The following is a 71,502-nucleotide window of genomic DNA, read 5'->3' as shown; positions in this document are numbered from 1 at the left end:
AAATTCAACTGAAAAGACATAGGCAAAATAAGTTACAAGCTTTAAACTTACTTTTTGGGTAAAAGACAGTGGCACATTTGCAACACTGCAAAGGGAAGAGCTTATGTGCTACAAACTACATGGAGGTATAAACAAATTTATTGTGCAACAAAAACATCTGTAAGAGCTCTACCCCTAGCAGCAAACATTTCATATTTACACAACATCATTAGATTTATAATTAAATCTACAAGACTTTAACAGCACAACTTCCTCCTCTAAGTAACCTAAGACATTTCCATCTGGCATCTGTGCAAGCCTTTGCCTTTTTCTAAGTCATCCCAGAGGACAGAACAGAAAACTAAACCAAGACTATTTGGATTGCACAACGCAAACTAAAAACTTTACACTAAGTGCATCTTAGAACATACAGAGTCAGAGCACTTATTAAAGCGTTCTGGCAGTAGCTCAGGTAATTCTTGCCTATTTTGACAGAGATAAATCGGTCACTGCAAGAAGGTATTTCTGTAACAACCACCAAAACAGTTCCTTACAATCTACTGAGCAAGGGAAATGCAGCCTCTGTGCTGTCGTTGGCACTGCTCTCAGAGTCAATTTTCTCCATATAAAGTTACACAATATGTTTTGTCATTTCCAAGCCATCTAGATGACAAAAAGTTCAAGGCTTTCTCACTTCTACTGACCTTTTTCCCCGCCAACAATTTTAAGGTTAGCATCTAGAAGTTCACTTCAACCTCACTACAAGTCAAAATTATTTCATACTCCAAAGGAATAAAAATATATGGTTTGGGGATTTAGTACCTCATTTCCATTCAATATCCAATTTTTTTTTAAAACACAGGTTTATCACACGCTTGTAGCTGTTTTCCAGTACTTAGAAGAACTTAAAAGGATTCCCAGGGGAAAATAAAGTGTTGATTTGTCAACACAGAAATGATTCAGTATCCCATGAGATATATTCAAAATCAGACTACAATAAATTCAACCACACAAGTCATAAAGAAAAGGCCCTTATACATTCACAATTTACATTCTGAAAATACTGAAATAACTTTCTGTCTCTATCAATCAGCCCTGAAAACTTCCTTGGGCTTTTATATTGAAAGTTCCTAACTGGCACTGAGATAGAACATAAACTGAAAACCCCATGCTAACAAATGCTAACATTTTCATAAGCTGTATGGTTTCATTGCTCACACATTGAAAAACAGGTTAGAATCCTAGTGTTTATGTTTTTCTTGCAGCTCAGATTAAGAAAACACTAACATTGTTTCCAACACCACTATTATGAATTAAAATGCAAAGGAGCAAAGTTGCAAAACCACTTTATAAATCCTTAATTTGAATGGCAGAGATGTTTTGAAGTCAATTCTCTTTCTGGTACTTCCCCAGACCACCATCAAACAAGCCTCAAAGGCAATCAACCTGTGTACTCTTCATCATGTAGAGAAATATTTTAAAAGTTCAGAGATGAGAACATTTGACAACAGAAATTCAAACTCCCCTAAAGAGGAGATTTGGAAACATTGGATACAAAACAGCAAAGAACATATGTATATAAGAACTGCAAATAATTCAGTAGATTCATTTACTTATACATGTAGACCAACTATGCAACTTTGTCTTTATGAAAAGGAGCCTAAAACACATTTCAGAATTTAATTAAAACCTGAAACATTAAGCTATCAATGTCTGACAGTAATTTGAAGAGATAAAATTTTGTCTGTTTTGTTTCCTAAATAAAATTTCAAATTACCAACACTTACAATATTATCTAATTTCTAGTTTGCACCGTTGGCCCTTTCTCCAGCAACGACCTTTTCAGTCTAACACAGACTCAGTCATGTTTTTGTCCATATCACTAGTGCAAAAATATCCTCTGTTTCATAGGTTTTTGGTTCTCACATACTACGTTTATGGCCCTTTCTAAACAAAAAATCCAGTAACAAAAAGAAAAAAAAAATTAAAATGTGTACTTGAACAACAGAGTACCACTGAAGTGCTCTATTCCTCTGATCCTAAAACATTTGCTGACACTGGCATGAGGGCTTGTCCATTCAGCATAAATAATACATACAGATAATATGCTACCTCTCATTGTTTGCAATTCAAAACAAAATTCACAAAACATATCCCAGAGAAATAGCAAGAAATACTATTTACACTTTGGGTCAAATGTGTCACATCAAACAAATCATATTTTTAAAGAAATTATTATTTCCCAGTTAGCCAATTCAAATAAGTATCAATGTAAGCCAGAAAAGGAAAGCCCATAAAATCCTGAACAACTGGAAAAAACTGATAAGCAGAAGGCTACAGTACTCAACAACAGGACTGGGTTTTTTTTGCTTCAGTCTTCAATGGGAACCTCTTTTCCCACACCACTCAAGGGGATAGACACCAGGAAGGGACGAAGTCCCTCCCACTTTAAGTAAAGGTCAGGTTCATGACACTTGCGGAACCTGAATATAAACAGATCTCTGGGACCCAACGAGCTGCATTCCAGACTCCTGAGAGGAATTGGTGGATTTAGTTGCCAAGCCACTTTCCGTATTTGAGAAGTCATGGCAGTCAGGTGAAGTCCCAGCTGACAGGAAAAAGGGTAAAAAGGAGGACACTGAGAGCTGTCAGCCTCACCTCTGTGCCTGGGAAGTTCAAGGGATGCATCCTCCAGAAAGCTGTACTATGACACATGCAGGACAGAAAAGGATTCAGAACAGCCACCATGGCTTCACTGAGGCCAAGTCCTGCCTGACTAACCTAGTGACCTTCTACAATGGAGTGACTTATCAGTGGACAAGGGAAGGGCTACAGATGCCATTTATCTGGACTTCTGGTAAGTCTTTGGCATGGTGCCCTACAACATCCTTCTCTCTAGGCTGGAGAGAGATGGATTTGATGAGTGGACTGTTCAGTGGATAAGGAATTGGTTGGACAGTCACATCCGGGGGGCTGGAATGAAATGATCTTTACAGTCCCTTCAAATCCAAACCATTCTATAATCAGTTCCATCTGACCTCTATTTGCAGCTCTCAGTGGAAATATCAATACAATAAAAAAAAAACCAAAACATCTATGCCATTCCCATAAAAAGCTGAAAAGAGCTTGTTCGGTAGAAAATTAATGTGCTAGTTATTAAGTTACAGAAACTCAATAACCCAGAAAAGCAAGACTGACACTCTCAGTGTTATAATGAAAACAATTTATAGCAAATAAGTTTATCACATTGAAATAAGGGACTCCACAAAAAACCCTGACTATTATTATCTATTAAGCATAGGAAACTGCAGTGCAATTCTGATTAATGGTAAATTCCCTAGACACAGCTCCTCATTGGATAGGGAAGGCAGGGATTTAGAGGTGAAGAAACACACACCTCTTCTGGATTTGTTCTTGATTCAGAGCAATATCCCAAACAAAACCAAGTTTCAGCATAAGGCGTTATTTCCTTCTGCCTTACAGGAACCTCTCTAACCCTGTGTCTGCCTAAAGAACCTGTATACCATTACACTACACCTTGATGGATTTTATGCATCTCAGCACTGCTCCCCCCAAATAAAGAGGCTCTCACCCTAGAATTATTTAGAACAGAAGAGCAACAACTGCTACTATAAATGGCAGAGAACTTCTTCATTTGTCTTATCTCCAGCTATACTGACTATCTGGATAATTTGCTTTGATATTAAAGATCAAAAGAAGTATCTTGTAATGAATTCCTGGATTTCTCCAGCCCTCAATGACAGGAAGTCTGAAAGTGTTAAACAGTTCAAGTGGAAAAAATGCTTTTAAAGATTTCCCAAGTATTAATCTTGCCACTAGAGATAGAAGCAAGGCAGTTTATAAACGAAGATAATTACTTCTAGTGGACCAAAAGACACACATTTAAGATGTGATTTAAGCCCATTATTTGTTGGGGTTTTTTTTCCCCCAGCTGGAATAATAAAATATACTCTATATTTCAAAACACTCTACTATTCCAATAACCACACCACAGAAATTAATAATTCCTAATCTGATGAACATATCTGGGTATCTTTAACAGGCCTTCATCACACATCTTCAAATTTGGGTTTTTTTTTTTAATCAAACATCAACTCGATTATTTCTGTACAGAATAACAAAGAGCTGCCTATAGACCCTTCCAGAACATGAGAGTACTCCACAGAAACTGGAACAAAACTGCAGAGAGCACAAAAGGCCTACTAACCAGAATTCATTTGAACAGTGGAAAAAAAAAGTTTTGAGAGAGAATAAATAATATTTAGAAAATAATCTTTAAATCAACTTCTCTGGTCAATGCATTCCAGTGTTGCACTACCCATGGTATAAAATGTTTCTTTTGTATCTTACCAAAATACCTCATGTTCCAATTTGTATCTATTGCCCTTTGTCTTCCCATAGTGGCTCTGTTTTCCCTTGATATCTTCCTATTATGTTGTTGCAGGCATCAGCAAGATCTCTCATTTGCCTTCTCTTCTTACAGCTGAAGAAACCCAGTCTCCTTGGAGGTCACACAGTTCTGCCCAGCATCCTGCCTGTCATCTGCTGGACTCACCCCAGAACCCCAATGTCTGTCCTATACTGCAGCTCCCTGAACACAGCACTCCAGGTATGGTCTCAAGTACCAGAGAGAGGAGAAGAATCACTTTCCTCAAGCTGCTGGCTCAGTGCTTGCACAGACAGCCTGACGTGCAGCTAGGGATATTCAGAAAACTTGAACATACTTTCCACAGCTATTATGAAGGACTATTTTTTTTTCTTTCTCTTTCTTAAAATAATTTGTCTTTTGTTGTGTCTCATTAATACAGAAACTGGATTATCAGGAGACTGATCTAGTTATAAAAAAAAAGCTCTTAAATGAAGCCCTTAAAGACCAGACTCATACAGTTTAATTAGGAAATCAAGTTCCTCGTTACCACAGTAATTTCAAAAACATCTGAAGTTTGAATTTAAAAACTTGAAATTAATTGCTCTTCAGTGTTGAATAGTACTTGCTGACCCAAAAGTTTACAAAGGACAATAATTTTCTTACAGCAAAACAGTCTAAATACCCACTCTTAGGTTCAAGATTCAAATGTACTTTAAAGAAACGTGACTCTGGTATATCAAGCCCTTACACAATAGCTACAAAAGACACATTGCAACTGCAAGATTCTCAAATTAAGCATTTGAAAAGAAAAATTTCAGCAGTGGGAAAGCCTTATATTTGACAGCCATGAGTGCAGAATTATTAAGTTTTGTTTTCACAAACATTCTAGAAAATTAGCAGCCATATACATAGGAGGACAAAATATAACAGATTAACACTTCTGAGACAGTTTTAACTCTCAAATTTTAACTCTAATTCGTAGAATCTTACGAAGTTAGAATTTAAAGATACCTCTCCATCTTCCTAACATAAAAGGAAGTTGTGTTAAAAGCCTTTAACATTTTTTCACATCACTTTATCTCCTGCTTTTACAACTGGAAAGATTTTATTTACAGTAAGAGATCTAGGCAGGTTGAATGAATTACAGTCAAATTACTTCTCTTAGGCTTCATGGACACAAAAGTGTTCTTTTATTTACTTCAACTCACATCTCACCTTTCCCAATCTCTACTCAAGTAAACACCTTCAAGCCAATGCAGACTGCCCTCAAAATACCCTTTGGCAGGTTCCCTCTGTTCGACAGAGCCAAACAGCCCCTCTGAATCAGACACCCAGTCTAAACAAGCAATTACGGCTTTGATAACTTGTGAAGTGGTCTTTATGGTTTCACAAACAATAGAGTCCACATGATTGATACCACATTTTTCTTGTGTGCTTACTCAAATGTCACATCAACATACACGGAAAAGTTTTGCACAGTCAAAATACAGCTACTGCTCCTCTTTCACAACATCTACAGCCCAATACAAGGAAAAAGTCATGTTAATTCAATGCGATTTTTTTTCTTAAATACATTTGGCTAATTGTCTTGGCTAATTGTTGATTGTTTGCTATAGGTATCAGAGACTATTTGGTCCAGTGAGTTCCAGAAGTCAAATTTTCACATAATAGTAGGAAAACAAAAATAATATTTATCATCTGGAAACTCACTCAAAAGAATTGTCAGAAAATCAAAGATTCAGTTGCTTAAACACTTTTAAAAAGCAAACCAACTCACATAGCTAAATTTTAATTACTGACATAATATCCAGTGTCTAAAAGGTATTGAATCTGCCCTTTTCGTTTGGCATGCTTCATCATCAATTCAAGTATTTGTCACCTATTCTTCGCTTTGCTTTCCTTTCCTATTTACAGGCTCATCCCTCTCCTCATCTTTCTAACGATTTATAAGAACATCTTTTAATGCTTTTCAAACACACTGATTCAAAACAATGAGTCGTGAAGTTTCACTCCTATATGCTTATCCTTTTAAAAGGAATTACTTTGTTTCACTTTTCTCTTCTATACAAAGCCTCCTCAATCTTCCTGTTACTGAACAGGCCCTCATGGTGCCACACTGACTTTTACTATAATTCTTATTTTTTTTCCATATTGAGACAGCTTGATACCAGACATTAGTATTTTTGTCTAAAAACCTGTAGCCCTTCAATTCTCCAGCTACATTAAGACTTGCCTAACTAAAGTCAATACCACAAGTGCTTTCAGCTTTTTCCTTACCATGAATGAGGAATACTTTTTTAATCACACATTCAAGTTGTTTTCAGCCTCTCAACCAGCTCCTTTTCAAGTCAAAATACAAGCTAGTGCAGCTATTCATGCCTAAAACAACCCTCAGACAGATGCTTTCCATACACTGATATACTCTTGGGACCTGTGCTTGCTTTACTGTCCTTTTCACATCACAAGACACTCTCTTCAATGTTTCTGTTAACCCATCATAAGATTTAATTTTCCTGCTTGCCCACTTTCTATTGAAAGGGACAGGAAGAAAGCAGGCTGCACACTTGTAGGGGAATACATGAAGGATGCACAGGCAATCTAACTTTGACCTTTTCCTTATTTTTGAGAGAGAATGTTATGCTTAAACATTCCTGTAATACAACTTTAAGGTAAACGAGAACTAAAATGTATGAAATTGATAAAAACGTTCACAATCTAGAGAGAAACAGAACAGCTGAGTAAGAATACCAGAAACCCAAGACTGCTTAACAGCACAGTCCTTCAACTAAAGGAATAATCACATGCAAAATGCAGAGGAGTGATGTAAGCAGTAGTTTATAGAAGTATTTTCAAAATACTTGAAGTATTTTCAAATGTAAGTCTTTGAAACCAAGATTACATATTCACCTATCTCTACAGGAAAGGATGAATCAGGGATGAAATCAAAGAACACAGCTTAACACTGAACCAAGCATCACTTCCAAAAGAACTTTATTCAAGTACCTGAGACATGAGTGACATAGCAATGGTTTGTATCCTGTTGCTAATTCTGTCACACAGGATTTGTGCAACTCCTTCAGTGATCCTCCACAGATTTTCTATGGTATCAAACCCGTAAGACTTCTTACAGCATATGGAAAAAAACCCACAAAATTAGCTGGCACCAATGGATTAAAATTCCTGACAGCTCCCCAGACAGCTCAAAACCACCTCTATCATTTCTATCCTGACAGACAGCACTCGCTGTCTGTCATGGTTCAAGTTAAAGGTATGTCTGAAGCCAACAGCTTCTAGCAAAAATACACACTCCTCTTTCTCCAAACTGGCACACATCTTACTTGGTCACCTCTGGAACTGGGGAGATAACATCTCAAATGCCACAGCTGAATTCTCATTTGAGTTGATTCTCAGTGAATCACATAAAGAAGCAAGCAGGGCCTGCACATAAAAAAGATGCAACATGTAAAAAGGGAGAGGGGGTAGCAATATAGGACAGGAAGGAATTTAGAGGTTTTCAATACAAATATTTCAAAACCAGTCCTAGAAACAGGTAGTTTGTGCATGACTGAGCTGGATATTATAGCACATAAATGCTTATTATACAAAATTATTTCACTGGTCTCTGTGCCCCTGTTAGCTATCTCAAGTGTCAATATTCCTAAAGCATATATGGCATCACCAGAGTTTAACCGCAATTCCTCACAATCAAGTAAAGCAAAGGTATCTTCTTTACCCACCATGAAAACTTCCCTAGCTCTTGTAGGCATGTGAAAATTACCTTTCTCAACGCCTGTAAAAAGGAGTATCACAGTATCAGGAGTCTGTTTTCAGTTCTAAGCCCATTGCCAGAACTCTTACAACAGCTTTGCCCCTCACTTGGCAAAGTGGAGCACGGAGAGTTAAACTTTAACAGAGTTGAGGACAAACAAAAACACATACACAGAGAAGTCAGAGGGGTCACTACCAAGTACAATTTATGTACAGACAGCTGACAGCACCTAGGCCAACCAGTGAGTGGTGCTTCAGGTAACATTTTATTCTTCATAACTGGAGTGGGAAAAGCGTACTTACAGAGTTATATTGGCTGTTGATTAGCAGCAAAATATTAACACATTAATCCAATCAAGTTGGAATGTATGCCCATACTCCTGGATTATTATTTCCTACGAGTTGAAATTACAAACTTTGAAAATATAAATAATACAAAGAAAATAAAATCGCAATTCTTGAATACTTCACTTTTTGGTGTTTCAAGAAATGCAGCACAAAATGTGCAGTGTCTTAAATCAGCAATATCTTAAATAAGTAAACAAAATTATGAGCTATCTTAGTCAAACACCTTACCTACAAACAACCTATTTAAGTGATTTTCCTTTTTATAATGACATAAAGTAAGGAAGAGAAAAGCTGAGTTGATTAAACCCAAAGCAGATTCAGCGTAAGACATGATATATTAAGGCAAGTGGTAAGAATTTAGTAGACAATAGCTAGGGGAAAAAAAAACCCTATCAGTAGAGCAGAAACATACAAGCAGAGCAAAAAGTGGCAAGTGGACAAAGAGATTCCTTTCACTTCTGCTAGAGGAAATGCTTCATTGCCACACCTTATTTCACCATTAAAACAAGATGCGATGGGCAATTTAACTGAAATGTGGCCTTTTCACCTGGACTGGTAGGAACTCAACTAGCCATGGCCAATAAGGCAGTATCATGATGATATAAAGAAACAAAGATGGAATAGCAACTTCACAGGACTATGAAGCATGCAGGACCAAAACACCTGCACTTGAATTGTGTTACAAACCTTTGATTTCTATGCAAATAGAATAGAATTGTTCCAAACTTCCTTCTCCTTGTTGCAAGAACTATGAATGTAAGAAAGGAATAATCTTCCAAGGCTGAGCCTTCCTGGACTGTAAACTCAAATCTTAATCTGGCTCAAAGATCAAAGAGAAAGAAAACTAACTCATAAATAGTTAGAAGTTAAACATTAATCCCACGGGGGCTCCATTCTTCTATTTTGGTGTACATATATTGGAAAAGCTGCTGCACCCTAGGGAGACCTAACAACATTTCTTCCATAACTACCAAAACTCTCTTCCACATTCAAAAATTTAAATGGGCCCAAACTCTGTTAGCATCAAAACACTGCCAGTAATATTATAACATCCTGGCAAAGAATTTACATTTTGCTTATAAGCTAGAGCCTGTCACCTCCTCCCACATTCAAGTTATGAAATGCTTCACAAAAAAACATCCTTTCTGTTTTGGAGAAGTTTTTACATGCAGGAGACAGTCACTGTACAGAGACAAACAGCAAGCTTGTCGCAGAACAGGAGCTGAAAACAGGCTGCAATGACAGTGTTGTACAACACCGCCATGTTGACTCATAAGCAACGCTTGACTGTTAGTACCAGCTACTAGCCTGAGAGCGTAAGACCACTAGAACTCTTTTTTCAGTACTTCAGTTCCTTCCATTCACACATTTCTTACTGAAAATGCCTCAAATCCAGAATACAATGTTCTAAACACCAGGGAGATAGTTATGCTTTGCAATCTAAACTCATCTACAGAAAAAAAAATCCAACATATTTTAAACAGTTGAAGTATTCCAGGAACTCATTGCACATTACTCTCTAATTAGAAGCCTAACTTAAAATACCAAAAAGCTGTTAAACAGAAGAGAAACAACATAAAGACTAACAGTGGTGACATTTAAGAAAAAGTTACCTGCTACACTCCATCTCACTACTTAAGAAATCTAGAGAACGACAGTTCCTACAAATAAAAACTCCTTTATTTCCTGGTCAACCAGGTCATTCAAGAAAATCCTTGCAGATTATATCCCATAATTCAGGTGAGATCATTTGCTCCAGACTCTCAAACACACAAACCATCCAGATACTTGATTATCACAATCCTGCCTCAATTCTTCCTATCAAAGTTCTTCTAGTAAGCTTCTAGTAAGTCAAGGCACAGAGGAGGACAGATCGATAATTGTCTGGATGTGGTCAATTAAAGCTTCAGAAAGATGCATAACAAAACAACTCCACAAAATACTCTGTCCCTACTAAAAAGTAATACTGGGATTTTAGCACAAAGAATTGTTTTTCAGTTTTATCTATTTTTGGCTGAATAGCAGGTTTTCAATCTATACTGAGAATGCAGAAGCAGATTAGTCTCCTCCTCATTTCTAATAAAACATGTTAACATCTGGCAACTGAGTTCTAATGTTATTTCCTCAGACCAATCCTGACTTCAAGATCTGAATGTCAAGCATTTTGCACATCTCTCATTTTAAAGGAACCAAATGGCAATGCATGATTCTTTTTATTGAGCTACTTACAATAAATTCCTATCACTCATCTTTTGTTCTTCTGAGCATTTGAAAATTTCAAAAAATCCAGTTATGGATTGAGGGTGATGGGAGGAACGATTGTTGATTTCTCAGATAACAGAATATTATCTTCATATGCTTCAAGATATTCTAAAATATTTGATTGAAAGGTCAAAGCAACAGTCCTCTTTAAAAGAGAATAATACACTTAAACTCACTAAGAGACAAGATCAACCTGAAATCATAACTACAGTATAATTAAAGATAAATCACAATAACTATACACACACAAAGGAAACATTCTGTACTTCACAGTCTGAAAAGCTTTTTGCCAGATAATCAAATTTTTTACAATGAACCTGTCATTCGAAAGCAAATTAAGTGGAATCCACTATTACAGGATAAGATGAAACTGACAGTGAGTCATCTGCTTTGTAAATGGAGTCTTTAAATGAACCAACGCCCAGCACAACCCTCACACAGTAATAAAAAGTCAACCACAGATAAAATTATCTTTTAAAGAAAAGAGTCTGGCACTACTTGAATTGCTTCAGTTAAAGAAATTAATTGAAGAAAATAGTGAAAGCTGGCACAATGAGGTCAACCATATGTTTACAGGGAATTTCTCATCCTTATAAAAACATTCCAATAGTTGGTAACCAAGATAAAGTGTTCTATTCTGACAAAAAGCATTTCAGAGAGAAAAAGAGGTAAAATGTTTGAAGTAGCAAACAGCAACAAGGTTTAAATACTCATTCAATCCATATCCCTAAATATGACAGGGTGAGAGCTTCTAACTTAAGAAGGGGCAAGAAAATGGAAGGGATTTAGGTTTCTTATTATTGGCCACCAATTCCTAATGAAGAAGAAAGAAATAAATCAATATGAACAAGTAACATCAAATTCCATGAAGCATTTTATTCCAGCAGACTTTCAGGACAATATTTGCTATGCTCTAGTACACTATTATCATAATTTACTGACACATATACAGATTTTCTTCTTGAGGCTGATTAAGCAGTGCTTTTAATTAAGTTGAATAAAAAAAGATTACAAACAACTTTGTATTTGTAATCACCCAAGGAGAAACAATTATTTTTTAGTACTGTGTATGAAAGGATGAATAGCTAGTATCCTCAATGAGATCATTAATTAGCAAAAATGAGGTGTCTCACAATTCCTGACCTACCACCACTAACTTCTGTCCTTCCTTTATTAACACATTAATATTGCTTTTAGGAAGGTAAATTATAAGGTTGTCTCCCTTCTTTCCCTGACTGATACCTGTTTTTCATGCCAGCAATTAAGGTCACCTGAGGAAAAACAAGCAAACAAAAAACCAAACTGCAAAGGCTTGCACAGATTCCAGAACATATTTTTAAACAAAGCAAAGTAAAAAACAAAAAACAAAAAAAAAACAAAAAACAAAAAAACAAACCCAAACAACTGCAAAGGCTCGAACAGATTCCAGAACACCTTTTGAAAGCCTTCAACTATCAAAAGCAGACAGAAGACATGTTACGTGACCTTCATTGATCACAAAATGTTGCCTACTGGCTCTTTTTATTTAAAGAATTTAACCTATTTATTTTCATTTTCTTTCAGTAAATGAAGTTGTAATAGGTTTCAGTGAATAGATATAGTCTATCAGTTCCTCCCTTCAAAAGACAAACACTATATATCTAGCTGACAGTTCTGTCAGTCCTTCACTACTTCAAAGCCATGCAAGACACACAAAATATCTGGCTCCAAGTACTGAGCAAAAGACTTTCGTCATCTTCTTCCCCTCTGCCCTAGTGGAAATTTTAGCCTGTAATCTGCTTGAACACTCATCTCTCAGTTGTAAACCAAGGCTGTGTGAGAGACATGATCTAATGATCTGAAGGCATTCACGTTCATTGCACACAGCCGTAACTATGGGTAAATTCACTGGGAGTTGTGCCTCCTCTCCTTCACATGAATAGGGGTAATTTAATCTCACTCTCTGGGCGTAGTCACCAGTATGGCCTACACCTGTGTAATATTATAGTGAAGATCCTTTAGTCTAAAACTCTTCTCTCGGTGGAATTGGAGCAAACAATTAGAGAAAGTACTTGATCACCGAGTTTCACACATTGTTTGAGCTAAGCTGCTTTAGCTTATTAATGACAAACCCACAGAGCCTTCCAAGGGAGCAGCTTAACAAGACAACATTCCCTGGCTCTTGCAAATGTATTGTGGTATATTTTTCTCTTCTCAGAGCTTGAATAGCTAGGCCTAAACACAAGTATAAGATACTATAAAACTCAGAGAAAAAAATAATTGCAATCAACCAGAATTACTCTTGTTTACAATAAACACCTATTTTATTTTCCTACTTGAAATCATACACATATTCATGAGATATCAATGTTCAATGTGACAGGTTGAAAGCATCCATGGTTTTTTACATTTTAGCTGTATAGTTAGTCTATTTGTAAAGAAGAGCTGCTGATAGTGCTCAGGGGACACTTGTTTCAGTAAGTTTTTCTACTACTGCTTTCTTTCTCTGAAGTGAATTCTTCCACCCTAGCTCAAAAATTCTGCAGCTGCTGCACAACAAAGTATTTTTCAAAATTCTATTTACACAGGCAGATACAAAAACAAGCAAATGTGACTCCTTAGGGCTTAAAGCCATAACTTCTATTTTATTTATCTTTACTGAATGAAGACAATAAATTTTAAACTTCAGTTGATAGTCAAGACAAAACTTTATTAATAAACTCTCAAGATGAAATTAACTCATCTTGGTAAAATTACTAAAAATGTTGTATTTATCTTACTTCACTCTAGCATGGTTATATGCCACAGCTAATATAGCACACATCAGTACAAACTGATTACCAAAGGTTATGTAAAGGACTAACAATCTCTTAGTGGACAGAGGAAATTTTTACTGTCTACTCATTCTGGTTTTAATTATGGTACTCACATTTCTCAGTTTAAATAATTACTGAAATGTTTAACTTCAACCGCATTTCACCAATGGAACCACTAAATACTTTATTAACTACCAATAATTTTATTCTGTTTATATCCCAGAATTGGTTATATAGCTACAGTACCCACTCATTTTCTCTTTTTTCTTTTTTGAAACAACACAAATAGCATCCCGTACTGTGACATTTAACAGTACAGAACCAATGTGCATAACCATCCAAGTTCCAATTCACTGAAAGCTTTCCTCACTTTGAGGTTGGGGCTTTGGCTTTTCTGGGAACACACCATAAAAATAGTTTACTACTTTTTTTGGACAAAGCTTTTAAAAAAGAACAAATTATTGCCAAATCATTAAATAAAAACACTGCCAGTGTTGAGCAAAGATTGTGCAATAAGTAATTGTTCTGAGAACAGCTGGAAACACAGAACTTCCACCAACACTAGAAGCACAGGTAAAGAATAGAAAGAAGTGTAACCAAGAGTGTATGTGTTTTCTCTGGAGATTTCAGTGGCCTGTAAATATTTTCCTCAACCCCTACCCCACTGACTGAAAATATTGGGGTGAAACTTGCGGGAAGTTTTCGTATTGTTACTAGCTTGCATTCTGTGATACAAGTTCACTGGGATCTCAAACTGGTTGTGAATTCTGCATTGTAATCTCACACAGTTATTTTTTTAAATGGCTGCTTAGACACACCTTTTCAAAAAAAAATTCTATGATGGAACAAGATTTTTAAAGTAGCACTTTATTTTGTTGTGTACATGTACTTTGATGGCACCCACCACAGCAGTTTTCGAGGCATAACACAGAAGCACAGTGAAAGCTAACAGGCTACACTCTTTACTGAAGTTGTTTGTGTCATTAATTACATTAGCTCTGCATTCAAACAGATGTAAATACCTGCAAGTACAAATCTTATATGTCTAACTTTACAGAATATGTGAGAAGTTATTCTGATGATAAAAAAACCTAAAACCATCCCTCTAAATATTCTCACAATTTCAATAAATCCAGAGTTTGTAGTATTAAAACTAAAAGGAAGTGAAAGGTAAATCATAGTAATTAAGATGTCAGTATTATCAATACAGTAAATATTTCAAGTTTATGATGCAAACAGTTCATATCTGGACACTGAGGAAAAGGCTTTAATTATTTAACACTTGACATATTTTCTGTATATTTTCTGTACATTTTCAACTGAACTTCCTTACTCTATTTTTACCTGCTCTTCCATTCATAATGCAAGTCCTGTGTTTCCAGCTGTTCTGAGAACTGTTTACTATTTCTTAAGCATTTGCCTTTAAAGGCTTCAGATTACTAAAGATGCTATATTAAAAGTTTCTAAAGCAAATCCATTATCTTCCCTTGTTCTACATTACTTGTACCTTTTCAGAGTATTTATGTGATTTTATCCAGGAGAACATTGCACAAGCTTGGGCTTTTTCTGGGAAAATTCTTGAAAATAAGTTCTCTTCCTTTAAAGGCTTGTCTGGGGTGTGTTAGCTTTTTTCTTTTAAGAAAAAAATATGATTTGCCTAAAGTTATGCAAACCAGGTTTAAACCAGTCCAGCAGTGGCAAATTAGCAACAACATTGTGGTTAGAAAACAAAACACACGATCTCATAAGCACTGGCTTCTATTACTGCAGAAAAAAAGGGTGACAGAAAACTCCCATTAAAGACTGTCCACACAGACAAAAATCTGTGAGTTTAATGATACACACAAAGGCTCAAAGTCACAAGTTACTGTGCATCCACTGAACAGCAGTAACTGTTCAGGTCGATGCCCAGAGTCATTAGCAAAAAGAGGCAATTTGTCAACAGTTTCAAAACTTCACTGCAGACTGACTAACAACAGCCTAATCAGATAACCCTTGTAACTTAATCCAAGACTTTTCAGTGGATCTGTAAAATTAAAATGTAATTAACCTGGGCATCATACACTATTGTATAAAATTACAGCAGTTTAAGAAGTAACTAGAACTTACTCTGTGCACCAATGTATCATTTTTATCAATAAAATCCATAATATTGTCATAATAGTACAGTGTCAGACCACTGGTGCAGCCAGAGATGGCAAGGAGTTACACACACATTTCAGGTAAACACTGTGTATTTAAAAACACTACCCTTAATCAGGAAAAGGACACCTCTTTGTTGTGTCAGGCAACTTAGAAGATAGCAATAATTATAATAAATTATTCTGAACAAAAAAAAAACACTTAAAATTATAGATACCGGTTTCCTTTGTAAAACATTTTTTCACACTGAACACTCAAATGTTAATTGACAGAACTCAGAGTCTTGAAATCTTGCTCGCCTGGGAGCATGTCTATGATAAACTTACTAGTTCACTTACTAAATTTTCATTTATGCTTCCTGTTTACAACTCCTTTCCAACATGCTAAACTACATTATTAAATTACTAAACATAGGAAAGAGTAATTAGAGCATCATGCAATTAGCCATATATAGACAAAAAACACTTCATAAATGTCCTTGAATCTCTTATCCAAAGACAACAGAACATCACGTAAGAAAACAAAAAGTGTCATCTTACAGCTGGTATCTCTAAAATGAAAGCAATTACAACATCAGGCTTAAAACGGCTGTAATTTCAGGAAGAGAGTATTACCCTCCACACATCTGACATTTAGGCAACATTTGTCATTCATGTATCCTCTTAATATGTAACCATTTTTTCCCCTTTACAGAGGGAGCAACAGGAATTAGGGTGAAGCATGCTGCAGAAGGTAATTTACTAGGCCAGAGACAGCGACACAGCACAACTCTACCCAAGTCCTTTTACAGAGTGCCTCTTTCCCAGCTGTCATTTTCCTACTTTTCACATAGTTTTTTAGAAGACACTTCTTAATAATTGTCTTAATAAGTGTCTCTAATATAGCCTCTATTTTGCAGTTGAGCTTGTAAAAGAGCACTGCAAAAACACATTTGCCAGATAGAGCTAATAAAACCAAGGCACATCACACTACCTGCCTAAGCTACTGCTAAAAGAACATTCTGTACAGTATGTTCAATTTCTTGATCTCGTTTCATTTCAGTAACTCTGAAAGACACACCATGGAATGGGGGGGAAGTTCTGCTTCTAAACTTCAGGAGAATAATTTTTATCCCATACAGTTCAATAATTTGACATTTTAACTCTTTTTAGCTATGCTAAATCCAGGTTATTAGGAAAATTAAACAAATTTCACCCATTTTGTACACTCTTTCTGTGCTATGACTAGTGAGAAAAAATGTAAGCTATCCTAGACTAAAATGAGAGGAAAGGAGGTCTAGATGATCCAAATATAAAAATAAAATGGAAAACTATAAACATCCAAGGAAAAGTAGAGAAGTTGCTAGTTAAATAAGGAGAAACAGGAGCCACAGCCACGAAACCTAGATATGTTTTCTCCTGCCCCAGTCGTAATAAAGCACCACCCACTCAGAGCAGCACACAGTGAAAGTAATCCATTCTACCAGAGCAATTTCTGCAGCCCCTATTTAAGAACCCCTTCGGAGTAGGTATGAATGAATAATTCAGCTGGAAATACCTGTCAGGCAGCAGGATGTTCCATCCTACCGTACCTACAGCAATACCATCCGGCCGAGAAAGCCAGACGTTACCTGTCCACAGAGCTCACACCACGGAGAGAAAGAGAACCCCACGGGCAACACGCGGCTTGGAGCAGGACACGCCTGTCCCTGTCCCCCGTGTGCGGGGGAATTACAGCGCCAGAACCGCAGGAACTCGGAGCTGTTGGTCACGGTCCCCACGATGCCACGGGCAGGGTCCCGCTGAGCGCCCCCCCGCTCGCTGTGACACACATTCCCAGGGCGCCCGGCGAAGCTGCGGCCCCCCCAAGTCCCGGGGGGGCAGGGATCCCTTTGCCCTTCCCTCGCCTGCCCAGGAAGCGGCGGCATCGCTGCCAGACGCCTCCCTGAGGCGCCTCTTCCCCCGCGCCCCGGGCCCGGTGCCTCCCCCCGCGCCCGCCCCGCCCGCCGCCGCCCGAGCGCCGGCCTCGCCCCTCACACCTCTGCGCGTCTCACCTCCATCCCGGCCCTTCCCTGCTGCCACCTGCCTTCCCCGGCGCCGCTACCCGGGACCTCGACGCCCTCAACCTCTGCCCGGGCAGTTCCTCCCTCCGCGCCGCGCCGCGCCGCGCTACGCACGCACGTGCCCGGAGGAACGGCCGCTCCCGGCTCCCCCCGCGGCCGCCCGGCCCCAGCGCTGCCCCGGGGCTCCGCCGCAGACGCCTCACCTGCATCGACGCCATGATGGATCCGCCTCCTCCCCCTCCCCTCTGCGCCGCCGCCGGGGCAGCCCCGCCCCGCGCGCTCCCCGGTCACGTGGAGGTGCCCGCCCGTTGAGCGGCTGCGCGTGCGCGGAGCTTGGGTGGAACTCGTTTGCTTGTGAGCCGCCGGTCTCGTGGCGCTGCCATTGCCCCGCTCGCCCCGCGGTGTCCATCCCCGCCACCCGGGACGGGGTTGGTCCCCAGCCCGCTTCAGTTTGTGAAGGTTTTTAGAGCTGCACGTGCAGGGTGTTTAAGTGACTCGGTTAATGCGGACTGCGCCCCTCCGTTTCGCGGGTTTCTCCGGCCTCCCCTCACGCCTGGTGTGCCCTGGTGGGAGGGCCGTACAATCTTAGAACCACAGAATGTTGAGGAGTGGGAAGGGAATTTGAAGATCATCCAGGTCCGACACTCCCGCCATGGGCAGGGAGCCGCCAGGCCGGGCTGCCCAGAGCCGCTTCCAGCCCGGCTTCGAGCGCTGCCAGGGATGGGGCATCCGCAAACCTCTTCCAGTGCCTCACCGCCCTCACAGTAAAGAATTTCCTCCTGATATCTAACCCAGATCCCTCTTCTTTCAGTGTGTCCCATTACGCCATGTGCTGTCCCTAGCTCCCTGGCTGTCCCTGTGTGCACTTCCCCGGGTGCTGCTCTGCCACGGGTCATCTGATTTTCCTGCACTGGTCTCTGGTGGTGTACGAGTCCAAATGAACGTGGGCCTATTTTAAGTCAGAGCATTTCTGGATTCTACGTTTTCCTTTCCTGGACTGGAATAATCCCTGTCTTTTGCACCAGATGATTGCCATATCTGTGTAGGTGAAAATAAACAGGCAGCGCTCCATAGAGTGACTGTGTGCAGTCAATAAATTAAACAACTTGCGGAAACACGCTTCATAAAGCTGTTATTTCTGCTGTAGTATTTCAGACTTAAAGGATCCTCAAGATAAATCTACAAAATGTTTATCCAAAGACAACCTATAAAATTTATAATCCCAGTGATTATGTAAAACTAAGGATTTAACAGAAACTGATTTTTTAGGTCATTATAATCCCCTTCCCACTGCTTATGCTGCACATTCCAAAAACACTGAAACCCCTTCCTCTGTCCCTTCACCCCTCTCCTTTCTGATGATGTTAAAAAATCCTTGTGTTACCTCAGCTCCAGTGGTAGCCCTGATTTTTTTCTTCAGAGATGGCCTTATAAGCAAAAATTAAATTATTGAACAATCGTTTGCAGTTTGTATTACCTTTGAAATCTCCTTTAATTTTAGACCTCTAGAAGGGTTCTGCACCCAAAGTCCTGTCTACCTTGTTCAACCATATTATTTGGTGTGATGCAAGTACCACCTTTATGTACAAGTTTCACCTTCTGGTATGTTATTAATATCCTTAACTTTGGAAACAGTTAACTGGAGGAAAAACAAAACCTCAGCACAACATAGCATCAGTTTCCAACTTTTATCCAGCATCAACACTGTTGTCAATATTAAAGCAAGCATACAAACGTTGGGGTTTGCTTAAAAGGCAGAACCCTTTAAGCAGAAGAAGAGAGCAGGACTATCCTTACCCTGTGAGGTAGCTGCAGAGGTGAACAAGCCCCTTGGCTTTGCAGGAATTTGCTGAAGACAGGATCAATATTTGTTGATTGTTGAGTAGGAAAGGAAATTAGCCTACCAAAAGTAAGGATGGGAAAAGTATCATCATGTAAGTTGCATCCTATACATTTGTCTTCTAAATTCAATTCTCATTTACAAACTATGGGCTCCTGATGCCATGCAACCTGACATTGCTCAACCATGTTTTCCCTGGAAGTCAGTATTTATTACTATATGATTTTTGCAATACCATTTTGGTTGCAGAGGATTTGTTGCATTAAGCAGATGCATAGAGCTGGTAAAGGTTTCTCTTTCCTGCAGTTCTTCAGAATGAACTTAGGCTGTTACAGCACTAAGTGGAATATTTCTGTTTTACTAGTTGTCGTTGTTTTGCATGATCCAAACATATGTTTATCCTAAAATACATCTCTTGATGCCATATGCCCAAAGACAGCAAGAACATCAAGTTTAAGCAATGGACATGTGTTCCGTTATAAACATGGACATATTGACAATCTGTGTTGATGTAATCACAGCGAGATACAACTGATTTCAAACCATTATACTCAGTTTCTTAAGCTTCTTCCAAAAAACCCTGTTGAAGGTCAGAAGATATAAAGCAGCAGCATAAGCTTGTGAACACTTCATAGACTGCAAGCTGGTTTTGCATGGAAAGATCAGCTCTGTGGTCTTAGGCAAATTGTATTCAGTACAAATATGACTTCTACTCTGTAATAAAGGAAAATTAGGTGAAAATCCACTTTTGAAAAAAAAACCCAAACTTTTAACTGCCCTTATGTTCAATAAGTCTTTTTTATCTATCACACAGAGCTTTTCAATATTAAAAACAAGTTACCTACTATGTTTTTTACTGAAGTATTGTTTACTGAGATTACTTCATCTATGCTGCAAATCCTATTTCTGAGGATAGTAGGCATGAAAAGCAGGGACAGTTTGCCCTGCATATAAAATAGAGCATGAGTTAATTACTACCTACTCAATCTTAACTGGGTATGTAAGTAATTAAAGCATTACGCTACAGCTGAAAGTCGTGGGCAGAATCCCCCATCCCTGAATACACTTTGAGTTTATTCTTCCAGGACTACCAAAGATGTCTTTTATCCCTGTTGTCACATCTTGGTTTTTTAAAGTGTCATGCAATGCCTAATATATATGTGAAACATTTTTTTTAGCTCCTTGTCATCATGGGAATAGGGGGATCTGGAGAATAATCCCTGTGTTTTATTGGGTTTTTTCCCTTTCCTCATTTCTTGGTAACCTGGCTTGCAGAGATGTTTTTGTACTGTGCATAATGCTATAGGGATTAGGGAATCAGTCCCATAAGCTCAGTAAGAAAACAAACACTATTATCAGTCTCCCAGAAAAAAATATATGAATACCAGTAGCTTCTTCTTAAGTTATCCAGTAATCCCACTAAGGAAAGGCCCTAATTCCCAGAGAGGGTAGATTTCACTAGGAGTAAGTTGTTATAATTTGGTTTTCATTTCAGTTTTGACCTTCACCTATGCAAAACATAGAATAAAACACTTCTGCAGTTAACCCTTCCTAATCTGTTGCAGGTATAGAGATGGATGATACAATAACTGGTTTCTTAAAATGACTGCTTTAGTATTTATCTAATGCAGTCTGATCTTTCACCAGTCAACCTAAATTTTGGCAGAGATTTCAAGGATCAGAGTACTGGGTCCCAAATACTCAAAGCTTATGGAGTAAAATTTAATATAATCTGTTATCTTCATTATTTCAGAGGCTATTTTACACTGATCTGATCAACTGCATGATTATGACTCCCATATCGAAAATATATGGAGCAAAAAATGAAATTGTACCTCCTACCAAAATTTTTTTGGTAAATATTCTTGAAGTTGACCTAAAAATCCACTTTTCTTCAGAGTTTGCAATATCTTATAATTACAGGAAAAATTAAACTAATGTTCAAACTGCATTTATTAAATAATTTTCTGATTAACCAAGACAGTTTCACAGAGGTAAAATATAATTCTTGATTAGTGTCCCTACAATTTTACATTTTATTCCCATGTTGTCCATAATGTTTTCAAATGTCACCAAACATTTTTTCCTCTGTTCTCACCCTTTTTTTTTTCCTGTATCATTTTTCTACACACTGAACTGTCACTACCTGCTCCTTTATGATTCCTGGTGCTAAAGTGACACGAGAGCTCAATTTCTTTTGCCTGTGTCCACTGTACTTTTTAGCTTTTTGTCTTGTCTCCTTACACAGAAGTCAACTGTACATTCATGTTAACTCCCCTCATTACTTGAATGGCATCACAGCTGTAATCTGCAGAGCCAGGACACTGCATTTCCTCAGCATGGAGAACTCCCTGCCCCTCAGAGGAATTGTGCCAACTGCTTCTTCCGCTCCTACCTGCCAATTTAGGAAGGGCACTGAGTTTAAAAACTCTGTGGAATGAAGATCATCTTATAAACAAGCTTGGTGCACCTGCAGAAACCATCAACTGAAGATGCAGAATCAAACCAATACAATATTATATCAAGAATATAAAAGTAATACATTACACACATAGCTAAAAATTAAAATTGCCTATTAAAACTAAATTAAAATTGCAAGATAACTTTGAGCTGTTGAGATTTTATTGTTGATTTATGCCTTAGTGATTATGTAGGTTTTTCATCAACAGGATATTTAATTTTCATCTTAGTTCTTAATAGTAACAGGCAAAATGTCTTTTCCATCCCAGGACTTTCAAAGGAATGAAAAGATGCTAAGGAAAAGTCTCACCTTATTCCTAATCTGCTACAAGGGTGGTTCCTGCAGAAGAGGGTAATCTTATTCTCAGATGACATATGCCTCCATTTCTTCTCTTGTTTAGGATTTGACAATTTGAAGCCACTGGTGACCTGTGGCTTTCATCTTATCCACAGGAAGACTAAACTACCAATGTAATTTCCATCAGATCAGAAAAGAATTTTCTGATATTTCTAATATTTCATATTATGTGGAGTTATAATTACAGTTGTAATTACTGCAGTGCAAGAAGCAGGACATGGGGCTAGGGAAAGGGGTGGAATTGCCTGCTTTAGTAATATGCAGAATCACAGAATGGGTCAGGTTGGAAGGGACCACAGTGGGTCACCTGGTCCAACCTTCCTGCTGGAGCAGGGGCATCCCAGAGCACAATGCTCAGGGTTACATCCAGGAGGTTCTTGAGTATCTCCAGTGAGGGAGGCTCCACAACCACGCCGGGCAGTCTGTTCCAATGCACAGTCACCTGCACAGTGAAGAAGTTCTTCCTCATGTTCAGGTGGAACTTTCTGTGCATGTTTCTGCCCATTGCCTCTTGTCCTATTGTTTGTCACCATGTGCTGTAATTACCAATTTGTAGTAATTGTCAAGCCATGTTTTTAGGCAGCAGGAGTCCTCTAACTCTTAAATGCTGTAATGATAAAAACTTATAAAGACAAAAGCTGTAAAAATTTAATGAGGACTGGGTAGGACCTATACTCAATTAGGTAGATGAATGCATTCAAAAGTGTAATGTGTAATTATTAAAAGTTCTTCCGCATCAAAAGCAACCACAGCCCATGTGAACAGGTTGATTACTGTGCCTGCCAAATCCAAGTATTCAGGAGCTGCTCAGTGATAATACCCCCAAGATTTGACCCTAATTATAATTTAGTAATTTTATTTTATCTCTAAAACCTGTGATCTGGAGACTTCTCAGGTGACTCCAAGAGTTACATGAATACCTAGTTTATGGCATTATTAGGAATGCACAGAAGTGAGTCTGACTTCATAACCCATAAAGAAGATAATGATAAAGAATTTTCAAAATGAAGTAGCTGTTTGGTTTTGCCATCCTAGAAGCAAGATAAAATTGCTGAAGAGGCATCTTGAGTAGCCTCTACAGGTACAGATGTGTGATAAACTACCACAGTTCCCAAGGGCTGAGAAGCAATTCCTCCAACTGTGCACGTCAGACTGCACACTGCCTTTACTGGACCCTGCACACTACTTACAGAGCTTGAAGAATTTCATTTCACAGGCCTGTACACCAAGACGACACTGGTCCAGCCTGTTGGTTTATTTAATGTCCCTCGGGAAAGACAAGATTTGATATGGGATACAATTACCACGAACCAGAGCCATGATATAAAAACAGAATGGGTGAGCAGTTGACTATTTCAGCTGAGTATTTTCAGATGTTCTCTCCTTAAATCACAGATGTTTATTACAAGTCAAATATCTATGACAACTGTGAAAGCACCTTAAATGTTAAATATTGATACATCATTTTCATGTTTCATTTGTAGAAAACTACAAATAATTCTGACTCAAATGGAGTGTCACTTCTGAAAAACATTACATGTCAGCTTAGTATGGTAATGCGGGAAGCTTTTCCCTGTATAGAAAGAGAAAATAAATCCTTTGTGCCAAATGTATTTAAATTCTAGATATTCTTCAAGCTTGGTAATACCAACCAAGACTGACAACTTGTTAATCTGCATAACAGGCATCCCATTGTTTTGCTAGACAGAATAAGAAGAATTCATAGCAACATAAGATACAGATTATGTATTATTTATAGTTTTGTGTAGTGGTGATTTGGTAGATACATTTTTTTATTAGTGTAAATAGGATACCAGTAATATTTTTTTTCATGGGAAGAAAAGCCCTGGCTATGAATTCTCACCTGAAAAGGCAGTTTTCAATGTGAATTAATGGAATTAACAGTATTTGGTTTTTTAACTTTAAAGTAACTTCTGGTTGAAGAAAGAAATGAACTACAAATAAATACAGAATTGCATTAATCCATTCATGTATTCACAAAAAACTAATCCCACAAAACTATTCTGAAAACTAGCAACTTTAGCACTGAACTGTAAATTTAAATTTATCTAGAAGCTCTCTTTCACTGATCTAAAGGCAGTACTTATTTCAGGGGCAATTTTAATTTAATTTTCCAATTCTACCCTCAACATAGGAGACAACAAAACATTACATGACTCACATATTGAAAACTGATTACAAAAGTTCAAAAGGATAAAATGTTGAAGTACTCCATTTGTCAAAGAGCAATCATGATTTCACAACTCTGATCTCCTCCCATTTAGCGTGAGAAGAAAATTCTCTATTCTGTAAACATAAAACAGTAAGATGGTAATGACAGAGAGACAGATTTTTTTTTTATTTTGTTGGGTTTTTTTTGTTAATCCAAGTGACCTTTCTCCCACAGAAGAGAAATTGCACAACCTACATTTCAGATGCAGCATATGCAAAGCTTTATTTCATGACACATAACACTCGTTAAAACTCGGTAAAAACTCCCTCTTCTTTTCTCTGTGCTGCCTTAGTGATGACACTCAAGCTTCAGAGGTGACTAATAATAAACACAGAATCTACTTTGTCCTCTTTCCTAGCTCATCCAAACATTGAGCCGCACCTGCAGTTCACAGCATTGGTTATCTTCCCATAAAATTGCCATCTAATAAGCCACATTTAAAAAGAAATTCAACTCCAATGCAGTTCATTATTTGTCAAAAGCCTTCAAAAGTTGAACTTTTTCTATGGGAAAAATCCCTAAAGCTTTAGTCTGCCTTTAAAAACAAGCATCATAGTTTAATTTCCAAATTCACTCAATCTTTAATGAGTTCTTGCTATTTCTCTTACTCCTGCTCTTCTTAAAAAGTCTTACTCAGGTGTTGAAATTAAGCTTATACCACAGCTTCCACCCTTAGTTTTTAGGTAGGAATAGTGCTACTTCACCTTGTGCTTTTGTTTACTCTGCAGTAACTGTTAATCCCTTAAATTACATTGCAATATTTGAGACCTGGCAAAATTAAACTAGGAGTACAAAACATGGACTGAGAAGTTAATTTTCCTGTCCCACAACATTCCTTGTCCACTTCATCACATAAACCAACAGATTTAGGCAAGTTTTGGGAGCACCCAGGGAGCACCTGGGCAAAGTAAAAAGAAGAAAGGGGTAAAAAACTAGTCACTACTGCAATTTAGGCCTGTGAATTTCGTAGAGAAGGCCCTTTGGGGGTTATCTCCCAAACTTGCCCCAAACCAGGACAAAAATAGACAGTAATAAAACACAGACAGAAGCAACTGATTTTCCAAACTTCCTACCTTTAATTGAGAATTGCCTTTCGGATACCGTGTTCAACATCTGTTGAATACAACGGCACAGAGAATCCTGATGGTGAATCCTCCTTTCTTCAAGCTCAAAACCAAAAAGGAATTTCGTATTTTGGGGAAGGGAGTTCTGATCATTCTAAATGCACAGACTATTTCACACTGGAGACCATCAGACTTCTTCAGCAGCTTATACACACTCTAATGATGACAACCCATAACACAGCATGACTCTACTCATTGTTTACAGTTAATAAAGAATCTGGAAGGTTTTATGACTAAATCAGCAGTTCAGCTTAAAATTTGAACCCCAAGTATAGGGCTCCTTTTCTAAGTAAAAGAAGTAGCACAGGACACTTGAAGTTTTCAAAATATCCCCAGCAGGATATCCTTGAAGTATCCTTGAAAGTATCCTCCTTAAGCCTGTTCAGGAATACCATGCCTTTTTAGTACTTGGTGCTGAGAATTGTGGATGCTTGTAATTCAGAGCAGTACAAAGATATCTTAACACTTCAACTCTGTGACTTCAGAACTATGAAAAAACCCATCACCTTTTATTTTATACATGCAGCTTCACAACCTATTATCCAAATACTAATTACATTAGCATTTTGCTCACCGTATAGTAGAGCCATGAAAACGATAATTCTGCGTATGAACACTTCCTCTTAACGTATCATAAATCAACAGAAACACAGGTTTAAAAATTTTCAACTTTGAAATTTATTTAGAACTCAGTGGTTAAGCGTGGTAAGTTTCCAATTGTCTGATAATAGCATACCCATTTAACTACCATGGAAATTGCACTAATTCCCCCTGCCCCCCTCCCCCTTAGAAATCTGGTTCATTTTAACAGCCGGTGGTTTTGCAAATAGTGCACTCTAGGACACTACTGCAATTCCTGAGTGTTCAAAGCTACTGTATAATACATTAAGCTGAAAGAAAACCAACAAAATTATTATTCAGAGCTAAACCAGCTATTTTACCTTACTGCTAAAGTACAGAATCTTAAAATGCAAATGTATTTTAACAAAATTAAAGAAATTGTTCTAGAATGCTTAAAAAGGGGAAGAGAAAAAAATGAAAAAACCCCACTGTTGTAAAAAATGACATTGTTTTTGCCTTAGTTTAAAACGAAATAATTTTTAACCTCAAGTCATTAGCCTCAAGACTTAAAAATGGCCAGTGAACTTAAGACTCACTCAGACTGATATGTAGTTGTGACTAAAATATCCATGTTGGTATTCCTTGACCTTTTAGGGTATTCCTAGCGGCTCTAACAAAAGCAGCATAACAGGGTATCTCTGGTTTCTCATTCTAGTGCTCTTGAAAATGAGTTACTAACAGCACTGACCAGAGTGCTTACACATTGAATTTCAGACAATCACCCTATAATGCACTTCAGCTTTACCGTGCAAAGCCAATCTAGTCACAAACATCCCCACATTAAACACATTAAATTGTGCCAAAGTATGTGACGTGAGTAAATGTCAGCTAATCTACCAACACACTGACAAACGTCAGCATTGTTTAAGCCCAGAATAAAATTTCATTTGTCAGAACTGACCTCCTCCATGGGCAGACTGCATAGTCTATCTAAGTTACTAGTTTTCATCCAGGAAAATCTCTTCCAAGCTGTATTTATGTTGACAAACAGGTTTAGAGGAGAGTTTCAGCCCTCTAAATTAGCTGTTAGTTAAAACATCAAGAAAGAGGTTCCACCATCAGCTGGTGGGATTTTTCCATGATAGACCACAATCACTTCTTGATCAAAACAAAGCTGAAGCAGTGGCAGCTGATGGAAATGCTAATTATATTGTTCTTGCATCATTTCTCATGATGCATTAGTTTTATTCTCATTTACAGATGATTTTAGCAGAAGGGTTCTTCAGGCTGCAGCTGAACAAAAAGCAACTTCTTGTCTTAAGCTGTTGTTTTCTTTATGGAAACTTGTTTTGAACAAAGAACTGATACTACAGGCAACAGCCAGCAGGATCTACCAAAAGATAACATATTCCACTCTAGTATTATGTCAGTGGCTTGCCAATCCTTTTTCCCTAAAACATTTGTAAAAACACTGGAAATACCTATGAAATTTATAAAACAGCTCCTAAAACATCTGCTTAATGTCCTTTCCTTCAAATATAAAAGACCTCCACATTTCAGGGTCTTTTGCTAAGGGTACAAGGGAGAGATTGAGGAAGAGGTAAAAGGTAGGACAACTTCTATATTTTCAGTTGCTATGTTACAAAGTTTAAATGACTACTACTCTAGAGATTAAATACAGACTTTACATAAACAATCAGAACAATGGAAATAAACCATAACTGAAGCCATATAAAATCCTTATCAGGTCAAGTGACAGTATATTAAGAAAAACCATATATGTTATATAGAAGACAATATACACAGCTTTCAACAGTTATTTTGCCCCTTAGAAGTCACTGTCAGTAGGATCACAGTCTTACTGTACAGACAAGTGACTGGAATATTTGAAATTACTAATGGGGTAAATTGAGGTTATAGAAGCAAAATGTTATCAAGAACACCTTTGCACATTTCTAAACTATGACTTAAATTAAAAGCCTTAAGCATTCTCCTACATACTCCACTTTGAACCTAAATGGAATATCACTGACAGTATACAAAGAGGGCACTTCTAATCTAGTTAGTGTAACTATGCTACAGGACAGCTATCTTACAAAGGAGATTAAGTTCAGATGTTTAGAAACTTTAAAAATAAGAGAAAGCTAGAAACCCTTAACAGCTACTTAAATGTAACTATAATTATCTTTTAGAGAGTATTAGACTAAACTCCAGTATTTGCTACAGCCACTGTATTAAAAGAAAGTTCTACCACACCTAAAGGATAAGGCATAGCCATCTACTAATTGGCATATTTGTTTATTTGTCTCAGTTTGTGAAAAGTCCTTATTTGTGTAAGCAGCAAAACAAACTCCAACTGAATGATTGCTATATGCAAAAGAACTGAAGGCAATTGCCTCTGCAGTGAACTTTACAGTTCTCAACAGCACACACGCAACATGCTATCTGAAAAAGTTACTAACTGAACTACATGTATTAAATACTGAAAAAAGTTTTACATTTTTTATTATAATTTATTTTATTTAACAATCTAAGAAGTTTGCAGCCATCAGAAGTTCCAGTGCAATTTCAGGTGCAATTGGGAATTCAGGAATCTCCGTAGAGCTGTTAGTATAGCGGACCTTGTAGGTGAAATACATGCATACTTTGGATAGAACATGGGATGGGATCTCTCTAAAATTGACCTCATTTGTTTCATTTTCTGCAAACTGACCTGTAGAAAGAAAAAAACAACACAAAAGAACACCAAACCAGAAGTCAAAATCTCAATTCACTGCAAAATGAAACAACTTACCATATTAATACAACGTATTCTAAATAGACCTGCCTAAGTCTCATCTTCCGGGGTATTAGATTCTCCATTGTAAAGCAGGATGTGTCACATTCAGAGCCCTCAAAATATTAAGACACCCAGCATTATGAAATGTTTATTTAGGCTGCAGCCTATCAACATCATTTTGAACAACTACATCAGAAATTTAGGTTTACTCCAATATAGCTGATAAGTACTTAGCTGTGTGCTATGCTCTAAGAGGCATTAATCCAAATTTCTGGCTGTCTTATCCAAGGAAAAAAAAAAGGTTCCTAGATGTTTCATATTTGCACACATACGTGTGTATATCAGTAGTCCCTTCTATGAACCCAGTAGCTTTGAATTCCTCAGTTTCAGGTAGAATTGACAAGAGAGTTGAAACCTCAAAGACACATTAACTTCATAAGCTGTGGAAAAAGATAGACAGCAGGGACAGGAAAATTCAGTTGTACTGGAGGGAAGTTTACATGCAGTACAAGTTTATCCCTGTTAGATGCTAAAGAGATTTATTCAGAATTCCAAATCTCAAAACACAAGTACATTTGAAATTTGCTAGCTATAGGGCCTATAACCATGAAATGTGGATGATACAAAAGTTAGGATCCTATGGTTAATCTCACAGGATTTCTATTATTTTTGTCTCTCTTCCCCTCACATCTTTGGACTTTCAAGCCATTAATTGAAAAACAATAAAAATACTAACATTAACTCCATGTTTGTGGGAGACTAGCAATGTTTAGTTCCCACTATTTCTGTGGGCATTTCCTTCTAGCTACAGAGCAGAACTATTGACTAATGTCTGCACAGATTTGTGTAGAAATATCTGCATGTACTGAAGCCAATATGGCTTGAATTGTAGTACAGGAATAGTTGGAAGCAAAAGAAGAAATGATAACTTATTGGCCAAGCTACAGCACTGAAACAAAAGACCTGCACATCAATGAAATTATGACCTACTGAACTAGACAGCAACAGTACTTTTCCTTGTGACCCATTTATCTTGTTAGTACTTATATAAAATATTCTGGACTGCTGAGTCCTATACAGACTCAGTTTCTAGCCCTCTAAGCAGGCTACCTTGTCTTTTATTCATTCACACTGAATGAATTCAGAGCAAGTCTTGTAACTATTGTTCCTCTTAGATGTCTGGGAGGCTGGCATGGACACAAAACACTTACTACGTATTTTCAAATGCAACCATTAAAATGACACTGAGAATTTTAACTGTTTAGTTTGCCCAAGTATTACTAAGTAATTAAAAAATATATTAAACCAATAGATCTCTCCAGTCTCACCAGAATCTAAAAGAGAACATAAGAAAGACCATATTCAGCTCCAAGCTCCATGTAGCCTACCGCCCAACCACTGAAGTGGCCAAAGGTAAACACATAGGATGAAAGTATAGAAGAGAGAAAGCACTTGCGTTAACTTCTCCCTGTTCTCTCCCCCACCCTTTTGGTGTTCAAAAATTAGTTCAGATACTTCTCAAACCAAAAACAGTCTCATTTATTCAGTAACATGTGAGGTCCTTCCCTCCTGTAAGTTTATCTACCCTCACCTCAAGCTAACTCATCACTAAGCTCAGGAACTCCTTGCCATAGGATGCTGTCAACATGTGGCTTTAACCCCAGCAGGCAGCAAAGCACCACACAGCTGCTTGATCATTTGCTCCTGCTGTGGGTGGACAAGGGAAGAGGAAAGGAACAGTAAAAGCAGGAAAACTTGTAGGCTGAGAGAAGAGAAAGGAAACAAAACAAGTGATGCAATGGTAAACACCACCTCCCATGGGCAGACTCATGATCAGATAATTCTCAAGCACAAGATGGCTCACTTCCCTTTTTTACATCTCTCCCTTCTTTACTTTGGAGCAAGACATATGGAATGTAGTATCTCCTTCAGTATTTTTTCAGGTCACATTGGTTGTGTTCCCTCCCAGCCTCTTACACACCCTCCTGTCTGCTTATTGAGTGGGGAAAGAGTGAGAAACAGAGGAGGCTTGAACAGTGTGCATCTTTCAGTAACAGCTAAAACAGGTGTGTTATTGGCTCTGTTTTAGTCACAAATATAAAGCACAGAACCACGTGACCTGCTATGAAGAAAATGAACTCCATATGGAATACCAGAAGTTCTGCCATGGATGTGGAAATAAAGAACTACCAGCTCTCATTTGTTTTGAACTTGGCAGCTCCACATTTCATATAATACCCTCAAGTTCTCATACCATGGGAAACTAGTAGCAATGTAGGACAGTAAAATCCCTAACTGCCCAAATAGCAGAGTCCAGTTTTAAGTCTGGTACCACAATACCCCAACAGAAACAGACTGTTCTGCTGGAAACAGGAACTAGGCAGGATGTGGAAAAGTTAACACTTCTTCTAACTTTCACTTACTGCATGATAAAAATTCAAACTGTCCAAAAGTGAAAACAAAGAAGGTAAAGGTACTAAGTCTTCTGTACCTACCTGGTCCACTCAACATAGCTTTTATTGTTCCTGATGTTAATGCATGCTCTCTTTTTACAATGAACTCATGGCCATCAGAGGATATTAACTTCACATACATAGCATCTGGGCCCTCACACCCACCATATGTCTTCTCTTCTCCATCTGTAATGGAAAAAAAGACAATGGTTTCAGAGCACAATATACTGATTCACATTACTAAAAATGCAAGTTGCAGTTTTTTCTATGACTACGTTTGCAGGCTGAAGAGTCCAATACAACCAGAAATGAGAAAGAAGCATTTTGCATATTTGAAGATTATTTTTCTGAAGTAACCAGCAATCTGTTTTAAAGTAATTTTGCAAAACTTGGAATTTTTTTATTAACATCCCTCCATCATCAAATTCTGACATGATTTTTAAAATCTACATAGGATGAAATTTTCCTTTAGACATTCTCAAGTTGATCGAACATGCTACTGCTTCCTTCCATTAAATCTACAGTCATGTTTATCATACGAATACTTCCTGAAAATTAACTGAACACATATCTGATACTGAAAAATACAGACGGCAAGGAAAAAATGCCTTCGGAAGCACTGGTGAGAACAAGAGCAGTCAATATTCCTGCACTGAAGAAATGACATGAAGTAAGACTCATACTCCCTGACTGCCCAACCAAACCCAGAACCATACAGCATCAGTGCATACCTGTGCTGTGGCCTTTGGCAGAAAGCATGCAAAGTGCCAAAGCCCTAAACGCAGGGAGATTTGAAAATTCTCCCCACAGCAGCTGGCCTCTGTTTCCCTTCTCCCTTCTGTTTCGCTGAATACCTGCTCTCTACTTTGTTTCTTCTGAAGGCTTTATCCCCCTTCCTTTTTCTGCCTTCTTTTATTGTATCCTGACAGTGCTACTTTTAAAAGTTGAATTACTGTTGCCTGTGTAGCAAATAAAATATTCCCCCAGTCAAGTTGCTTTGTGAACTTGAAGTTAAAATTGTATTATGCAGCTATTACCAATTTAAATAAAGTTCTACCAGTGCCAAACATGCTATAATACAGTCAGAGGAAGTACAGACAAAACCAGAATCCATCCACTCCTGTTTCATTAACCAGTCATTTGTTGAGGCAGAAACAACAGTTTCAGAAATGTAGTCATATCACACACAATGTAATTTATCAGAAATCAGTCTGTATTATGAACTCTGAGCCAGAATTCAACAGGATGACTTTATTTAACAAACAAACAAATAAATATTTTGAAAAGTACACAGTGAAATTTTCTTGGCCACTACATAAAAGTTTAGTGCTGTAAAAGCCTAGAGGCATTCCTATTTTAGCACGTACATTTTCAGGACTATGCATGTTAAGCAAGTGAAATTTTTTTGTTATAATAGATACACTCTGAACAAGTCTTCCAATAAATGAACAGTCACTTGAGAAAATTCTCCCACAAAACACCAATAGGAAGTTTGAGGCTACAAGAAGTGACAAGATCAACATTTAAAGCCTTAGAATCCACCTCCTCTACGGATGTGAGAGAGAAAAGGCTTCAAATAATACAAAAACAAGAAACACTCTAAGATTGTGAACTTACCCATTCTCTTCTTATAAAAAAATTGGTTTTTTTCAACTGCAGATTTTGCAATAGGAGCGTCTGAAAAAACACAAGTGACAATATTTTCAGTCAGCAGCTCAATTTTTAAATTCCCCTTTACTTATTAATCTTTATGTTACCATAAACACTCCTCCAAAAAGAACATGATGACAGACAACATGCAGTGTTGATGAGAAGTATGTTTTGAAAACAGGAAACCTATGAAGTTCACCCATGGGAAATGCAAACCCTCTACCTCAGCACCTCCAGTACTATGTGGAGGCCAACCTGCAGGAAAGCAGCTTTGCATAAACAGACCTGAGGGTGCTGGTGGACAGGTTGAACATGAGCCAGCAGCGTGCCCTTGCAGCAAAGCTGCACCCTGGATTTTATTTAAGAGCATTGCCAGAAGGTTGAGGCAGGTATCCTGCCCCTCCATCTGGCACTGCTGGGACACATCTGGAGTGCTGGGTTCAGTATGACAGACTGAAGTCAGTCCTGCAAAGGGTCACAAAGATGACTGAGGGATTGAAGCACTTGTCATACAAGGACAGGCTGGGAGAACTGGGGTTGTTCAGGCCAGAGAAGAGAAGGCTCAGGGATCAGTCTAATTAGTATGCACTGAATACCTGGCCTTTAACCTGTCCTTCACAGAAGATTGACAGTTCCCAATATCACCACCAATATCACCTAGATAATCTACTTCAGATATATAATGTAGGTATAGTTAACCAGGAGCTTCCATAGCTGGTATACTGATATCCAGCTTGCTGCATGTGTTTTTTCTCTATGGAAAGGCAATTAAAGAGTTAGAGAAACAGAAGTACTTAATTGCAAAACAAATCTGGTATATTCAGATACAACTTCTATTTCTTTACCTCAAGCTGCATCTCTTCTGGAAGAGAAATTCTACCCACCCACCTGCTGTCCTAAAATTCCTTTCATATCAACAGGCACTCTGCAAACATTAACCCAGTATAAATCAATGATACTGCTGTGTGTCCAGAGATTCAGAAAAATAGCACAAGTGATTCTAGATGGTCTCCCAGCTGATATTCAGGGTTGAGGGCAGTATAGAGATCAGAATAGAGACCACACCCCACATTTGCTCCCTCCTATGTTTCTGGTAAACGTTTATCAAAAAAATGTAAGCAATCTGAGGAAGCTGCACGATTTGGAAGAAGTACTACAGACACTTCTTTGCTATTGTTGATCACTTCACTTCTGCCCAGCACTTTGATGCTGGTTTATTCCATCTGTCTTTTTTCACAGCTATAAATACGCCGTAGTGCAAATGTCTCCTCAGGCTTCCATAAGAAGGCACTTTGTTATGTCCACCTAATGAAACTACACACACATTTTTAGTTGTCTGAAGAGAAATGAGCAAAAATAATCCTCCACTTACACTGCCGCTTCCTTTGAAAGTTATCCCAACTTTACAGAGCTATCTCTAAAAAATATTTTCTTTACCACTGATATAAGGAACATTTTAACCTGTACTCTTGCAGGTGAAAAGTTCCTGAATATAAGGCACACTTAAGAATGTTCTTTCAGTTAATTTGTTTATGCTATAATAGAAATTCCCTAACATGGTGTGTTAAATGACTTCATCACTTCTCATAATTCTAGGAACTCATCTCAGGAAATTACATTTGGGTGCTGGGACAGTTAGGGCCCAAAACTGATGGGATCTTGCACCCTATTTCAACAGTTTTTGCAAATGGAAATCAGTCATCTTATTGGAGAGTATCTGTTGCTCAGGAACTGAAGAAATACCTCACATTGCTACTTCTACTTTGCAAAAGACGATCACTTGTACTACCTCTTTTTCTAGCCACAAAACCATTTCCTACATTCCAAAAGAGTAGTGAAACCACCTATGATTTATAAATAATACTACTTGGGAAAAAAAAAGAAAAACAACACAGAAGTGTTAGTGATGATAAAATATGCCTCGGTTTACAATACAAATAATGCCACTAGACACAGGAATAAAGGCTCGTAAATGGGAATGCAGATGTATTAGCACCTTGCAAGGTAAAAGCATAAGTTGAGGAAGCTAATACATTGAAAGATTGAAAATGGAGAACTGAAAAAGTCCACACAAAAAAAAATAGATGTTGCAAAAATACACAAAGAGCATTTTAATATATCAAATGTGCTATCATATGATTAGAGAGGCAAAAATACAGTAATTAAAGAAGAAAAAAATTATCAGGCTCAGTGGTCTGAATTCAATTGTATGCTACAGTAAAGTAGCATAAAAATGCAGTAAGCCTTTGTAGTTTTAGGGCACACTGAACTAATCTAGTTTTTAAAAAATTAATCAGTCATTTTCTTTGGGAAAAAGAAACTCAAGATGCAATCTGGGCTTCATATAACATCTGGGGTTAAATAAATGTGATGAGAGGTAATCTTAAAACAAGAAAGAACCTTTCTACAAGACTACAGTATGGTGTTGCAAACATAGAAAAGAACTAGTTCCTCCAAAGAAGTATGTTGATTTTTTTTTTAAACAATGCTGCCAGAAAAGAATAGGCAGATTTGGATGAGACAGAAGTGGAAAGCATTGCAACAAAAGTGGGACAAAACATAACACAGACACGTGACCAGTCCTGAAAAACAGTGTACTAGAAGCCACATGAAATTAAGTCATATGAAATCAAGACTCCCACATGAGGGGACCAGTACAGTCTTCTTTCATGTAGTCAGGGCATGTTATTTGAGACTATAGTCTTTCTGTGGTAAACTAGAAACTGATGCAGGTCTGTGGGAGCAAAAGAAAAAAAAAAAGGGTGAGGGACAAATAGGCAAATGCACATTGAGGATTTCTTTTCAATAAAGATAGGGAATATGAGCAATGTTGCACATGAGCGACAGCTTGTCTGGAATTCCACATACAATTCTGAATTTTTTCAAGAAAAATAAGTTTGAATTACAAGAACTACAGAGGGAACCTATGATATGACTAAAAAGCCTGTTTAAAAAAGAAAAACTGATCTTCCTTATTCAGCTTAGCAAAACTGGGATGAAGATAAAGATTCATTAAAAGGATAAACATCAGCAGGAAAATGATGCCAACATAATATCTCAGTTTAACTTCAACTGATGAGAATAAGCAAAAAAAAAGAGTAAAATTTATAGTGCTATTCCAGAATCCAAGTTTTGTTCTGGATATGGAAAACTCCAAACATTAAATTGCCAAAAGTAAAAGATGCAGAAAAACCAACCTGCTTTTAAGAAAAAAAACATAGTATTTCCAATATATAATGCATCTGACATGTTAGCAAGGGACACACTGAGTTTCACTCAGTTTCCATTCTGATGCAATGATGTGTCATTAAAAAAAAAATCATGAATACTATTAGCAGAATAGATTTATTCCTGAAAAAATAGCAAACAGTAGAGAGCCCAGAAAAATCAGAGAGCCAATGCAACAAATGAGGAAAAAAGAAAACCAAGAAACTCAAGTACTCTGGAAAACCTAAAACAACCAGTAATGGTTCCTCTTCTGGATCAAGAAGTGCTCAGTCTGCCATGACATTGTGTGAAGATCAGAACACTTTCAAAGCCAGAAAAAAGTGCACACAGAAAAAAAATCAAAAGAATATAGAAATACCTCCACAAATTCTCACTTGTGCATACAGGGAGTACAAAAGGAAGATGGAGGGAAATTTTCTGTACCCTTTTTTTTAATTGATAATGGCATGGCCTGAAGTTTTAAATAATAGGTCAAGGAGAGTCAAGCAACCCTGTATGTTGTCTTCCAATAAATTATTTTCCCTCAGTGTATTTCCAGTGTACTATTTATTACAAAACATATCACTATATTGTCCTTCTGTATAATGAAAGCAGCATATAAATGACAAGACAATATGAATAAAAAGACAGATTTCTGGACATGCCTGGTAACTACCTATATTTTAATTACTTTTCCACATTTTATAGTTGCCCTGTTTGACTTCAACAAGACTACACCAATGCAGCAGTCAGGACAAGAACACTACAAGTTTTGTTAAGATATACTTTTTATATATTTTTGACTTGACTATTTCAGACTCCTGCAAAGAACCACTAATTTATGTTGAAGTACATTCAGAATTCCATTTGCCCTTCAAGAAGCTTATGTGGCATTACCACAATGTAGCTCAGCTCCCTGACTTAAATCTCAAAAAAGCACAGATATTAGATACTACTGTTCTCCTGCTTTGCCTCCTTTAAAAAAAAAAAAAAAAAAAGCAAAAACCCGCATTTTATTAAGAGAAAGTTTACATAAAAGGGATATGCCACTTTTTAATCAGAAGGAGCGTACAACACAACTAAACCCGGTGGATTTGGCACAGAAACTTTCCAATCAGTCTAAAAAGGACTTCCCGCTGTAGAAAACATAGAATTGTCTGGATGTTAGGGAACTGAAAATTGCCACAAGCTGCCAGAATATTTACACCTACAAGGTAAAATAGTGTGAAGTATCACAAACCTCTAAAAACCACAGCAATTAAGCTACACAAGGCAAGTGTTCTTGTTTCCCTACTTCAACATCTTCTCACACCTCTAAGAAGAAATAGGAAGTTTAATCTGTTTAGTCTAATCTTTCTCCTGCTTCTCTTAAGCATCAAATGCAAGAACAAAACTGAAACTGGGATGTTCACAACCATCCCAGCCCACTCCCAAAGCTGCATGCTGATCTCCCAATTTGCCAGAATTCCCAGAACATCATTTCTTTGTATGCCTTGTATGGCAGTGAGTGGTGTAGACTTGAAGGACATATGCTAATGTAGCTGAACACACTGGACCACTGCACAGCTTCCAGAACCTCACCGCTCTGTTCTCATTTGCACAAGAACACTGAATCTATGCAAACATTTCAAGCATTCAGATTCTTTGATCCCACAGGAAAATCCTTTAAAAATTCAGCTTCTGGTTTAAGGAAATTCAAATAGCTTCCAACTCATTAGCTGCATGACATACACCCAACTTTTGTACACTTCAGCTGCTGACATTTGTATCCTACACTATCCATATCTGGAAAATATGGCAAATTGGCCTTCACTAATTCCTATGTTTGTTTAAAAGCCAAATATGACCTTTTTTTTGTGTCATTTATATATCAGTAAGAGTTTATCAATCACCAAAGGCAGCTGCATGTTACAACTGCAGCCTCCTACTGTTCAATCCTAAATTCTGCCCTATTCCATACAATAACTTGTTTAAAAACACCGCTCTTCAGTTTAGCAGTCACTGCTCAGCACACATGAAAAAATAATTAAGGTAAAAATAATTAAGAGATTGAAGCATATTTAGAAAAAACATGAGGAGAAACTGGCAGAGCATGATTTCCAAATCAGCTGATTCACTACTCCAATACTCTCAGGCTCTAAAATTCAAATTTCCTGGGACACACAGGAATGTGACAGGAAGGCATACTGCACCTGAATGCTAGTTGAGATAAACAGGAGATGGGGTAGGATAGCACGTACGGATTACAAAACATCTTAGTTAAGATTTCTTTTCCTGTCTAAAGAAACATTCCTTTTCAGTAATTCCCCAGAAAGCTTCAAGGAAAGAAACCTCAAAAACATGGGCAGGAGAGAGTCACTATTTTCTTCCAAAGAAACTTCCAAGCTGTACTGTACAGCTCTTGCCACTGGAGGAAAAGAGGCAAAATTCTACAGGGCATGGATTTCTGCCCTCTTGTTATAGGCATTCACCAAAAACTGCTGTTATGCAAACTACCCCACAATAAAGCTAACTAAATCCTGAGCCTTTCTAGGTGCTGAGAGACTTATCAAAATCCATCGAATACTAAAATTCTTCACGTTAAGACTATGTGAAACTATCTAAATCTGTTCATCACGCACTCTGGTACAGAAAAAAAAACCCAAACTCAAATGGCTTTTCTCTGACACATCAAGGAAAAAATAAATGCTGTAGTGCCAAAAGTTTCTAAAAATTATCTCAAAGCTCGCAGTGAAAACGTCAGCAAAAATTTTACTGACGTAAACATTTTACTGATATAACTTAAGCTCATTAAAAGGCTGATCTCAAGGCATAAGGCAGGTGCCACCTGTGCAAAGATGTGGCCAATGTACTACAGGCATAATAAACACTTATTCCCGTTCAAAGTAACTCTTCAGTTCATTGAACATGATCTCTCCCCCAACAATTATTTTGGTCCTTATTATAGCAAAAGGAGAAAATTGGAAGCATGTTGGGCATTACTCAGAAATAAGTGCACAAAGTGGTTCTTATCCTAAAGATCTCTCGTGTGCCTGTTTATCTACGTTTTTCTGGTTTGCTTCCAAAAACCATCGAAGCCAAGTAAACAAACGGCCTGTGACTATCTAGGTCTCCTCAGAACGCAAAGCTTAACTTACCAAACACATTTAGAAATATTTAATAAAAGTTAACTGGTGGAAGACCAAATCGGCTGTCAAAGCAAACTGCCAGCAGCACCATCACCGTTTCACACACAAATGTGAAGCTCTCAATAACTTACCAATGCTCAGGTTACCTTGTATTAAAGCAGAACTTTCCTCTGCGGAACACACAGCAGTCAAAAGCTCATTTCTGTCGCTACAGGTAGGGGTATCACCCTTTTCTTTGCTTACATTCGCCGACCCTTACAGCCGAATCACTCTACCCAGCACTTCTCACCTTGGCAAAACAACCCCTGGGGGCGCATCCTAAATTCTTTCGGCCTGAACTTTTCCCTTCTCTCTACGGCCTGGCGTAGGAAAAGGGCGAACGTCACTTAGGGCAGGAGTTGGGGAGCAATGCTCAAAGCCAGCACTGCTCCAGAGAGCCCCTTTTCCGGCGGCGCCGGGATTCCAAAGAGAGCCTTTTGGCGGAGGAACGCGCCTTTCGCTACCACCTCAGTGGGAGCGCCCCGGCCTGGCACCGCGCCCTGCGCACCCCGACGACCCCCGGTGCCGCTCCGGCCCCTCCGCCCGGCCCCCGTTCTGCCCCCCCCGCCAGGCGCGGGGCGAGGCCCGCTGCCCGCCGCGGGGCCGCCTGCCGGGGCTACCCGCTCCCCGCCCGACGGGTCGCCCCGCGCCCGGGGTGTCCCTCGCGGCCCCGACGGGGTCTCGCTCCCGCGGCCGCCCCTCACCCGTGGGCGCCGCTCCCTCCGCCCCGCTCGCAGGGCCGCGGTGTCGGCCCAGCTGCCTCCGAGCGCTTCCGCCCGGGTCACGGGCCGCTTCCGGCCCCCCCGCGCCCAGCCCGTGCTGCGCCCGTGCTCCCGGCATGCTGCGCGCGGAGCGGTGCATGCTGGGGCGCGTAGTTCCCGGGGGCATGCAGGCCCGCCATGTCAGGGTTTTGGGGCCGACAGCGGCTGAACATGAGCGAATGCGCGCCCGGCTGGCCAGGAAGGCCAGTGGCATCTTGGCTTGTATGGAGAATAGTGTGTCCAGCAGGAACAGGGCGGTGATGGGCTCAGCGCACCTCGAGTCCTGTGTTCAGTTCTGGGCCTCTCAATTAGTGCACAACATCGAGGTGCTGGACGCTGTCCAGAGGAGGGTAAAGGTTCTGCCGCACGAGCTTTATGAGGAGCACCTGAGGGAGCTGGGGTAATTCAGCCTGGAGAAGAGAAGGCTCAGTGAAAGCCTTATGGCTCTCTGCAACTGTCTGGAAGGAGATTCATAGGTGGAGTCAGGCTCTTCTCCCAGGCAGCTGGCGAGAGGACACGAAGCAATGGCCTCAAGCTGTGTCAGGGGAGGTTCAGGTTGGACATCAGGAGGAATTTCTTCACAGAAAGAATGTTCGACATTGGAATAGACTGCCCAGAGAGGTGGTGGAGTCACCATCTCTGCGGGGAGTTTAAGGGATGGTTTGATGTGGCGGTTAATGCCATGGTCACATTGACGCGGTGGTGTTGGCCACAGGTTGGACCCGATGCCCTCAGAGGTGTTTTCCAGCCCGACTGATTCCGGCATTCTGCGGCTGAGCGGCGTGCGGGAGATGCCGACGGGGGCGCCGCGGAGCCGGCCGGAGCCTTCCTACGGGCGGAACCAAAGCGCGGCGTGGCGGCGGCGCGCCGGGGGCTGTCGGTGTGGCACCGCCCGCCGTGTCCCCGGTGCGGCCGCGGCCCCGCCATGCTCCCGCTGCTGCTGCTCCGCGCCCCCGCCGCCTGCCGCCGCGCCTCCGCCTCCGCATGGCTGCGGGGCGCCGCGCAGCCCGCCTGCCGCCACCGCGCCGCTGTGGCCGCTGCGAGGCCCCGACAGGTTCTGTGTGGGGACTGTGCGGGGGCTGTGGGAGCGGGGGGAGCGTTCCCGCCCCCCGGGGAAAGGGCGGCGGCCCTGGGATTAGCGGATTTGCCTTTAGGGGATTTTGAGGAGTAAAATGAGGTGCTCCTCGGGGCGTACCTCCTCTGATGCGCTCAGGTGAGACCTCACCGGAGTGCTTTGTCCAGCTCCGGGGCTCCATCGACCTGCTGGAGCGAGCCAGAGGAGGCCACCAAAATGACTGGAGGCATGTAGCACCTCTCCTACGGTGAATGGTGGGGACAATTGAATTTGTTCTGCCTGGAGAAGATATGGCTTCGGGATGATCTAATTGTGGCCTTCCAGTACCTGAAGGGAGCCTCCAAGAAAGTCCTGTAGGGAAAAGGGTCTTTTTACAAGGGCATGAAGTGCCAGGACAATGGGAAATGGATTAAAACTGAGAGTATGTTTAGCTAATCTAAAGGAAGCTATTTAGCTAATCTAAGATATTAGGGAAAAAAAATCCTTTTTTGTGGGAGTGGTGAGGCACTGGAATAGGTTGTCTAGAGAAGCTGTGGATGCCACAACCCTCAAGGTGCTTAAGGCCAGCCTGGATGGAAAGCCTTGATGCAAACTGGTGTAGTGGAAGGTGTCCCTACCCACAACAGGCCTGTTGGAACTGGATGATCTTTAAGGCCCAGTTCAACCCAGGCCATTCTGTTATTTTATGATCAGACAGAGATGTGATGAGAACAGAATGTCTCTCTGCAAAGCTGTGTAAATCGATTGCTACCTCAATTATCAGTAATGGAGTTGCAAATATTTCTTGCTAATTTGGGATATTTACATGGTAAAACAGTCAGACAGCATATTAGTTGGAGCTTTTGACATGCTTTGAAGTGTAACCAAACTTTAATCCTTAGTTTGAAATGCTGGGAGTAGGTTCAGGGCAAGGAGAAACTTTGTCTGAGTGTATACATGTACATATATGTGTGTATGTGCATGGACAGGTAGATATAAGGTGTAATACTGATGTTCCTTAGCCTTGTACTGATTTCATCTTTCAGGTTGCATCTTTTCAAGGAGTGGCTGTTCGCAGCCTCAGCACATCCTCCCCTCATGATCACCCAGAACACGGAAGATTAGTTTATAAAGGAAATTTGGCAAAGACAGTGTTGGGTATGTGACTCAAAGTGGTTTATACTGCCTTTTTTTTTGTTGTTGTACTTTTAACAGTATTTAGTAACTTTAAAATGAAACATTAAAAGTGAATGTTCTCCTTTCCAAGTTTGCCCAAATCTGGATCGTATGTACAAAAAACAGTGGTAGTGGTAGTGCTTGGTTTCTGCTTCTCTGCTTGGATGTGCAGGAAGCTCTGTTCATCTGTGTCACCCCTTAGCCTTCTTTGGCTTCTCTTGAGGCCCTTGGGGTGCCTTATCCAACCCAGTAAGCAGCAAAGATGAGCTATAACTGCTGTTTACATTCTGTGTGCTTGAAGTGCTCCTGAAATGCTTCCCAGGCAGGCAGGTATTATGATGAAGAGCTCCATCTCTAATGTGACTTTGCAATTCTTTCTTTGGGCAGTGAATATTACAAAGACCTAGTGAAAGGCAAAGCCATTGGATGTTTTCTGATACACATCTTCGAAATGTGTCCTAACATACTTATTGAACTATGGGTAGTCCACAGCACTGGCTGCTGTCTTTCAAGCCACATGGAAAATGGGTGGGGAGTACTTGTTAATATTTATTAACCCAGGGTTTGTGCATGGCAGCCAAGCTGGCTTCTTTGTAATGTACACTGAATGTCAACATTAGTTGTTGATGAGGACAGAAATTCTGTGTCTGCCATCTCTTCAATGAGCACCATTACACGTGTCCATGAATGGAGTCAAGTCTCGTTAGAAATCAGTTCTTCTGCCTGTGAAGGCAGAAAAAAATTTCATGTGTGTGCATGACAGCTAATAGCTGACTGCATCACAGAAATAGAGCCAGCTTTGATAAACCCAGCATGAAGGTGCAAACAAATCAGAACAATGGCAGCGTGGCAGATTGAGCTTTCAATGGTTTCTCCATAAACTTAAAAAAATAGGGAAAGGGGTTTTCAGTAACTTCATCAGTTCAAGTAATGGCATTGTTATGTGGTAGAAAAATATAGGTAATTGTAGAGAAAATTTTGGTCATAAGTGTTAACCTTTATTTTCTTTGATTTCTTTTATGTAGGTGTGAAGTTTTTCTCTTACTCCACCAGCATATTCAACCTGTTCATGATGCCCTACATCATGCTCAAAAGTGGTATTGGAGTGGAAAGTTTGCTTGTCCAAGCTGCCTTTTACGGGTTGATCGGGATTTTTACGTTTGTAACTCCGGTTACTTTGCATCTCCTTACAAAAGGTTACGTGATCCGGCTCTATTATAAAGATGAAGTGGACACCTATACAGCCATTACCTACAATGCCATCTTGACAGAAAAAGCAACTGTTTTCCATCAGAAAGATGTAAAGATTCCAGACATCTCCAAGATGTTTACAACATTTTACGCTAAAACAAAGTCAATGCTTGTTAATCCTACACTCTTCCCAAATCCTCAGGATTATAACCATCTCATGGGCTATGACAAATCCTCATTTTTTAAATTTGAGGATTTAGAGGCAGTAAAGGAAGCTGATGAAAGGAAATAATTTGAAGATAATGTCAGTGTCATTGTCCATAATGCAGTACTATATATGTGAAAGAATGTAAAAATCTATTACATTTGCTTAAGTATCAGGTAGCTGGAGTTTTCCATATGCATTTTGGAATGTATAAAAAGAGACACTTTAAAAAAATATTGCAAACAATGTGAGGATTTCTTTATAGTTAATGACATAAAATATAGTAAAAAAAAGGAGATGCTTAGTCCTGTCTTTTTCTTTTTTATTCTTGGTTTGATTGTTGGTGTTAGCTCTCCAGAGAACTATAAAATGCATGAGCTGTCTGGCAGTCTCACCACCTCTGTGTCAAAAGACACTCATTTCCTATCAAGTATGTAGTTAAGATGTTAAGCCTTAAATATTAATTGTACTTAATCTAAAAATACCAGGCTTTTTGTTGCTGCTGGTGATGGTATAAAGGGAGTGATCGTGGCTTTCCCTTCCCTTTGTGAGACCATCGGTAGCCAGGAGCAGTCTCTGGAAAGCAGACAGGTATTCTTGTGAATTCCTGCTACAACTCCCTCCCAGAGGAGAGAAGAACATGTGGAGAATTGCTGTGTATATATAGAGCAGTAAGTTCTAGCTACTCAAAGGTAGTCTCAGGTAAACTAAAGTCCCACTCCGAGCAACCCTGTCCCCAAAGGTGGAGAGCAAGAAGCTTCTCTTCTTGGCACAGGAAAGCACTGTGATATAAGATTTGCTCTGTGACCATCCCACTGACAAGAGGTGCTGTATTTGAATCAACAAAGAAAATTCTAGCAGTTAGTGGTTAAAATGGATTCTGTCAGTATTTGTGTAAGGTGGGGAAGCAGTTGTGCCTTTAAAGAACACACCTCTTGATTTTCAGCACTGTGAAGAAAGCCACCTTTTGCTCAACTTGAAAAGGGGAATCTGGTCTTTTTGTGGTACTAGACTGGTTCTTCTCCCTTGAGTGTGTAGAAGTTGGATTTAAATTTTTTAGCTGAAGGCACATAAACTGGCAGATACTTATTTTCAAAGAATGAAGGGCCTAAATATTTTGAGACATAAAAGTTAACTGAATTGAAAAAAACCCCAAAATTAATTCTTTTGTGTTAACAGTGCCCTTTGTAATAAGAAAATCTGATACTTGCTGCTAGTCATCCTGATCCTGCAAATAAAAAATTATAACTTTCAAGCTAACTTTCAAGCTGTTTCCTAAGTTGTGGCTGAAGAACTGTATTTAAAAGTCTAAATGTCTTCCAATACTATTATTTCAATTTCCTTTTGTAGGATGGCACCACACATGATATTAAACAAGGGTTTTGAATGTTGCTTTTCTGACTGCCCTCAATGTACTCGCTTAGTAATTAAAAAGCAAATCGTCCCATCCCAATATTTTTGAGGCAGTTTTTTTGTATTAGCACAACTATAATTTTAAAAGGGTGATAAGGTCTTGTTAAGCCAGTATCATTCCATGGGTAGCAATAATATATAAATAAAGTTGTCATAAAATTATATTGAACATGTGGGGTTCAAGTTATATTGAACAAGCAATTCTGGTCACCTGGTTGTACTACTTGTCCTCATTGAAACAATGTTTTACACTTACTTAAAAGTAATCTTTGATGCATTCACTCACTTTTGGTGCTTGCATTGAAAGATGAGGTTGACTTGATCTTCCAATGACAAATCCAGGGAGAGCAGGAAATAGAGTTTGCTGGAGAAGGGAAAGGCCCCAAAATTATATTTATGTACTCCATAGGCAATATTAAAATCCTCATTTTTTCCTTCTGACTGCAAAAAGTTTTCCTCTCTAAATTTGAGATTTGGCCAATTCAGAATTAAGCAGCAAGAGTAAGATATCTCCATACCAGTGGCTAAATTTCTGTCTATGGAAGAGAAATATTATTCTGCTCATGTTCTGATAGTGAAAAGCAAGTGAAGCTAGTAGGTGGCTTTCTGACACACAGATGATTAAAAATAATATTAAAGAATCCAGAATTCTGCCAGAAGATAGATGATGATTCTGGCTGGGATGTAGTCTCAGAAAAAATACTTAATACTTCCAACGTGCAACTTGAAAATAATAGGATAGTATACTTTTATATCAGGAAAAAGAAGACCAGACTTACTGAAGATACTCAACATTTTACGTGCTTTTGCTTTGTTTGCTGCTACACTTAGATTGTGTACTTGGAATTGTAGGACCATTTAGGTTGGAAAGGACCTCCAAGATCATTAATTCTAACCATTAAGCCAGCACTGCCAAGTCCACCACTAAACCATGTCCTTAAGTACCACATTTATGTATCTTTTAGATGCCTTCTGGCATGGTGACTCAACCACTTCCCCAGGGAGCCATGCCAGTGGTTAACAGCCCTTTCAGTGAAGAAATCTTTCCTAATATCCAGGCTGAACATCCCCTGGTGCAACTTGAGGCTGTTTCTCCTCTTGTCTTATTGCTTGTTACTTGGGAGAAGAGGCAGATCCCCACCTTGGTACACCCTGCTTTCAGGTTGTAGAGACTGATAAGATCACTCCTGAACCTCCTTTTCTCCAGACTGAACAACCCCAGTTCCCCCAGCTGTTTGTTCCTCATAAGACTTGTGCTCCAGACCCTTCACCAGCTTCACTGCCCTTCTCTGGACACACTCAACACCCCAAAGTCCTGTGTGTTGTGAGGGGCCCAAAAATCAACACAGAACTTGAGTATACTTCCACATATGTGACTGGTTTAGATCCCTGGAATTGTTGAGAGCAATTATTCACATTAGAATCAAAATAAAGGAATTGAATTGTAATCCAAAAAGACTTCCAAGATGTGTTTCTTCTTTGTTCTGGGTTCTGAGCAATCTGTCTTAAGATATTTTTTAGTGCATTGTGTGCGTTTCCAGGTGGGAAGCTCTGAAATGCTTGGTGTCTTTCTACGGTAGAAAATGTGCATAAATCAGAACAGGCCCTCTTGCTACTAACAAATCATGCAAGAGAATCGACTGTGGTGTGAGTGTTTCAAAAAACAAATTACTACCAGGTAATTCCCAAAGTCTGTTAGCTCCATGTCTGTTTAAAAACCCTATTAATTATGTAAATTACTATTTTCTTCTACTGTATTTTTCTTCCATTTCATACACTTGGTGAAAACAAGTACTAAGTGCAGAAGTATTACTGCCTGCTAACATTTTCATCCCTGGAAGTTGTTGATATTTCTTTGGGTGTAGGTAACTTGTAGTCACTAAATTTCCCAATTTTCTATTTTTTCTTCAATTGCATTTCATTTCACCGTATCTCCTTTCCAGAGTGTTTGTAGGTCATTCTTTTCTGTTTCACAAGATGTAGTTTCCCTTCACAAAAGGAAATTCCAATTCCACAAAATCTTACAAAACAGAAAAGAACGACTTACAAACACTCTGGAAAGGACATACCATGAAATGAAATGAAATTGAAGAAAAAACAACAAACCAGAAAATTGCAACATTTAGTGACTACAAGCAAATGGACTGGGATTATACAAGGTGCGGTGCAAAGGACCAAAACACGCCAAACTAACATCACAGATGCTGCCAAAGCAGGGGAAAAAATCAAGGAGGAAGACAGAACTTTGAGGGGAAGATATGAGAGCCATGGCATGGATACTAAAAAAAAATAAAAAAAATTTGCCAAAGTGAAAGCCATCAAAAGGCATGGGATGCCATCAAGTGCAGGGACATGGACCAAAACTTGCCCAACTGATCCCCATTGAAATTGCAAGCGTTCTTTTCCTTTCCCAAAAGGAGGTGTTCAAGGAAACACCTTTTATATGTTGGACTCTGATTTCACAGGTCTTTTCCAACGTAGCTAATTCTGTTATTCTGTAGGAATTTACTGAAGCCTCCTTCCTAGACATATTCTTCCTATCCCTTTCCAGCCTTAAATGCTTCCAGAAAAGGTAATAGATGACTGGGTTTTTTTTTTTTAATCTTTTCCCTTTGAATAACAGTCAGGATATATGCAAATTTTTCTTTTCAGACTTTTACTACATGCTATTTTCTTGCTAGTGAAAAAAAACTTTCTCAAGTTTTTGGTTTTGGCCACATTATTATTCATTAGTCCATATTTGTTCTTAATTATAAAGTACAGAGTTGCTTGTCATTTCTTGAAGTTATTTTTAAAATTAAATTATCCCACAACCCTCATTTTTTTCATGCAAATATAAGAATTTTTGATGAGAAAATTATCCCTTTTTGGTACTTCAAAGAGAAATCTTTTAAGCTGTGAGGTACTTCATGCTCTTAACCACACTCTGTAGAATTAATAGTTAATTAATTTGACTGGACCTTGCTTTATTACATACCAAAGTCATCATATTGGCAAAGATGAAGAAAATCTGTAATTTTTTTCATGGAATCAGGAAGGCTTGATTTAGGTGATGGAAACTTCATGAAAGTCTTTTTGTGCTGTAAAAATTAAGAGCAGACGTGAATTATTACAACTGTCCAACGTAACTTAATAGGGTGGAAACTTGGTAAACTGCTGTAATTTTGTTGCTCTGGAGTTCTGTGGCCATACCACAGATTTCTTCATGTCTCATACCACGGATTTCTTCATTCCCCAGCGTACAGCATAGCCTGCTGCAGCCTGCATGAGAAATGGGACAAGTGTGCTTAGCTGTGAGTTGGATCCACTATAATAAGATTATCCCAGAGCTACACAGACCTCAGCAAGCAGCTATTTTAAGCAGGGAATAGCAGAGAACAAGAGCAAACAGCCGCAAAATATGTCCAGCTGTCTCCCTTTCTAGAATTCCAGCATGGAAAGTGTTGCTGTGGTGTGCATACTGTGAGCCTCAGGTAGGACATCCCCTTTTCTTATGCCTTCATCCTCTTCTTTCTCTTCTTTTTGGCAATTTTAATAGCTTAATGAATACTTCAGGGTATACAACTGTAAGTTTTAGTCCTAAACTTGGCTTGCAGAGAATAAACCATAAGGCTACTGGCAAGAGGCAGGGAGTTATTTCCAACATAATAGTTTGCACAGGAAAACCATACCACCTGGTATGTGTTTGCTACATTTTAATAGTCTCCAGTGGTTTAATGGGATATATTCAAATCAAACCACTAAGCCAAAGTTCATACAGCATTTAACAAAACATGTACAGCGTAATGCACAGCACTTTTTGTATATTTCAAAAACTCTTTGGTTTCTTACTCAAATGCTACCAATGCACCACTGGATATGTGCCAGTGCCCTGCTTTTGGTCTGGACTCCCATGGCACTCTCAAGCATTTAATCAGTTGCCTGTAGAGGAAATGAATCCTCTACCTCATTATTGTATCCCTGGGCATGACTTTCTGCTTCCACTATAAACATTGTCAAAAATAGGGGATTTGATTGTCAGTGAGGGGTTTTGAGAAGAGTCCACAGTTTTCTATTCTTCATGCTGATAATCGAGTGTATTTTTATTTTGTGAATGCAGTCTTATGCCTTATATAGGGCCCCTTTACGTTATAGTGCCTTCAGCATCAACCCTAAACCCAGAATCAGAAGGAATAAATGTCTGCTTCCAAGTGTCTGGAACTATCTACTTCAAAAACTCATAAATGGTCCTGCAAGGAAAATTATTATTGCCTCTTTCGTTATTTAATAAATGTGGTTGATCTCTTAAAAGAGTTTTCCATTAAAGTGAAATTTTGTTATGTGCCAAAATCTGGAATATAATCTTTAATTCTGTCTAACACTTTGAAATTGAGTACTTTCCCCTGTTATACTGGTGTACTGTTATTTATTTTTCTGTGATGAAATATTATGACCATGCATATTATAAGTCTTTCCTGAGGGAGATTGTAATGACTTATAAGTGCTTACCTGATCAATGTACTCATCTGCAGCCAACAATCCAAATACAAAGTGATTATTTTGAAAAGCAATCAAAAGTAAATTAAGCACTTTTTGGGTGCCTTGAGAAAGAAGATAAAAATATCAATTGATATGAATTATGATTATTTTAAGGATTTTAACCACAAATCAGTGAGGAAGCTTGGAATAAACTTCTATTCTCAACATCTCAGATGTAGCAAAATTAAATGTCATAGATATGAAGTTCTAAATTCTTTAGACTTGAATTTATGTACTATTAATTGGATATGAGAGCTGGTTCCTACTGAATTTACTTGCAAAGGATTTCAAAATAAATGAAGTATTTCACTGACAAAACCTCAGTGAAGTAACATTATTGTGTAGCTCTTTCCACTTCTCCTTCCTTTTTGCCTTCCTTTTGGATTGGAATACATAAGAAAAGGATTATAGTAAAGAAAAAAGGTTTTGTAAAATTAAAGTGTATAGAACTTTATAATCTTCTGCAGTGATCCTCATACTGACTTGAAAGGAACAGAACAGATTCTTCACACCGCTAGTGCACTGCTTTGGGCTTTCAGTGATCATCACAAGACGTCACTTCTATGAACAGCATTGATGTTGGCATGAAACGCCACAAGCATCTAAAACAGAATTTGCTGAAATTATTTAAAAATAATTTAGGTTATTTTAATTTAATGACAGTTTGACCAAACACAGAGGTCAAGGTTGTAGGCTTCATGGTCATAAAGGATATTTTAGCTATGACACCAGTAGTACTTATTGCTCCTGTTTTCCCATTTAGCCAGCTAGATACTTTTAAATTGAGCTTTCTTATACTGACTTTTTAAAGCATTGGAATAGTCTTGTGCAATAAAAGTGCAATAAGGAAGGAGCAGGAGGTTTCTGCATGTGTCTGTCTGAACCACCAGGGGGGACTCATTCCTCATCTATAATTTTTCTGCAGCAAGTATCTGAAAAAAACACCGATGCTTGAACCAGGTTTAGAAAGTCAATTCAGCAGAGAGTTTGTCTTCTTTCATATTAAGAAAGCTTTATGTAAAGTCTTGTTAATCTGCAGTGTTCTTTCCACTCTGCCCATGAGTGCATCAGCCGCCCAACGCATTGAGCAGCAATGCCAGACCAAGTCTGCCACAGAGGGACCCATGTTCAGCTGGGAAATCTTGTGCATCACTGGGGTATGGTCATTGCCACCCCCTGCCCACTTCAGAATGACCTGGGACTTGTGCTAAACCTGCTGGACTGACAGAAGACTCAGCAGAGAGCCTGGCTTGGCTTCTCACAGATTAAACTCCTTCACACCACTGGTCATGGCTTTGTGGCTGAAAGGAAATTTTTTTTGGCTGTATCTGTGCAAAAGGTAGCTCTTCTTTCATAGCTGTTTCATTGCTCCTTTGTGACTGTCTCACTACTGCATTTCTTTTTTCCAACTATTACAGACTTCCTGATTTATTTCAATTTCACTGCATGTCTTACTATTTTTAAGCAAAATTTGTCCATCTTGAAACAGAACTGTGTTATTCCTATGATTACAAGGAACTTATATGTTTTATAGCATCCTGTTAAACAACAACAAAAATCTATGTGTGTATGTACTGTGGGGATCTGTCAGGAAAGTATGTATATATATATAATATTCAAAATATAATTTTGAATTCCCACTTAAAAGCCAAATTTCTTAAAATTTTGAACTCTGTCAGGCCAGTGGGACTCTTCTTGTGGTCTATGGAAAGATCTGGAAATACTAAAGAGAATTCTCTAGCTGCATTAAATTTTCAAATTTTTATCTTATTTTGTAAATTATTTCATGTAGTAGTTAATTATTTGGTACTTACAGGCACCTTTAATTCAAATTTCCCTTTCCTTAATTAATCTAGGAATTACCCCAATCTCTGGGCACAATCACTCATGGTTTTTGTGCACATCGTAGCATCAGATGATTGCATTCAGCTCCATTTGAAATACATCATCTAATTGCATTCCTTCAGATGACTGGTGTATTCTTAAAGCACAGTGAGCTTTGTAAGGAGCTCACATGAAAACCATGAGAGGTACTGACTACCATAAAAATAAAAGAATGGACTTGGTTTTCATCAGTTCTGGATTTTTCTTTTCTTTAATATGTGCAGGAAACTCTGTGTTTGAAATTATGCCTTTAGAAATCTTACCCCTGATGAGTCAACTAAACTTGCTCATTACGTACTTCTGGTAATCATAGTGTCATTTCACTTCCCCATTTCACACAGTTTTCTCTTTAATTTTTCACTCTTGGTTTCAGCTGCATTGTCTGGGGAAAATGTAACAACAAAAGTAGGAATTCTTTTTTTTAAACAAAATTTAGTGTGATGATAATTGACAGTGCTACAGTAGGATTAACAAAGATTGCAGAGAATTCAATAAATAGCAGAACTTTCCCCGGAGACATGTGACTGATGATGACTGTGCTGAATTTTCTTCCTCTTTCTCCCAAATGAAGTTTTATACTATCGAATACTGAAAAAAAGAGAAAGTAACTATGTTTGAACTCCTTTTTTTCATTTTATTCACCCCTGGAGTCAGTGAATTCATTTGTACATCATCAGATCTTGAAATGTCATATACTTTCTGTGGTAAGTAAAAAAATAGGTAATCCTTTTGTTAAATTTGCAGGATAATTACTGTAGTCTGAGGGATTGTGAATTCTCTTTCAAATCAGTTTCTTTGAAGAATACAGAAAAAGATAAAGAAGTATATTTCTGTTCTTAATCACCCTATTATAAGAAGTTTACTTCATAGGCATAAATCCTACCGCAATGCTGGTTCCAGCAGCTAGGAGAGAGAGAATTTTATTCTCAAGTAAAATAGGCATGTTTTTGTTCAGGAAATGTAAGAAGATAATGGGTTTAAACTAGTTTCACAAGTACTCTGTTGTATAAATTATACCTATTGAGTTAACCAGTGTGTTACAATCAAAAGCTTGAAGTATGTGGAAAAAAAGAGGGAATGTCATATTCTGTCAGGCTGTGGTACCAATCAGGTTCTGAGACAGCATGGTGTGTCCCCTCTTGCCCTGTCTGTGTCATGGGCTGATATTTTGTGTATTTTAAAAATGCAAGGTGGGTCAGTCACAGAGAACATCTACTCAAAGGTTCATTTACATTACCTGAAAAATATGCTGGTGCATTAAAAATATTTTTAGTTCTTTTCAGCATGATTATCATAAGTAGGGATGTTTTCAGTAGAAGACCATGCTGGTTTAGTGCGAATAAAAAGTTTGTATATCTTCAAAAGAGAAATAAAGGTACTTTTGTCTCTGTTTTTTGTGTGCAAAATATCATCAACCAAAAATTTACTTCTCTTTGCTTAAAGAAATATGATACTGGTTTTGCCTTCTAAATGTAAAAATAATAATATAATTAAAAACATATTTAATATTTACCACATATATTGAGCAATTTTATAGAATATAACTTAAATACATTTAAAATATGTATTTGATACATAATAAATGTACATTCAATGATACAAAATATGTATCAAATGCATTTTAAAATTGTATTTTTGTATGTATAACTGTATATTCTTATTATTTTTATGGAGAAGCCTATTCACACTATCAATGTGAAATGATTTTTTTCTGTAGATTCTACAGCTCATGCTTTCATGTTTAATCTGACACCTTGCAGCACGATGAACAAATCTGTCTGGAAGGCTGATCTTACCTGGATTCCAAGTGAGTCTGTCTTAACTAGACAATTATATTTTGGGAATGCTGGAAATGAAATACAAGTGAAAAACTGACACTTCATCCTAAATGCTGTGTTATTTAGGAAATTGGTTTCTGGGGTTAAAAATGGAATGGATAAACTATAGCGATGGAGAGAAATGATGATTTGTGAAAATGTGTTTGAGTTTTACTTGGAGCAGTTACCAGAGCCCTGCACGCAGACTGTCACTGTAAATGCAAATCTGTGACACTTTAGGTGTATGTGCATTTTGGTCTTCTGGCCTGGACAAGATCCAAGTCTTTTAAAGGAGAGAGAGTATCATCAGGCCATCCAGCTATGGCAGGACTTCTGTGAAGAATATGCATGTTCCAGAAGCTGGAGATGGTACTGGATCTTGTGTGCAAACCTAACTGTGATCTTTAAACCCAGCTTTAAGCCAGCAGCCTCAGCTAATGAAATGTTTAGGACCTGGCTGTATCATAAACTTCCCCTTCTGCACTAGGTTTGCTTCCCTAGAAAGACATCTTTATGATGCATTCATGACAGTTTCTTTGCAATATCTGCTTAAAACTAAGGTCTTCATTTGAGCACGTGTTTAAGTTAGCTGTGGAGCTGAATGAACTCTGTTTCCTTTACTAAAGAAATTAAAACAGACTTTGAAATTTTTTTCCCAAATATTTTTAAGACTAATTTTTTGTTGTTGTTAAAAACACCAATAACTTTTTTTCTTTTTTTTTTATTTTTTTTCCTTTTTTTTTCTTTTTTTTTCTTTTTTTTTCTGGAAGCAGCAGTTTTCAAGATATATACCTTTTTAATTTTGGGGGAGTCTTACAAAAATACAGTGTTTTGGCAAAATCTAGTTTTTATCTAAACAGCATGTCTCCATATACGCTTTTCCTCCCCACCAGTTACCATTTTCTTAGTTGCAATGTTTTAATTAGGAAGTGACATCCACTTTTTGAAGATTGTCTTCAATGTCTGGTATGATGGTGCTAAAGCACTCCTCTGGAAAGAACTCCTCTGCAGCGGAGCTGATGATGAATACTCAGTGTGCGGAACGCTGAAAGGAGGTTGGTGTGAAAATACATGGTGCAATCAACCCATGCAAACAGATTTTTATCTCCACAATCTAGACTTTGCTTGGCAGGCAGCAAACCTCAGGCAGGAGCAGGCAATTCTCCAGTGCCAGAACCCCACTGAAGTAGAAAATATTCAAATTCTTTATTTTAACATCCTTGTACTGCAGTTTCTGTCTCCATAAATGAGAATTATTAATATCCTTCATCTGATGATGACACTTGTTGTGAACATCTCTAAAATGACAAGGAAAGATTGCATTTGACTGGACTGAACAGGAAACTTGAGAGGCACTGTGGGCTCTACTAATATCCAGAACAAAGTTTATTTCGATATATGTCTGGATGGGTTTTTAAACCCAATAGAGAAGAGTTAATCCTTTGGTAGGGGCTAACAAGTATTAACACAATACAGGCTCAGATTCAGAGAATTCAGGTAGGATGCCAGACTAAAGGCCAAAAAGACCTGTAAGGAGGGTAAAATAGTCTGTTTTCCTTTCTTCAAAAATCAGTATCAGCTCTCTTCAGTTACCATTCAAGTGAACTGCTATTACAAGTTAAATTACTGGAGTTATCACAGTAGGATTTGTCTGGAGGAGATGTTGCAGGAGCACTGTGGTTAATTTCTATTTTCTAATGTGGTTTCCACAAAAAGTCAGAGCTCTGAGAGAAGAACCAGATGAGGGCTTTATCAGTGAAAGGGTAAATTACATTGGCAACTGCTGCTGAGAGATATGCCATATTGCTTTGAAGTTATTTAGGCAGTCTGATTGATGGCTTTATGTTTAAGTAACTCTTTGTATTATAATTATCTCTGTTTTTCAGAAACACTTGCATCAGCATTTGATATTAAAGGCTCAAGAACAGCATTTCCAAAGGTACTTTTCAACATTTTGTATAATAGTAAAATCACATACTTACAGGTATATTTTTTTCTGAAGAGAGATGTTCACCCAAATTGTAAAAAAGAGAAGAGGAAATGTCAGAAAATTTTCTTATAGTAGAATTGATAACAATAAAATGGTAGCATCTCTGAAATGATAGATGTTCTAAGGTTATTATTCCTTTATTTTATAAAAGAAAAGATCAAAGTAATCAGTTAATGTCACCTTAATTATTCCATTTTGTTTGGTAAATTATTCTCTTTCCTTTTACCTGTTTGAGTAAATCCATTCATATTCCTTCTTCCCATGTCATTCTTTATTTTACATTCTCTTCACATGGTGCTCTTTTACTCCATGAAACCATTTTCAAATATTTGAAAAGGGACAACAATATCCAAAAAGTAAAAGCAGTGCTCTGCTGTTAAACCAGGGGCAGCACCAGTCCTCAGGTTAAGCCATTCTCATCAGTTGTCTGAGCTTTTCCAAGACCCTTATCAATCCTATTAATCCCTAAAAATGTCACTAAGGAGCTCCTACTGGTCCAAAATCTCCACCATCCCCCTCAGCTCATGGGCCTCCAAGAGTCCAACAGCTCTTGTAGCCCCAGAGCTAGTACTGGACAGGAACATGAGCTGTCCTCCTGTCGATGAGGAACTTGTGGTAGAGCTGGCACTTCCTGATGGGACTGTGCTAGACCAGGAAATGCTGCTCCTCAGTAGTCTGGCCATGAGAAGGAAGTTGAACACTTTTATTTTCAGGCGCTCATATACCTGACTATACCTATGAGAACAGTCCCTGATGGGAATCTGTCTTTTTCAGTTCTAACAGAAATCACCAGAACCATTCCAAGAAGCCATTTAGACAAGAGCAGGCAGTACTGTGGACTAATTTTCTTTTTTTTTTTTTTTTTGTCTTGCTTGTTTTAGGGCAATTATACTATTGTTGTGCAAGGATTCTCTGATGATTCTGAGAGTAATATGCTCATATGCTTGAATTTCACCATGATAGTAAAACAAGACACTTTCTGAGGGCAACAAACTTCTCAAGTAATTCCAGAATATGGAGGTCACTTCTGTGGGCAACTGGAATCCAAGCTGTGGAGTAATATGCACACTGAATTTCCTGAGGCAGAATACATCATGTGCTGTCTGGGAAGCTATAAGATATAGTCTTTCTCATTTGCAGCACAGCCATAATCTGTTGCTCAGCCAATGTGCCCAAAATTTCTGGGAATCAAGCATCCTGATTAATCCACAGAATTACCCTGACTGGATGTCAGGCTGGTCTTGCATTTTGGTGCTGTGCCTTGAGTTACAATAAAGTTCAGTGCTTCAGGCTGAGCTAAAGTAATCAAGAAGTTTTGAAGTTTTGAAGTGCCAGAATCAGAAGTTCATCAGTATTCAATTTAAAATAACACAGCAATTGAATTTGGGAACCCTGCTGTGAGGTGGTGGGGGGTGTTTTTTTGGTTTGTTTGGGTTTTTTTTTCCTTTTCTTGTAACAATAAAACTTGTTTGTACAATCAGTTTAAGACATGGTTTTTATTCTCCTGTTATTTTCTGATTTTTCTTCAGATGTTTCATATTGCTCTGCTCTGTTTACACCAAGCTGAAACAGAGGAGTAATAATTTGTTATGTGGTAGTAGCTGATGTGGATAAAATCCAAAGTGGAACACTTTTTTTTTCCAGTTACACTGATACAGTGCAGCTGAATTTAGCCATCCAGAGCTGCAACTGCAATCGCTTAGAATGTTTTTAGCTCTTCCTCAGCATCCGAGGGGCAGAGGCTACACAAACTGTGTCCTCCAGAAGCGGGAGTGTGGTGTCACACAACAGGTTGATCTATTCCTCAGTTATTTCTCTAAGGCATTTCTAAAGTTTTCCTGTAGCTTTTGCTTCTCGGGCAGCCAACAGTGAGTACCCACCTGCCCTTTCTCGCTCCTCTGCACCCAAGACCTTCAGTCGGACTTTGGTGGAGTATGAGGTTTGGTCCTTAGGAAAAGTGCTGTCCTGTTTTCATGCTCAGCCCCCCCCCCATGGCAGGGCTGGTGAACTTAGTGAGTTCAGAGACTTTTCCCCAACTAACAGGACACTGTTGAAGCTGCACGTTGTGCTGGCTACTAGTTCATGCTGTCTAGCAGATTGCTTCCAAATGCCTGGGAAAAATTAAAAGCCAGAGCAAATTAACCTCCTTCAGACTGCTAAATACCAAACATGCAAATTAGAAGAAGTGAAGCTTTTAATCTCACTTTATACATAAAGAAAGATGTTTTTCAAACTTGGTATCAGAAAACTCAAGGAAAAACTCCACACTAAAGTTTGCAGATATTCCATTTAAAACTTGGTTTTAATCATAGGTAGTTTGGCTAAATAAAGCAAAATGATTAAGAGTCAGTACAAACAGAAGTAGAACTGCATAATAACTGAAGATAAGAAGCCATGATTACATATAAGTGATGGTGGCAAAGCATCTGTGCTTTCACTCAGTCCACAGACCATTCCAGGATTAGTCCAAGATGGAGTATCACAGCATGTTCTGCTTATGTTTGAGCTGATTTACTACAGTTGTGATCAATTTATTCCTAACCTGAAATACCAATCAAGAAGCAGCCTGAGAGCATGACAAGCAATACTTACCTTTCTTCTTCTGTTTTGCTTATTTCAAGTAGTGTCTGTTTCAAATTATTGACCTAAGGAACAGTCTTACCTTATTATGTCCCTGGGTATACATTTCATGGCATCCAGCAACCATAAGTCTCAAAATCATCTTCAGTGACAAGGTGTCCTGAGGTTTTTTTTTTTGACTGAATTATTTGGGGTGTTAGAAGAAATATTTTGTTTATTAAGCAGCAAGTAACACAAGTAAGAGAGATTAACACTTCTGGAGATCAAAGACATTCATGTGCTCTTTTACATAAGCATGTTCTAATGCTTTATGGATGTTACAGAAAATTTACAGTATGTGTAAAGGTACAAATAGAATTTCTGTCTCTGAATAGAGACATTTACAGATAAACATATGCACTCAGTATCTTGCCTTGCAGACTTTTTTAACATAGATCTCCAGCTGAAGGGTTATAATTGTACATGCCAGCAGATAGGGCAGCAAGGCAGAGCACAGGAGCCACACTTTATAAAACAAAGACTATTCAAAGGCCTCAAGTTTTTTACTTTTATGACTGGAAATTTCCTCTTATTCCAGTGCTGGTGACCGCCACACCACATTCTCCCCTGGACAAGAAGATAGAGATTTTGTAAAATGTTAGATCATGCAAACAGCTTACCCTGAAATTGCTGTGATACTGTAGGGTGAAGGGCTGAGCTGAAGGCAAAGCTTTGCTCTTCATGTCTGGTTCCTGGGACAGAGTTCTTAAAAAGTTTTCCTTCCTTCCTTCTGCTGCTGTCCAGAGCTGACAACAGTTATCACTTATTTTCTTTCCAAACTTCCCTGAGCCCATGTTCAGGGCTCCACAGCAAGGAGGAGTTTCCTTAGGATGAAGTGAGCTACTTGGGCTCTGTGAAGACTGATCTGAATGTTTCCCTTTTCTTCACTTTATTGGTCCAGTAAACTTCGATCCATTTTTAGCTTCTTCATTTTCTGGCTCTGTCTAGAGTTGGAATGGTGTGAACACTGTGAAATAAAACAAGGAATTTCTTTCTTAAAACATTCTGTGAGAGCTACATGCCCTGAGATCCTTGTATTTTGCCAGGAGTTCCAGTGAAATGTACAAAGCCTCCTCCCATGCAAATAAAAGTAAATCAAGGAAGGTTTTGTGTTTGGCATATTTATGTGAAATTAATATCTAAAGCCTTCACAAAATACCTCTTTTTCTCTCCCTCATTACTGTTGTTTTTAAGAGGCTGTCAGGATTTTCTGCAGATGGGAAAAGAGCTTTTCTTCACCCCCTCACCCTCTGTTGCCAAATATGTAATTATGAGAAGAAGCAGTTCCTGTGCAATGTGGTTTCCAATAAGACTGCACACTTTGAGCTGTGTTATTACAGTTTTATTTGATAAAAACCATAAAGTATTCATCATTTCAAGTGAGTGAAAGCCTGCTGACCACAGTAACATGTACATTTGTTGGCTGAAATTGTAACATCATTTGAGATAGATGCACAAAGATAATTCCATGTAATTCACGTATTACAGCAGCATCTCTTGTGTCCAGGGAAGCAATTCCCTTGGTCACCACTTAGCTTGGATGACACAAAGCACAGACACTCAGATGGAATAAATAAACTACATGGTCCCTGCAGCAAGAAGGAGTTGGATTTAATGATGCAGGAGATGTGTCCTGATCTGTCTTACAGGCATCAAAGGAAAACCATAGCAGCATAAATCCTTTCTGCATAACATTTTTTTCTTGGTAAAAAGTGCTAGTAATTGCCTTGGAAGGGTGTGTGTAGCACATTATGCTGAATGACTCCAGCTCCTTCGTTCTGCCCGTGAGTCCCTGCCAGCACGAGTGAGCTCAGGGGCAGCAGATGGGGTAGTGACATTTCTAATGGGAAGAGATAGGAAGGAGGGAGGGAAGGGAGGGGGCTCCTGCCTGCAGAGCTTTGGGGAGAGAGGACAGAAGAAAGCAAATTTGGAAAGTCTTCTTGCTGTCAATAGAAATTACTGGACTTTGGAAATTTTGGATAATAGTTACTGTGCACACGTACTTGTTTTGTGGATCCCAGGCACCCTTGTAGATCCCTTGGCTGCAGTAGATGGGTATGTCCATAACCTCTTTTCTTCAAAGATACATTTTATTACTGGCAAAAAGAGAAATATATGTATATAAAATACATGTATTTAATATATATGCATACATATGCATGCATATATTTGGCCAGGTATAACTGCTTCCCAAAGATTCTGTATAGGAAAAAAACAAACAAAACAAAAACCCACAACATATTTTTTCCTTGAGCTTTAGCTGTCTTAAAAAAACGGCTGTCTTAGCTATGAGTATTGTGTTTTTAAATTCAAAGTTCTTGCTAAAATAATTTCTTGCTGACATAACTAAAAGCAAACCTTTAATAGTGAGCCTGGCTGTTTGCACACAGGAGGGAACAGTCACTGTACTAAGTATTTCTGTACTAAGATTTCTGTCTGCCCATTTCCCTGTGCTGCACAAAACCTTTGAGAGCTACAGAGTAGATTGTATTTTTTTTCTTAACTTGTAACTTCTGCCAACTGCACGCATCCACTGAATCTTTTTTTCTCTGAGAAGTTTGGCATCTTTGCTGAAGTATCTCCAAACTGATTATGGGGTTGGTTTAGTTCTTAAACACGTTCTGTTCAGTCACATTCCATTTAGACTTTTCACTGTATTACCCACAATTTTTTTATTTTTAGCATACCAGTGCAGTTTAACAATTTCAGTAATATAAATTAAAAAAAAAAACAACCCAAAAGCAAAAAACCAAAAGAAATGTCATACAATAAATAAAGACAAACACAGAAAACAAAATAATAGCTTTAGTCTTCTGAAAGGAATAGAGTTGAAATTTCAATCCTTCACTTACAAGATGCCTAAAGGAGGAAATAATAAAAAACATCATGCATATGAGAGTGAACAGTTGTCCACTATGACTGTGAATTAATTTGACCCTGTTTTAGAATTACATGACTTCATTTCACATCTGAATATCAGCTGAACAGAGTGGTAGTTATCTTTTCTAATCATATATCACACTGAAGTGGTGTGCTCCATGTCAGTGGATATTGCACGTAGTGGATTTTTCCCGGTATCTTTAAAGCATTAAAGATACTTTCATTACACAGGTGTAACATAGACAGAACAATGAACATCATTAATGAAAATTTCACAGATGACTGTCAGAAAACAGACTGTCAGCAGGAGTATTCCTTTCTGATTCCCCAAGCTACATTCCAGTGATTCTGACTGCTAATTGTATAGTTTCTCTAACCTGTGAAAGTTTTTGTGATTTTAATATTCTAATTAAGGAGGAAAAGGGACCCTAAAAAAAAATCTAAACTAATATGTTATCTGGAACAACCTAAAATATTAAAACAAAGAATATTGTCAGATGAGTAGTAGGGGAAAAAAGTGGCTGTGGGAAAGAAATAATTTTGCTTATTGTAGAATGTTATGTATTTATTTTGACCAAATAATTTTACAAAAAGGAGGTTTAAATTCCTTTAAATCTGAGACACTTCAGCAAATAAGAACTATTTTTCTGCTTTTTTGTTGTTTTTTTTTTTGACAAATAGGTATTATTCAAGCAAAGATTATTGTGCCACATAATCACTGCGGTTTTGCTGATAAGCCAGGACTTGAGCTGTGATGGTTGTACTCATGTTGGTGCCTACTTGACAGCCTGACTTGTCCTTTGGGCACAGGTGTACACCCCACTTCTAAATGACTTTATATGCTTTTTTCTGGAATTGATGGGCAACATTACAATTTTGCAAAGAGTACAACAGGAAGGAAATTGTCAGGGGTAGCAGATCAAATCATGTATTTTAACTTTGTAAATTATAATTTTCTTTTAGTACTTCTGGTTTTATAAAAAGTAAATGATCCAGAAAATAGAACAACTAGACAGACCGATATGCCTCCTCCGTAGGCACCTTTAGGAGTATATGGATAGAGTAACCAAAATTTAGACTAAAATAAAATAGTTCAGTTGAAAGGGACCTCAGTGATCATGTCATCCAACTATCTGACCACTTAAGTGTGGATACAAAGCATATTTTAATGGCATTCTGGACTTTATGTACCAGCCTCTGATAAACTCTGCTAGAGGTGTTGAGTGTCTCCAAATCTCCTTGAAGCTGAGAGTTGGACATATTCAGCAATATATAATTTTATATATCCCAACCTTAGTGCAGTCATAATGCAAACTATTTCATTTAAGTGCGGGTGAGAAGCCTGTGATTAAAAAAATGACGTGGTATTTCCTTCAGATTGGTATTGGTTCTACAGCAAATATTTTACACAAAAGTTACTTTATTCAAGATGTCAAGCTGGGATGTCTGTGAGAATGGGGAGCACTACAGAAGGAAGTGTCTTGTTCTGGCCTTGCTGGAGGGACAGCACTGTGCAGAGCCCAGAGTCACTGTCACTGCTGCGATGGGAGCAGAATCACAGCTGCTCACCCTCTTACTGCTGCTCCTTTGACAGGTGCCATCAATCGCTGTGGTAGTCCACTTCTTCACCCAAAAATCACCGTGTTCTGGGAGGAAACACAGAATAAAATGATAAATATAATTTCAGTTTTGGAAACACAGAAGTAAATAAGGAAAAGAGTGTACGTGGTATAAACAGCTACGTAAAATATACATTCAAATGCAAAGTGTTTGAAATATTGATCAACAAACACTGCAATATCCATAAGTTAAGCATTAATATTAAGTTTGTTTGAAGGAGGTGACTTTTTTCAAGCATTCTGTCAATACAAGGATGACTAAGACACCGTAATTCTGTGACAAGTGCTAAAATTCTCCATAAGCTCAAGGTATTCATCAATTACAATTATAACAATCTGTTTTTTTAGCACTTGGATTGCAGTGGTGCCTCCTGTGAGTAGCTTGTAATCAGGACTGTTTCTTCCCTGCTGCATACCGTATAAATATTTATGAAATTAGTAAAATAATATTTTAAGGGTTCTTTGAAATGTGAATCATGGCCAGATCCAGAGCACCTACTAAGCATCTAGCACCAAGAGAATGACCTGGAATCCCTTAATTCTGCAGTGAAGATTGTGTGGCCTCTCCAAAGAGCAACCCACAAATCCTACGCAATGGGGGACTGATTCTGTGCCATGCAAGATAACTTTCTGCAGAACATGGCAGACTGAAACAATTCTTGTTTTCCAATGCAATTTCCACTGTCATTTGTATTTTAAGGAATTAAATGCCTGGAAAGCACATAGCATGACACAGCAGAGCATATCCCATAACCTAAGGATTATGCTGGACTACTAAAGTAGAAACAAAGCCGTATTCCTAACTCTGACTGGTCTTGACCATATGCCTTATTTGGAAGTTTAATTTGATGTCATGTGTGTTTGCCATAAAATTCAGCTGTTTTTTTGCAATGGTCTAGCATGTTTCCAAGGGATATCACAATGATCACAGTTCTGGGAAATATAAGTAGGTAAATTAAACCAGCTCATTTTTCACTACAATAAAGAATGTGGCTGTGTTATCAAAAAGGTACTAACACAAGAAGTACATTGGTGCAATCTTTAGACCAAATCACTGAGTCTTTCAGTGATATTCTCTATTTTTAGGTTCTATCTGAAGGCCAAGAACCTAAGAAAAACGCAATATATTTTGAGGTACATTGTCCTAGTGTGCATTGTAGTCAGATGGAAATCTTTCTGTCTGGTGTCATCTTGCAAGGATGATTTTCCTTGATGCACATAAAAGCAAACTGCACAGTGTTACCTGTGTGCTTTGTATTAGTTTGGCTATATTAATTTATTTTGGAGGGGGGGAAAAAAGGTAATCTTTGACTTTAAACAGGTAAGACAAATACCTAAATATTCAGGAAAGAAATGGAATACACTCTGTTTAGGATTTAAATTCTTAATAACACTTCCCAAGTTGTATCAAGACCAGAATAAAATGAGAAGGTTAACTGCAAGTTAGTGCCTCTCTTTATAAAAGCAACAACTGCTCTTGGAATCACAGCGCTGGAGAGCTTATCCTTGCTGACGACTGACAGGCTATTTTCTTGCTGAATAAAAAATGAGCAATCAAACATGGAAGGAAGCCCTGTGTATGGAATCAAATTCTACACATTCTTAAGCATGGCACAAACTTGCTTAAGTAAATGAAGACATTTTTAGGAGGATTTTTTGCAGCTTGGCCCTAATAAGGTGGGTGCCTACACACAAGGTGTCCTTGTCACCATGGTCCTGAATGACCCACATGACTTGCAGTGTGGCAGAAAGCTTTTCACCTGTAGACTGTCAGTTTGAATCTGTCAAGCAACCAAAAGTTCCTGCTGCAAGAAATTTTATGCAAAAACTCCAAGCAGTGCTAGAAGAATATTAAGGCTGCATGTATAGCTGTATACTCATTTCAGACAGGACTGTCATTCATTTTTAACATCCCATTTTGGCTACAGCATGATAATTCCGTCTTTAATAACTCAATCACATAGCACCCTTCAAGCAGGGTGGTACAGGCATTTTCCCCAAATCTGCAGAAATCTTTGCTTTGATGAACAGAAATCTTTATTCAGCTTCTGAGCACCCCGCAAGCTTATCCCAGTCTGAGTGAAGGAATACAAAAATAAGCACATGTTTGAATGACACTGTACATCACAGTCACTGTCATGATGAAAGTTTAGTTGTATTGAAAATGTCTTTCCTGAAAATCGATTGAATTAAAACACCAAAGCAGAAAGGAGAAATACTTGTTTTAACTATGTGAAAATGGGTCCCTTATATAATCAGAAACATTAGTGATTGTTAGTTGTAGGTTAAATAGCTTTTGCCTCCTGGGGTGTTTGCTTTCATCAAATGAAATACAAGAGATCTAAATGCTCATTTAGCCTTTCCACAGGAAAATATGTCTCTGTTCAGCTTCAAACTGAATAAGAATCTCTCCAAAAGACAGGTTCTGTTACCTTGATTTCTTGAAGAAACTATGCTTTTGAAGGTCTTTTGTTTCCTGCAGATCTCTCCACATATTAGCAAACTTCCCCACCTCCCTTACTATAACTCCTGGAGCAAAAAAATCTCCCACAAAACAGAGTGCTTTTGTCTAGGCAAGTGGCTCAGGTTCACCCCTCTCCATGTACAGGCTCAGTTTTGAAGATGGTTTTGCTGCAGGGTTGATTGCTGGCTGAATCAGCACCTTTCTATGCTTCCTATGAAAATAAAAAACAGCTCAATGAAGTTGGTATCTTGTGTGGTGGTCACTTGTGTTGCTACTGCTGCAGCCAGCAGAGTTTTTCTCTGTATGGTTTTATAGGGAATCTTCTGCAATGCCCTGAGTATTCTTTGAGGAAAATATGTGTTGAGAGTCCTGAAAAATCCTGCAAAACTTAGAATAGACAGAGCTGGAAAGTCTTTGTAATATTGTAATTTGTTTGGGCTAATGATCCCAATCAGCACTATCAGGTCAAGGCTTTTGGGAGCTGTTGGGCTGGAGGCAAACTCAAATTTAGTCATAGAGTACTGAAATTAAGAGAACTATTTTCTGCTTTAAATGAGGTGTTAATTATCCTAGTAATTGAAAGCAGACTAATTAACTCGGAGAGTGACTGACATCACTCAAGTAGAGTTGTAAGAAATGCTAAGCCACTGAGGAAGCACGTAGCAGAGTGCAGCCAAGGATCCCTGGTCCACTTGGTTTGTATGGTAATTTTGGCTGACTGCTCGGGCATCCGGAAGAGGACCAGGCTGCAGTGATGTGTCCTGGTCCGAGGCCAGAGACCTCCTGTGCTGCTGTTCCCCTGGCACACCTCGGCTGCTCCTGCAGCCACCAGCTCCGGCCTGGGCTCCACGTCCCCCTTCTCCCCACGTCCCTGCATGCGCTGAAGGAGAAAGAAGAGGAACGGAGAGGCATCTGGATGCAGCAAGCACCTCTGTAACTCAGCATCAGCCTGAGAGGGAGGCTGGGAAATATTATTAACCAGAGAAGTGAACAGCTTCCGTTGCCTTGGAGCTATTGCTTTTGTCTCTGGCAGGACTGCTTTGAATATTAACAAAACTAATAGGGATCCAAATTAAAAGCTGTAATTAATGTTATGAACCAGCCTAGTGTGCTTACTCTGTGAGAAAGCAAGGGATAATAGAAAACAATCCAAAGCCTGTCTTGCCAAAGTGAACAAGTTCATTAAGTTGCATGGTGGCTGCTGCAGCAAAGATATTTTATAGTGCAAAGTAACTCCTATGTTGGCATTTGGCAGAAAGCCACTGTTCTGGTGAAAACAGAAAACATGTATTTTGCACATTTTCTTTTTTTTTTTTTTCCTTTTTTTTTTTTTTTTATTGTGTTGTGGGGTGTTTTTGCTGGTAGTGTTGTTGAAGTCCAGAACACTACTGTGACTATATCCTGCAATGACGTGTTCACGAATATTATTTTTAGATGCAGCTTGGCCATTCTTTTTTACAGGCATGGTATTAATTCAAAACCATTTCTTCTTGCTTCTGTTGTTATCTTCAGTTACCACCCCCATGTCAGCCCCATGTTCTTCTGCATTCTTTCAGTTTTCTTTTCAAGACAAGTTCCAGCTATTGTATATAAATATATTCTTAAAAATTTATTTGACTACTAAACCAAATTTATTCTTCATGCAGCTTTTCTATATGATACATATGGCCACAAAATGATAGTCAATTTTTTAATCAGCAGATGCTAAAAATGTTTATTGATAATGAAACACAGAAACAAAGATAATAGCTGATTAAACAAATAATGAATGTGTGTATGAGTATATCCGTCTGTATATAAAAGCTTTAGCAGCAGACACAACAAAGGGTCTGGAGCTTCTTGTAGCACTGGCTGATGCAGTCCAAACTCCTGCTCAGCGTGATGCAGGTATTCCCTTCACTCTCCCCATATAGGTCAGGGCTGCAAGTACTATTACAGCATGAATATATTAAGTTTACTGGGGTGGAAGCCATTTCTGTGCTAAAGACCCTCATTAGGTCTTTCCATGTCCTTTCTGTGCAGATACAGATCTCCTCTATAAAAATAAATGGTCATCTGAATCATTTTTGAACATCATAAAAAGCAGACACCAAACCCTCCCACAAATTAATGAAAAAAAAAAACCACACAAATCAAATGACCAACAAAATACTACTGACCTGTGCAAAATATATGCAAGTTGTCTCTCCTTGCAAGCTCTACCTTGTGTTAAGAGGTGTTAAGCAGGCACAGCTTAGACAATGACAACATTCAGAGTGCTGAAAAATCCAGCGATAATATGAGACTGTTCATTTAAACCTACATGCTGGATGTTCTCAGAATTGGCTCCTGTTTCTGGTTTTATCAGTCATGACCTGTTCAAAACTGAAGGAAGAAAACCCTTTTGTATTGTTTTACAACTACTGGACAAATTGCACATGGTGAAAGTTGATACAAACACATTAATTTTGTTCAGAGCTAGAAAGTATTTGCAATGGTTATGGTGAGACTGTGTGACACAATACAGTTTGGACAGGTTTTTGTAAGTATTGAAAATTAATCTACATTTATGTTTCCACAGAAATTATTCCAACATGAGTTCCATGGCATTAAGACCTTTCATTTCCTAGCTTTGAAAAGTGATACTCACCTACTTTCTAATAGGCTAAGTAATTGCTAATGAGCAGATATGAGACCTCAAGGATATTCATGTGACAGCTGTAGAGTGTCTGTTATGCTCCATGCAATGAGAAGGAGCCATTCCCATATTTTCACTGAAATTCCAAGAATACCTAGACTTTCATTCAAAGAATCTGAAAAAAGAAGATCCATAAAACTCAAGCAGCAATTTTCTAAAGGTGATGACTTTCTGCTGCTGCTGTCAGTCATGACTGTGAGTGGTCCTTCAGATTTGCAGATAAAGGCACCCTGCACTGCTGGGGGAACGGGGCTACCAAGTGTGAGCTGCTTTAGGAGGGGGCAGGAGTACAGAAGCGTAATGCTCTTGCTGGAGCTGAAGTGTCCATTAATGCAGAATTATGCTGCTGAGTCTCCAGTCATGGTGTCCTGAAAGGGGTTTCACTAGGAATCTGGCTACATTGTAGAGAGAGAGATGCTGAGCCTGGAGATCCCAATTTCATTGCTCAGGTGGCTGAACTGGGGCGACGCCAATCTCAAGGATGGTTGGAAGACCAGAAAGCTGGGAGAGTATCCTGGACCAGGCACAGAAACTGAATTCTGCTCCTGAATAGTTAGATAAAGGGATGTGTGGTTGAGTCTCCTCATAACAGCAGACTGTGAGGTAACCAAACAGGACTGGCTGTTTGTTTAAACATAGAGACTTCAGTAGCTTGCAGTCCTCCCAGACTTCTGTATGTGTGTCTTCTCCAAAGGAAACCCTGAGCAGCTTTCTTTTAACTGAGTTTTTACCTCTCTATGGGTCAGTGTAAATACTGAATGCAGTATTTAGTCTAAGTTATGTGCCAAGAAATAAAGAATTCTATGTTTGTGGGTCGTGTCTTCAAATTTGCAGACAGTTCAGCGAATAGGAAATCCATAGTCTACAAAATGTAAAGCTGCTTTTACACTGTGTTCAAAATATACAGTACAGTGGTCTTAGTGACAAAATTTAGTGTTTAAGAATGGAGGTGTTGATGCCAGCAAAATAAAACAAAGAGATGGTTTATTAGATTTACCAGGTTAGTACTTCATTTACATAACATTGTCCTATCTATTTTATAGCAGACAATGGTGACACTCCTGATTTTATATCTTACTGAAATGCCTTTTTCTGGCTACTCCATGAAATGTGAATTTAAGTCTAACCTGAAGAATGAAGTTCTGCACAATAATATTCTGTCATCACTTATGGGTGAAAGAATTTGTTTAGTTTTATACACATATGAGAGAAGATTTTTCACTTTAGTTGGGTATTTGATGACTAAAGAAAGCTTAAGGAAAAAGGAGAATGTAGTGAAGTTTACAGCCTGAAGGTAAACTCAAATCCAGATTTCCCTGTCCAGACATTACCTGCTAGAATAGTTTTTCAGCTCACTCAGGAGACACCAAGCTACCTCCTCTGCAGGAAATATCATTGGTATTCTAAGGACTTTATTTGTCACAGAGTAGTACAGAGAGTGGTCACATGTAGAATTTGTAATAGAATAAAGGACTGTATTGTCCATATTCAAGCAGATCTTAGGGAAAGAAAAGTTCTTTGGGCTATTCAGAAAGTATACTCAGTTAAACCCATGGCAAATTCCTTGTGAATGTGGTTGAAATAGCGAACAATTTGGTAATGCTTACCCTACACACACCACATCCAGGGCTGGTTTAATCCTGTGTCAGAATTAAATGAATTCCTTGCAATGCAGCTGTGTGGATTGACCCTGGATGGACACCAGGTGCCCACCAAAGGCACTCTATCACTACCCTCCTCAGCTAGAGAATATGTAATGGAAAGCTCACGGGCTGAGAAAAGGACAGGAAGAAATCACTCAGGAATTACAGCCACAGGCGAAACAGACAACCTGGGTAAATTAATTTAATTTACTGGCAATCAAATTTGAGTTGGGTAATGAGAAGTAAAAATTTAAGCTTAAAGCATGTGATGTAGTTAAAGACCCACAGACAGCTTAAGAGAGACCATAATGCAAACTTCCCACCAGGGCTGGTGTCAGACTGGCCTACAACATGGACCCCATTGGTCCCTTAGGGCAGCACAGGACACAGGGTGCTCTCAAACTGATGAGCTGAAAACTTTAATCACCATATATAAAATGGCTATTATTTGTCCAAAACAGGTGACCACTGCTATCAAACATGATGCTGGCTGCATTGTCAGAATTGCAACAGAAATAGAACAAACTTCTGAACATCATTGGTATGGTGCTTTTATGAGATATGCACCATCTGCAAACAGCATATTGCATCTTATATTACATCCTATGATCGTTGTGCTATTGTGCTGCATTTTATTAGTTTTGCTGGTAATATATTTTTATATCTACATTTATCACATATCTCCCTGTGCTGGAAAAATAAATCACCAGTTGTAACCTGATTTGGGCTTAAGTGAGTGCCCAAATCTTCTCCTGAGCAAGGCAAGAGGACTAACAGCTCCACTCCTCACCCAGGCTCTGTTTTTTCTCAGAGGTCTGTGCCAAGGAGCAAGGGTGACTGTCCATTCAGCTCTGGTTTTGGCCCAACATACAGCTGATGCCACACCCCAGCATGTGTACCGGCACAACCACCGAGGCACAGAGAACAACATGTAAGTTAGAGAGTTTGTGAGCTGGATTAATAAAGTGATGAATTAGAGAATTCATGTTTTCTGAACAAAGAGCATTGAGCCCCATTTATTTATTTTTTAAATTTAATTAGGCCCTGATATAATGTTTAATTTGTTGAGTATGTCATCGTGTGAAGTGCGATATCCAAATAGTACATGACATTTTGGTGTGTGGTAGAAGTAAAAATCTGGAAAAGGAAAACTGTCCTTTTCTTTCCTTCAATTTATTAGTCTCTCTGATTACTAAGGATTATTCAGTTTAGATGTGAGATCAATACAGCATAAGTTACCTGTGAATCACTGTAAGCAATTCTAGTAAAATATTTATTTTTAAAGGAAAGCATCTGTGTTCTGGCCTTTGAGGATAAGAAAAATCTTTGCCAAGGCACTTAAGCTAGGTAAGAGTTAAAGTTTCTCCCTTTTCTTTGTCTGTCACTATTTCTGTAGGTGTTAGGAGATCTACTTTGAGACATGTCTTGATCCAGAAAGGCTGAGGTGAAGTAAGGTTGTTTGCATTTGTGCTTTGTGAGGGTTTACTTTAAACAAGTTATTCAAGTTCACATGTTTAAACATTTGCTCTTTTACTTGTTTCAGCTTATGAAAATTATTTCTATCCATAAAAGAGATCTTAGTGTTTTCTGAGAACTTGTGCTGCTGTAAGGTTTATCAGTCTGTCCTCCTTTGCTTCCCTACTGTTGTCCTTATCTAGGGAATTTTCCTCTGCAAAGGAGACTACAAAGCTTACAGCATGCCATGCATATCTTACATGCTGTCCTGGGAGTCAGCTGCAGAGTCACCATTTCTGTCTGTTGTCCAGTCAATGAAAATAGATTCTCAGTCCTACAATTACGAACCACAACATGAGTCCTGGCTGCCTTGCCTGACTCTGCTTGCTTTATATGAGCAAAAGGGAAGATGGAAGGGGCTGGGTTTTCAAAGGAAAAGGCTGCACCACTAGCTAGTTACCGAGCCAATACGTGAAGTCTAAAGCCACTCGGCAAATTTCAGTGGAAAACCTCTTTTCCTTTCTTAAAAAGAAGCTCTAAAATTATTTGGTGTTTGATAAGAAAGCAGACTGTCTGAAA

General features: G+C 38.6%; 4 protein-coding genes across 14 annotated transcripts in view; 2 read left to right on the top strand and 2 right to left on the bottom strand.

The window, feature by feature from the left end:
• The window catches only part of UBE2W (ubiquitin conjugating enzyme E2 W), a 32,436-nt gene extending 14,413 nt beyond the window's left edge, over positions 1 to 18,023 (bottom strand). Inside the window, exons 1-2 of one of the 5 annotated variants that reach the window (XM_041464356.1) lie at positions 17,717 to 17,918; positions 7,708 to 7,807 (exon numbers count right to left, since the gene is read on the bottom strand). In XM_041464356.1, coding sequence (XP_041320290.1) covers positions 7,708 to 7,764 — 57 coding nt within the window. In that variant the 5' untranslated portion in view covers positions 7,765 to 7,807; positions 17,717 to 17,918. The other 4 variants (XR_005954858.1, XM_041464357.1, XM_041464358.1 and 1 more) reach the window with 4 other exon arrangements.
• Positions 18,024 to 28,583: 10,560 nt separating this feature from the next.
• On the bottom strand, positions 28,584 to 40,411 carry ELOC (elongin C). 6 transcript variants are annotated; one of them, XM_041464501.1, is made up of 5 exons: positions 40,262 to 40,314; positions 39,665 to 39,877; positions 33,151 to 33,210; positions 31,576 to 31,719; positions 28,584 to 29,014 (listed from the first exon to the last, which is right to left on the bottom strand). In XM_041464501.1, exons 3-5 carry the CDS (start codon positions 33,152 to 33,154, stop codon positions 28,824 to 28,826), a joined length of 339 nt encoding a protein of 112 aa, XP_041320435.1. In that variant the 5' UTR covers positions 33,155 to 33,210; positions 39,665 to 39,877; positions 40,262 to 40,314; the 3' UTR covers positions 28,584 to 28,823. The 6 variants fall into 6 exon arrangements, with proteins under 6 accessions (XP_041320435.1, XP_041320429.1, XP_041320434.1 ...); XM_041464497.1 differs by lacking the exon at positions 39,665 to 39,877 and adding an exon at positions 29,413 to 29,520 and having other exon boundaries at positions 28,794 to 29,014; positions 40,262 to 40,411; XM_041464495.1 differs by lacking the exon at positions 39,665 to 39,877 and having other exon boundaries at positions 40,262 to 40,408.
• Positions 40,412 to 41,090: 679 nt separating this feature from the next.
• TMEM70 (transmembrane protein 70) lies at positions 41,091 to 44,228 on the top strand. The gene is made up of 3 exons (XM_041464494.1): positions 41,091 to 41,372; positions 42,419 to 42,530; positions 43,574 to 44,228. The coding sequence occupies exons 1-3, from the start codon at positions 41,244 to 41,246 to the stop codon at positions 44,029 to 44,031; spliced, it is 699 nt and encodes a 232-aa protein (XP_041320428.1). The 5' UTR covers positions 41,091 to 41,243; the 3' UTR covers positions 44,032 to 44,228.
• A 4,267-nt stretch (positions 44,229 to 48,495) lies between these two features.
• Positions 48,496 to 57,025, top strand: LY96 (lymphocyte antigen 96). Of its 2 annotated transcripts, XM_041464442.1 has the most exons (7): positions 48,496 to 48,830; positions 50,915 to 51,214; positions 52,331 to 52,463; positions 53,477 to 53,566; positions 54,503 to 54,631; positions 55,463 to 55,515; positions 56,448 to 57,025. In XM_041464442.1, the coding sequence occupies exons 3-7, from the start codon at positions 52,370 to 52,372 to the stop codon at positions 56,547 to 56,549; spliced, it is 468 nt and encodes a 155-aa protein (XP_041320376.1). In that variant the 5' UTR covers positions 48,496 to 48,830; positions 50,915 to 51,214; positions 52,331 to 52,369; the 3' UTR covers positions 56,550 to 57,025. The 2 variants fall into 2 exon arrangements, with proteins under 2 accessions (XP_041320376.1, XP_041320377.1); XM_041464443.1 differs by lacking the exons at positions 48,496 to 48,830; positions 50,915 to 51,214 and having other exon boundaries at positions 52,146 to 52,463.
• Positions 57,026 to 71,502: the final 14,477 nt, after the last annotated feature.

Source organism: Pyrgilauda ruficollis, unplaced genomic scaffold (assembly GCF_017590135.1).
Source record: "Pyrgilauda ruficollis isolate IOZ18807 unplaced genomic scaffold, ASM1759013v1 scaffold18, whole genome shotgun sequence".
Classification (NCBI taxonomy): Eukaryota; Metazoa; Chordata; class Aves; order Passeriformes; family Passeridae; genus Pyrgilauda; species Pyrgilauda ruficollis.
This window is presented reverse-complemented; position numbering and strand designations above follow the sequence as displayed.

Excerpts from the sequence above, each read along its gene's own strand:
- ELOC (XM_041464495.1), bottom strand. The coding sequence starts at position 40,397 with ATGCCGGGAGCACGGGCGCAGCACGGGCTGGGCGCGGGGGGGCCGGAA. Across the intron at positions 33,211-40,261 it reads GGAGGGAGCGGCGCCCACGG|ACGCTCCTATTGCAAAATCT; the intron begins GTGAGGGGCGGC and ends GTGTTTTTTCAG. Across the intron at positions 29,015-31,575 it reads AGCTATGTTGAGTGGACCAG|GTCAGTTTGCAGAAAATGAA; the intron begins GTAGGTACAGAA and ends TTCTTTCTACAG.
- TMEM70 (XM_041464494.1), top strand. The coding sequence starts at position 41,244 with ATGCTCCCGCTGCTGCTGCTCCGCGCCCCCGCCGCCTGCCGCCGCGCC. Across the intron at positions 41,373-42,418 it reads CCGCTGCGAGGCCCCGACAG|GTTGCATCTTTTCAAGGAGT; the intron begins GTTCTGTGTGGG and ends TTCATCTTTCAG. Across the intron at positions 42,531-43,573 it reads TTTGGCAAAGACAGTGTTGG|GTGTGAAGTTTTTCTCTTAC; the intron begins GTATGTGACTCA and ends TCTTTTATGTAG.
- LY96 (XM_041464442.1), top strand. The coding sequence starts at position 52,370 with ATGTTTGAACTCCTTTTTTTCATTTTATTCACCCCTGGAGTCAGTGAA. Across the intron at positions 52,464-53,476 it reads AATGTCATATACTTTCTGTG|ATTCTACAGCTCATGCTTTC; the intron begins GTAAGTAAAAAA and ends TTTTTTCTGTAG. Across the intron at positions 53,567-54,502 it reads TGATCTTACCTGGATTCCAA|GAAGTGACATCCACTTTTTG; the intron begins GTGAGTCTGTCT and ends TGTTTTAATTAG.